Source organism: Solanum stenotomum, chromosome 11 (genome assembly GCF_019186545.1).
Source record: "Solanum stenotomum isolate F172 chromosome 11, ASM1918654v1, whole genome shotgun sequence".
Lineage (NCBI taxonomy): Eukaryota > Viridiplantae > Streptophyta > Magnoliopsida > Solanales > Solanaceae > Solanum > Solanum stenotomum.
This window is the reverse complement of record NC_064292.1, coordinates 53,714,777-53,784,459: the sequence shown is the minus strand read 5'-3', so window position 1 is coordinate 53,784,459 and position 69,683 is coordinate 53,714,777. Positions and strand designations below refer to the sequence as shown.

The following is a 69,683-nucleotide window of genomic DNA, read 5'->3' as shown; positions in this document are numbered from 1 at the left end:
GTTTACTTTCCTATGTGTCATAGATGTCAAAAGGAAAATTTGAAGCTTCTACATAGCAGAATTTGTGTATACATAAATGATACTGTATTTTATAAATCTTGTGCCTTAGTTATTAAAAAAGAAAAAAAAATGGAACTGGATTTTGTAAAGATCTGAATCTCTGAGAGAAGTTGTTAGTCTTTGAATATTTATTTCTTGCCTTACTGAAAAGAAAGCTTGAAAATTCTATGAAGTGACATGGTCATATTGTTTACTATAATGATACTTTATTCTCTCTGCTTGATTCACCATTTTCTCCTGTTACTGCTCAATATGCTGATAGTACTGTTTTTATGATTCTTGTCTGAGACGCCCTTGTGTGTCATAAGTATTCCTTAACCTGCTACTAACTAATATTGAAAAAAAAACCAGTGCTACACTAAGTGCTCCAGTGCGAAGAATAGATGAGATCCTTGCCCTTCCTGATTCTGCTGATGACTTTAAGGATCAGGAGCTACCGCCGTCTGATGATGATTCATGGCTTTATGGTGGGGAGGATGAGCTAACTACCGTTCTTCAAGAGAGGCAAAAGGAGATGGAACTTTACAATTCAAAAAGGAAACAGAAATCAAAAGAGCAGGATGGGCCCAGCAATTATTCTGATAATTTTGATCTAAAAGATATATCGAAGTCTATGCAAGCATTTGTCACAAAAGTGGCCAGTTATGAAGGTGCAGAGGTTCCAGAAGACAGGTTTTTGTCCTTCATTTCTCTCATTTCAACACATGGAGTGGCATATGTCTTGGTTTCTTTTATCTTATTTTTACTGATGAGAGGTTACATTGTAGTATCTTATAGTTTTACTTTGGGTTGGTCGTTTTTGTACGTATTCTGGTGTGCAAGGGTAAAATTAGATCAGATAGTTAGCAAGAGATTTTGTCATCAATTTGGTCATAAATATTAAGTTCCTTGTAAAATAGATATGAAGTCACCCACGAGGGTGGTTGAGTAAGTGATCTCCCAAATGGGGGATCACAGGTTCAAAAACCTGCATGCCTTTTCGGTTGAGTTTGTCACACGGGGCTTGCCTAGTGTTGTTTACCTCTTCAGTGTGGTTTGTGGCGCTATTACATTGAAGCAAGCCAGTAACTTATATTTGCCTATCCTCTGTCTCCTATAGGAATGTAAAGGAAGTGGACTTTGATGTGGATCTCTTTATGAAAGACATGGAATCATTTGTGAGGCGTCAGGGAAATGAAGACACTGGCAGTGATGTTGATATAGAAGAAGGGTCATCATTGGATATGGAGTTCGGTGAGTGAGATTTTTTTTATTTCTTTAAGTCAATCTTTTTGGTAGCACTAGTAAAATGTTATGTATTAACTTTACATGCAGATCAGCATTTGTCGCTTATTTGTACCATCAGTGGCTCTATGCCAACGGAAATTCCTAGTTTAGATGGATATCTCACAGCTTTTGGTTTATCTTTCAATTTTTTCAACCATTATTTGGTTGCTTTTGTCCCATTCTTTTTTGGGGTGGGGGTTTATGCTCAAAATTATAACATGTTTGCACATCACGGGAAAAAAAATCATCCTGTACATGTCCTCCCCCGCCCTCTTTTCAGTAAGAAGAAAAACTGAAATCTATTGCACATGCAGATGAATCTGAAGATGAGAGTGATATTGCCGAGCCACATGATGATAATGATGAGGGAGGTGCCGCTTTCATGCATTCGTATTCGGACACTCTGAATGAAGAACTGAAAGGCACCACTCTTAGTAATACCTTTGTCCGTGCAAATGGAGAGTCCATAAAGAAAGATGAGGTTAGTCTACTCTACACTCATGGTTTCTGATCTTTCGTGGAGATGAGGGTTCATCAATATTCCTGCTATACTAAATTTACAGTTGATTCATTTGCCCCAAATCTTTTTGAGAATGGGTTCTTGTAAATTCGTGGCTTGTTGCTCGATATACCCCGCTATGACAGAAAACATGGAAATTGTTATGGTTCATTGCATTTCTATTTTACGTCTATGTTGCTAAGTTCACTCATTGAACAAATATATGTATCAGGGAACATCTACTGCTACAGAAAACATGGAAGAGGATTTCACTCCGGTAGATGTGGATTTCAATCTCGTAAAGAATTTCCTCGATTCGTTTTCTTCTCAAGATGGACTTCCAGGACCTGCTTCTAACTTGCTTGGACTTATGGGTCTACAGCTACCACCAGATGCTAGCAAAGGGAAATAACCATATTTTTGTTAAGCAGTTGAGACAAAAATATATAGACAAACTTGTTTCCTCTTTCTCTTTTCGTTGCCTTCTCTAACGGCAATCTTTACAATACTATGTACTATTTATTACGTATGTTTAACTTCAATGGAGAAAAAAAAGGTGGAAAGAAAATGAATTTGACTCCATTTTTGTTTTTTCTCTAGCCTAATGCTTTTATTAATCAACAATTTTTCTAATCCAAACGAGTAAATAAATTGGAGCGTTGGAGTCAAGAAAATCCATGCCTAATTTCAACTCTTTTCTTTATGAATCAATTTATGTGTATATTTTTCTTTTTTGACCGTCAAACAATATATATATTTGTAAAACTACAATTCAAAGGATATATGAAAAATTGATGATTATAGATAGATTGTACTTATTTAAATCTCAAAATTCGAAATATTTATCACGGGACGAGGAAGGACTAGGTTTTGGTTGTGACTTTTGACTTAGAGCATCAACCAATCAATAGATTGTGACTTTTGACGGAGAACATCAACCAATCAATATAACAAAGAGCAGAGAAGTAGCAGACAGAAAGTAATTTAAATAAATCAGTGATGGGAACAGTGGCGGCGATTGACTTACTGAAGAGTGAGATTCCGGTGGAGGAAGATGAGCCGCTGGTTCTCTCCGGCGACGTTAGCACCGGTCTCGTACTCGTTGACATCGTTAATGGCTTCTGCACCGTAGGAGCTGGCAATTTGGTAAAATTATCATCACGATCATTTAATCTAAGTTTTAAGCTTCCATATTGATGTATATACTTTTCTGGATTTATAGGAAATAGACGGCACAAAAAACAAAAACGAATTTAGACGAATCTGTATATTACATCCGTCGTGTTCTGTTTGGATCGATCTATTTGTAAAGGAAATACTTCAAAATTCGTACTTGTTTATATATATATATATATATTTATGATTTTCTAGTCAATTTGCACGTATCTTGATCACTTCCATGTACCTCTCTCTAGCATAGCTACCGATTAACTCTGTTCCACCAAAGCTAGAACATTCAAAATCATACTTTTCCTTCTCAACCAAAAAAAAAGAAAAAAAGGAAATACTTTGAAATTCATAGTTTGAGTAACGTTTGGTTATAAAAATTGTGAAATTTGGAAAAAAGTACTAGTATTTTTTTTCAAGTTGAAAATGGTCTTTGGAAACTCTAAGTTTTGTTTGGACATGAATACAAATAGCAATTGTTTCTGAATTTTTGTGAGCGAACTTTTAGCAAATATTATGAAAAGACTTTTTGGAGTTCTTCGAATTCTGGAAAATTCCAAAACTTAACTTGAATTGTAACAATTCTATGTCCATACAGTTTTTCAGAAATAAGTGGAAATTATTTATATATGCATTCAAGCGTCTCTGAGATGAGTGTGTCATGTGTGTGTGTGTAACTGTGTTCATGTGTAAGAAGCTAAATATGAAGTGTAAAATCGTAAGTTCGAGGGGTTATACTTAAAGGCCTTTGTAAGTATTCTTCAAATATTTGTTCATGGAAGTCTTATATTCTTCTTTTGCTTTTGGAAAGTATATTCTTGTTATTTCAAGATATTAGGCATAAACTATTTACCAATGTAAATGTATGTTAAGCAAAACTCATGTGAAGTTAGGAACTTTTGGTTATAGATGAAGCTATCATTAGATTTCTGATTACTTGGAGCTGGTCTACTGTCGTTTTATGTAAAATTATTTCTAACTCAATATAGCGATGCTTCAAAAATCATCTTTGTTTTTCCTTAAATCACTGTATTTGGGATCCACATGGAAGAGAATCTTGTGTGATAATCGAACATTGCACCTTAAAGGTTTTTATATAGGAGCTCCCCTAGGGAGCTTCGTTGAATGTATGTAATCTTCTTTGATTTGTTTAGTACTCGCTATCACTCTCTCTCTCTCTTTCTATCCGTATGTTGTTCCAACGTTTGTTTTTTAATTATTTCAGTGACTGTAGTGGCTAAATCATTATTTCTACTAAGCAATTAATGTGATCCTTATTCCTCATATTGTTCATTTTCAATTAGATGGTGATTTTGTGCCATTTGCTTTGCTATAGGCTCCGGTGGCACCTGATAGACAAATTTCAGCAATGATTGATGAGTCAGTTAAACTTGCAAAAGTGTTCTGTGAAAAGAAATGGCCTATCTATGCTCTTCGTGATTCTCATCATCCTGATGTGCCTGAGCCACCTCATCCTCCTCATTGTATCGCTGGAACAGATGAATCTGAGTTGGTTCCTGGTTAGTATATCCTTCGTGTTTTGTTCTTTCAGGTTAAAAGTGAGTTTTGTCAATGTGGTCTTTTATCATCATTTGCAGCTCTGCAGTGGTTGGAAAATGAACCAAATGTGACAGTGCGATGCAAGGATTGTATTGATGGGTTCCTTGGATCGATTGAGAAAGATGGATCTAATGTCTTTGTAAATTGGGTGAAAGCTAATGAGATTAAAACTGTAAGTATCGCGATATCTCATGATTTGATCAAAATTTGTTTCCATTCCATTCTATCTGATGTTGTGAGTATCAATATGTTGGTTTAGATATTGGTTGTAGGGATATGCACGGACATATGCGTGCTTGATTTTGTGTGTTCTGCCTTATCTGCACGGAACCGTGGATTTCTCTCCCCCCTGAAAGATGCGATTGTATATTCCCCTGGCTGTGCTACTTTTGATCTTCCAGTCCAGATTGCCAGAAATATTAAAGGAGCTTTACCTCATCCACAGGTGACCTGATATGTATATTGGGCTGTTCGCCATAAAAACTTGAACCTTAGATACTCTTCCTTTTCACGGGAACAAATATCGATTGTCTATTGACAATTTCACCATTCTCATCATTTGCTATGTAGGAATTGATGCATCACATAGGCCTTTACATGGCCAAAGGAAGAGGAGCAAAAGTAGTTTCACATATCTCATTTGACACAACAACCAACGAGACATAACTCTGAACAATGAGATTTAGATCCATACCTCTCATTCGAAACTCAGAAGGACACTGCTACAGCTATTGCAGACTTTACGAAGACCTTCTTAGCTTGCTTAGTCTATATTAAGTTATATAGTAGAAAGATAAATATGTCCATAGGCATATTTTCTTGTTCAGTTTGGATATGCAGCTAACTCTGCTTGTTCCAAAACTACTAAATACTTCTTCCATAATGTATTAACTATCACGTTTTCGATGCCAAATAAATTTGTCAATAGACAACTTTGATTGTTCAATTGGATGTGTGCTGCTATACTTTTCTTGTTCCTAAGTTACTAATATTGTCGCGGTATTGTATTAATTCTTGTTTAGATGAAGCACTTGAAGAATGGTACTGTTATATAAATTCTTTGTTACACTAACTTACACATCAAGACCATACATACAATCCCCAAACCTTCTCACTTAAAACCAAAAAAAAAGAAAGTATAACCAGCATTCTTGCCTATCCACCAGATACATGAAAAAATACCTGGAGAAGAATGAGAACAAAGGGGAAAACCGAAAAAAGAGAAAAAACAAGACATCTATAAAGGTACTCCACCTTTCAGGACCTGGTATTTCCTATTGTGATGAAAAAACGAACGTTTGTTCTTCTTTACTTTCGTTCCAAAGATGAACGCTCTCAAAGGTATCCTTGATCTACTTGCTGAGTTTGTTAATTGTGGTTGATTTCCACCAACATCAAACTGATGATCTAGTTTTCGTAATGTCTTCTCAACATCTACTTGAAGTGTAGTTACATGCTCTACACCAGCTTCTAGTTCCTCTCTAACCTTGTTGTTTTCTTGTTTCATGTTCAAAACTTCACCTTGGAACTTTGCAGCTTGATGGCTACTGAATCTGATTTCATCTTCTTCAACGCCATCCTTTAATGCTTTTGTAATTTCCTCCTGAATGCTGCATAAAGACGAGAATCTACGTTTCAGTTCATCTTTTAGTGACAAGCTTTGTTCTAACCATACGGTTAGCTCATTCTGAATCTCCCTCAGGTGTTTATATATTGGCCTGATTTCTGATTTCATGTCTGTTTTGGAGCTGCCCTCTTTTGTTTCCTTTTCTTTGAGTGTTGTTATTTCGCCCTGCAAATCTTGGGCTGTGGTCTTGAACTTTTGAATCTGATGAAATGCTGAGCTAAATCTTAGCCAGAAATCCAAGTTTTCGTCTAGTAATGCATCAATGCCCATCCGTAGTTTCTCTTCAACTGGTGAGAGGGATGAACGTTGATCAATCAAAATGATCTTGACATCCTGTTCATTCTTCTCTTCCTTTTTAGGCGTGTCCACAGGTTTTAAGCTTCTATCATCAGAAGGATTGAGATCTTGCTGTTTTTCTTCTTTCGACTCTGAACTTTCAGAAGCATTTCCTTGTACAAGACTCAACTTTAGACGTAAACTTTCTATCTCTTCATCCTTCTTTGAAATAGCACTTTTAAGCTCTCTTATCTGCAACGTGACTTCGAATTCAGTGTCTCTTTCTTTCTTCTCCATTTCAATCAGCTTCCTCTTTAATTCCTTGTAATTCCTGAGAATTGTTGTATATTCTGTTAAGAGGATCTTTTCTTTATCTTCCAAACCAGTCAACAGCATTTGCTGCCATGTAAGGTCATCGTCCTTCTCCTCGTCTTCCTGTGGTTTTGGCTCATGATGAACACTACTTTCAGACTTGGATGAGACTCTCTCTTCACCTTTTTCAGCTACTGTTGGCTCTAGAAGTTCGACGTGTTTCTTAGGGGATTTTGTATCTTCCTGAACTTCTTTATCACTAACAACTGTAAGAAGATCTTGTTCTTTCTTAACTTCACTTGTACTAACAGGATCTTGTTGTTTCTTAACTTCACTTGCACTAACATGATCTTGTTCTTTCTTAACTTCACTTGCACTAACATGATTTTTTTCCTTTTCTGGCTCTTTTTGTGACCTGATATCAGCAAGATCCTCCTCTTCATCTTGAGATGAGTCCGACTCATCAACCTCTTCATCTGGTTTCACACTCGTCAATTTGAACGATAACTGGCCAAGACTGGTGTGAGCTTCAGCAAAGTGTGTCTTAAGGCTGCTGTTTTGAGTTTCGACGTCTTTGTTTAGATCCTGAATACCCTTCAACTTTTCCTCTAGCATGGTCACTCTAACGTTCAGATTGTGTGTGTCCTCTGTCAGAGTAGCTGCCTTATCGTCTTCCAAAGTCCGAACTTGTGTGTGGAGTCCACAGGCTTCTGTTCTTAATCTCTCAATAAGAACAGTTTGTGTTGAAACTGCTGTTTCTAAGCTGACTACTTTATTCACAAGCTCATCAATCTTCTCTGCCAATTGTGTCACTGTTAGAGATGACATAGAGCTTGCATCGAATTGCTCGTTCATCTTGCCATGCAACGACTCCATTTGCTCACCGGCTTCTTCTTGGCTCGTGCATTGTGATGATACATCTGTTACTTCAGCAGATTCATCATCTTTTTCATCTGGTTCTGTTTCATCAGCTGGATCACCCAAGTACTTTTGCCTGAACGACTTAAGTTTCTTACGAGCTTCTTCTATCTTCTTAAACTCCTCTTTTGCTTCGTTGGTGGACTGTTCTTGTTTCTCCTGGAGCTGAGCCAACGTTTCTTGACACGATTTTAATGCTGCTTCCGCCATCAAGGTCCTAGCCTCATCATCCTCAATAATCCGAGCCTCACCAAATTCATCCTCCAAACTGCAGATCTTTTGATGCTTCTCAACAATCTGGTGCTCGATTTCCATTGTCTTAGCAATCCCACTTTGGTAAGAACTTTTCACAAACTCTTTCACAGTTTGCAAAGACAGTATATCTCTCTGGAGCTTGTCAATCTCTTCAAGCGCCTCGTCTTTAGTCAAACCAGATTTTGGTGCTTCTTTGTTTGCATCTCTTGCTTTGTTAGCTGTTTTCTTGCCTAGAAATTGCAGTGTGCCTGTTTTCAACAGACCTTTCATGTCTTTAACAGGAGCCTTTGGAGGAACATTTGGTATATTTGCACCAGTTGTTGGTACTTGAGGGAAGTTCTTTGGCATTCTTGGAGTACCATAATCATCTTCTTCATCCATTGCTAGTTGAATCTGTTCTGGAAAAAGTGTTGCAATGGTGTTGTTGGCACTCTGCAACTCCCTCGATAACTTGTCATATCGCTCAGCCAATGCTCGATATGCACGATAAGATTCTTCCACAAAGTTTATTAGCTCTGGTCTTTTCTTGTAGTACATCTCTGCTCTTTTAGCAAATGAATCTCCATCTTCTTCAATGAGCTTGATCACATCTTCTACCTTCTCTTCCATATCTGCAATGACACGAATTACAATTAGAACTTCCGATAACCACACTCAACGAGCCAAAACCATGGGCTTAATGGAACGACATAGTCAGTGATGATTCATACATCCGACCCCAGCATGCTTGGGACTGAGATACAGTTGTTGTAACGAGCCAAAACCATGTTAAGAAAACTTTTAGAATGACACAAGTACAATTAGAACTTCTGATTTCCACACTCAATGAACCAAAACCGGTTTCAGATGAGCTTAATGGAACGAGCATAGTGAGTGATGATTCATATACTCGACCCTAACTTGCTAGGGACTGAGATATAGTTGTTGTAACAAGCCAAAACCATGTTAAGAAACCTTTTAGAATGACACAAGTTACAATTGATTTCCACACTCAACGAGCCAAAACCATTGGTTTGAGATGAGCTTAATGGAATGAACATAGTCAGTGATGATTCATATACTCGATCCTAACTTGCTTGGGACTGAGATATAGTTGTTGTCGTAACGAGCCAAAGCCATATTAAGAAAACTTTTATAGAATGACACTACAAGAGAACATAGAAATCAAAATGGCAATATGATGTTATTCCTAGACCTATAGGTATCAACAATCTCCTTGGATTTTTTTTGTATCTTTTCTTAATATCATTGTGCAATTCATATGAAATTTCTGATAACATATTCCTATAATAATTTGAAACTAAATAAACAATAAGAAAATGAAAGTTCTTGAAATTTCTAACAAAAAATTTGCAAATTTTTCAACACAAAATCTTAGGTGCAAAAAGACATAGATCTTTTTCATATTTGTATTCATCAAGAATTCAGAACCCCATTTAAGGGTAGAGGGACAAACTCATTATTTATCGCGAATCATAACCCTATTAAAGGTACAAGTGCACGTTCATTATCCATCGAGTTTCAAAACTCTTATCATAGTATTTCTCGAATATCGAAAAATAAAACATACCTTGAAGGCTTTGTTCTAGCCATTTGGATTGTTTAGTCCTAATATGGCTAGCAGCCCACCATGAATAAGCATTAGTTGCAGCTCTTTGTAACATTTTGAACCAATTCTTGATCTTCCTTTCTACTAAATTTCAAAAAATACAAATCAAATATGAAACTCTTCCTCTTTTTTTCTATTTTTTTTCCTACAATAACAAAGAATGTATCTTCTTTTTTTTTTGTTTAGGAAAGAGAAAGAGTTTCAATACATGAGAAATTTTCTTGTTAATGAAAAATGATAGGAAAAAATTGGAATCATAGTTGAAAGGGACTAACAAACTATGATGTGTTTTTTGGTTTTTGTTTCTTTTGTTTGGCTTTAATGTCTAATTATAGTTTTTATTGGTTGAGAGTTCCTTTAGCACCAAAATAAATGTTGGACCCTTCTCTATTCTTAAATAGTTTACTAGCTTTTTTCACAAAAAAATAATTGTGGGGACAATAGCATTTTTAGTCCCTTGATTATTGTTAAAGTTGGATTTGGTCCTTGTGGTATCTGGATAAGCATATTTTACTTTCAATTACTTGAGATGTGCACTTTTGATCTTTTTGCTTATGAAAATTCATAATTTTTTTTGATTTATTAACTGTCTCATTGTTTCATTACTCACGTGTTATGCTAAAATTGTTATGCGATACATTCCACTTTACAATATATAGAGACAGTGGAAAGGATGTTGATTCTTCAACAAAACCAAGTCTTCTCGCGATTGAAAAGGATCCAAGAAATCAGTTCGATCAATAAGCCAAAATGAATGAACAAATATGTTGTCTTGCTTAGTTTTGCATCCCCAAGCCATGTCCTTCTTTGCATGATTTATCACCAAAGGCAGTTTACTGTGTAAGGGTGACTCATCTTGATTACAAATTTTACAATTGAAAGAGATCGTATTAATTGTTCTTATGCTCGTTCTCTTCTCTTCAATTGTTATTCTATATCTCAAGATAATATAACAATCACAACATATCCAGTGTAATTTCATAAGTAGGGTATATGAAAAATATGATGTACATAGACCTTATCCTTCCTTTGTAGGGGTAGAGAGACTGTTTCTGATAGATTCTCGACTCAAAAAGATATTTCAAGGTAATATAGTTCTAAAAATAGTCCAAGTAATACATATGTCCTATATAAGAGAACCAAAATCACACACTTCAATTAACCGAAGGTTTTAATGAATCGTATATCATAAGGACCAAAAATGAAATTTATCAATAACTGAGGGACCAAACTTACTATTTCCCTTCCTTTTTTCTTTTGTGGCAAAACGAAAGCTAAAGCCATTGACAACCAATTATGAAATTAGATTATTGTGAACATGGTAGCCACTGGCCTCTTTTAACAACTCGTCACATTCTCATAAAGAAGAAAGAATTAGAAAATCAATAAACAAAAGAAGAAATATCTTTCTCTTTGTCCTAAAGTTTTTTTTAATAATTACTATTATAATTATTATTTGGGTACATTGGAAAAGATTAAACTAAATATTTATGTATTTTGCATATAATACAAGTAGCTGTTTTTGGCCTGTCTTAACTAACTTTCGGTTACATGTATTTAAAAGAATGTCAAGTGAAACTCAATATACAAAGTTATTGTTTAGTTTGATATTCATTTCCAAATCTCGATTATTTTGGATTTGTATTGTGTACGATTCATTAAATGATAAAGTACTTTTTATCAGGATTTTTTTTTCATTTTTAATGTCTGAACTCGAAATTTCTAATTAAGGGTGTATTAATTCCACAATGAACATTGGCAGTATCTCAAGCTAGTCACTAAAGAACGACTAAATATAAATTCATATCGAAAAATCTCACCATACTTTTAGCTTTACTCTCTTTCTACATGAGTCTTTTTTTTCTTTTTTTCTTTTGGAAAAATTCAATTGGAATAGGTCTTTTTACTCATCAAAATAATCATTGAAAACTAGGGCCATGATCTCATGATAACAACATAAAATAAATTATTTGAAAGAATAATTATTTAAATACAACTCATCATGGTCTGAGTTTAGATACTCAATAGCTGGGAAAAGGGATCTCTTAATAATTTTCAAAAAAATAAAATAATCTTAGAACAAATTAGTACTAATAATTTATAATAAAGGGTGTAAAGTATCTAGTGCTTAGAATAAATAAAGAAATAAACACATATTAATTGCACTTTCATAACGAACATTGAAAAGAAAATTAGAAGCTTCATGGAAGGAAAAAGAATATGCCAAAGGAACTTATGTGCTCTACCTTTGTTGTTTCTTTTCTTTTTGTCATTCATCGAAACAGAGTCAAAATTTGATGTTTATTAATATATATACTCAATAAATTTCTTAGTACGATTCAGAGTTTGAATCTAAGTTACTGATTTTGACCGAATTCGTAAATATAACATGATCGTCGTAACATATAGTAACACATCTCTATCATAATATAGAATCTGAGTCAATTTGTGTACTTCAATTATTGAAAAATTTATATAAATCTTACTATTAATGTTTACCTCAATTAAATAAATGTGACATATGTCTTTCGTAGATGTATTTATTACTTAAAACCATAATTAAGAATATGTGTTATTATTTCAATTGTCAACTTTAAATTATTTAATTTGATATAAATATTGATCGAGTGCATGATAGTATTAAATTATCACTCGACAGATATATATTTGTTATTATCTCCAACCTAAATATCCTACTATTTTTACTACATAGTATATGATAACAAATCCATTCTGCTCATTTTTTATTAGTAATAATACCAAAGTCAAATGTTTATTACATACTACATAATCTCCTATTATTATTATAAAGAAAATAAGAAAATCTTTCAAACTTAAATTAAACAAGCTAATTAATCTGTTCTTGTTCTACTTATGTAAGCAAGAAAACCCTTAATTTTCAATATTTTTTAAGGACAATATTTGTACCGACATCATGTCAAGGTCGATAGAAATAACGTACACAGGAAACTTTTCGATCTTATCTTTGAAGAATAGTTATTGTTTTGAAATTTCAAATTTCACGAATAAAACTTAAAAATAGTCCACGTCGAGGTCAAGCTTTCTATTCCCATTAAGGCTAGGAACTAATGGGCTTTTACCAATTTCACAGTTAGCCCAAAAGGGGTAACATGTAGGGAGCCCAATCAAAGCCCAACGTCTATCGTGGGCTTCATAAACCAGCCCAATAGTAAGTCATTTTGGCACATTTATAGTCTGTTTGTCCGAACTTTCAAATCAACTTGTTTAGAAAGGTGTTTTTCAAAAAAAGTACTTTTAGTGAGAAATTGTTATAGGTTTTAAAAAAACTTTTGAACATCAATTAACGTCTGGTCAAACCTTCTAACAATTCCTTTGAAGAAAGAGATAGAGGTTCTCAAGAGGATCTTCAAGAGCAAAGACCGAAGAATAGTAAGAGTTACTTTGTCCCAATTAAGCTTTTGATAGAAGCGAAGAAGGATATTTGAATTTAGGGAATTCTCTAAGTGTATTTTTCTTTAACATGTTTAAGAAAAAAACTACTTTTTTAAACTTCTGAAGAAAAACAAAATTCGGCTACTCTATAAAATCACTGATTTTCTCTCGAAAACTTAATCAAATATCTCACTTTTACTTTTAATATCCCAAAAACTTAGCCAAACAGACTAGTATGTGTTTCAAAGTAAAGTAAGAATCGAATAAAAATGTATACAAGAAAGGTAAAAATAATGATATAGGGATCTCTATTAATAATGACCATCTTTTAAATATAGGTTCAATGAACGTTTTTTCTAGAAAAAAAAACATTGCATATAAAGACTTTCGAAAGTTAATTAGAATCATATTTTAAATATAGGTTCAATGAACGTTTTTTCTAGAAAAAAAAAAACATTGCCTATAAAGACTTTCGAAAGTTAATTAGAGTTCATTTATTCCTCTTTATTTCGATTTATGTGATATTTTTTTATTTATGGAGAATTAATTAACTAATTTTTAGGTTAAATTAGATTAGACCAATTTAATATTTTAAAACTAAAATTTAAATCAATATTCGAAAACAAAAAACATTAAAAGTTGTAAATCTTCTCATATTAATATGATGAGTTAAATATATTATAAAATATCAACCAAAGTTTATATACTCCTTTCTGAATTTCAAGAAACGTGTCGTATAAATCTATACAAAAGAAAAGATGGAGTATCCCACAAATCACTCATTTTTTCTTGGCATATGATTATCGTCAAATGGAATAAGTCGAGAGTTAAATTGACTAAATTTTAAAGTTAAATTAGATAAAATCAATTGAATATGTTAAAACTAAAATTTAGATCAACATACAAAAACTAAAAAAATATATATATATTACAAATTACAAATCTTTTTTACCTCAATATAATGAATAAATATATTATAATATTAATTAAAATTTATATACTCCTAATTTATATTTCAAGAAGCGTATCGTATAAATCAATAGAAAGAAAGATGGAGAATCCCATAAATCACTCATTTTTTCTTGACATATGATTATCATCAAATGGAATAAATCCATCTTTTGTGTTACGTGACAAAAATGTTTCAAGTACGTAATTGAATTGAGAAAAGACAAATTGATTAAATCTTAGAATCACAAAAAAAAGTGTCATTTTTTAATTTTTTTTATCATCAATAATTGCTTGTCCAAATCCCTCTAGTGACACTTTGCTCATCAACATTTATTAGGATTAGAAGGAACATCAATGAAAGTGAAATTGGCAAAAAGCACCCATCTCTTTTTGAAATTTTATCCATAAGAATCTATCTACATTTCTCAATAAAAACTTATTTTCAATAATGGTGTGGTTCCACCGGCACAGGTATCGAGTAAATGATAAATTTCCTTTTTTTCTATGCGTGATAATTTTATCTAAGGTATTTGATCGATCAATATCTTTGTATGTATGTTATCTAAATTTATCGATTCACGATGTAAAATATTTTACATTTTAAATCTCATGCTTCAAACTATAGACGATGATGTCACCATTGTTGACGACATGATCTTTTCTTGTTCACTTATGTTGGTGGCGCAGAGGCGAATTGTATTCTAATTCTAGGGTGGTACCTCCCAAAGGTTTAGATGATCAAGATTTGCATTCAATTCATTGATCAATGACGAATGTAATGGGGTGGTACCTTACTAAGGTCTAAATATTCAAGATTTGCACTTATTTCATTGATCGCTGACGTTAGTAATCTTAAATGAGAGGCGGTGCCTCACTATGATTTAGATAATCAAGAAGGACTACTCTTTAAAATTTACACACATTTTATTGATCACTAATACACATTCATAAAATCCAATAACATAATGTCATACCACTTGACATAATGCAAGTAGGAAGCAACAAAAATATACATAAATTCTTTTATAGTTATCCAAACTATTCTATTCTTGGCACTAATATGTGGTGAAGAAGCAACCATCACATAAAAAAATAATAGCCACAAACTACATTTTCTTTCCCCCTATCACAAGTGCAAGGGACACACAATTTGTTTATTTTTATATCTCAACATGTCCCATTGGCAACCTCAAATACCAAAAGTGGGGTCTGTTTCTTTTTGTTTAGCAGAAACCTCCTGGTGGAAAAAGTTGGAAACTTTTTATAAAGGGCATAGGAAAAGTCGGCTAAAAGAACTTTATAAAGAGCTAAACTTTTGTTTTTATCACTTTTCACCCTTTAGTGGCAATGGCACATGCCATTCTTGCAAAACATCAAGTGTTGGAATCAATTTTGTGTTTAAAAGGGGCTTTGAAATCAATACAACAACAAAAATGGTCCAAATTCATCTTTTTTTTAGGCTTTCTTGGCTTTGAGTTGAGCAATCAACAAATGTTGTCTTTCCCAACTCATTGTACTTTCATCATCAGAAGAAAGAAACGACGCACGTAATTAAAGATCTTGCTTACCGAATAACTTTCCTAGTGAAGGAAAGAAAGTTTGATAACAAGTCTTGTTGAAAGAAGAACTAATCAAAGATGTTGCTTACCGAATAACTTTCCTAATAAAGGAAAGAAAGTATGACAAGTTAAGAAAGATTTGTTGAAAGAAGAACTTAAGACTCCACGTAGCAACCAGGGGTATCAACATCTAGTATATATACATAAAACAAAGGACCTCCTTTACGGCACCCCAGCTCCACCCATGTTCTTGGTTTTCAGGCACTGTAATAATGAACAATAAGACTGAGGGAACCACCACAGAATAGATTGATGACAATGAGATGTGGAATGCCAACAGAGCCTCTACTAAAACAATTTCTGGTTGCTGTAAAAAATTAGAGAAACTCTCACTAGGCAATCATCTTATGGACAGTGCAATATATGCAGAAAAAAACTAAACCAAGAAAGATGATGCAAATTAGCAAGAGTGAGAACATAATATTTAACATTAATGTATAATCAAGATATAAACAGTGATGTTTCACTTGTCTGGATACTGGAAGACAGATGATTTATTTACAATAGCAGCAGGTAAAAAGCATACTACTTCTCCCATATTCACATTAGCTATATTTACACTAACAAATCAGCTTGATATGTCAAAGATGACAACAGTTTGGGTTTTTGAGCTTGTAACCAAAGACCACTGCCACGATAAACTTGATTATTTGTCTCTCGCAAATGAAAATGCTGACCTGCTGCCACTACTATTCAATATTGATGAAAAACTTGCATATCTCCTCATATACTAAAAGATAGACCCTGCTTCAGAAAATTCCTAATGCGTAGAAAACGAACCAGCTGCAGTATATTCAAAAATTCTGAAGAGAAGAGAGCCATTGCTCCATATACTTCTTACCCTCTGCAAGTATAAAAAGAAATTCAGACAAGATCACATTCACTCGTACGTCTGATAGAGACTACACAGACAGGCATAGATATGATACATAGTAACCTATCTAGAAGAGCTCATAACAAATTCTGCAGGCTTTAAATCGGTTTAAGGCCAATACAAGTCGTAAGTTTGGAAACTTCATAGGGGAAGAAACAATAGCATTCAAAATAAAAGGAAAAGTCAGTTCTTTGTCCATTGCTCTCTCCATGTTTAAGCTTTCTTTAAGAACCAAAAGGCTGAATTGAAAGGGTATAACATGACCAAGATGGAGTATGTAGGACTCACTGCATTACATTAGAACGGAATTTTATTGAGGTTCTTATTGTCAAATTGCACAACAATACAACAACATACTCAGAGAAATCCCACAAGTGGGGTCTGAGGTCTGAGGAGGCTAGAGTGTCCGCAAGCCTTGTGGAGAGAGGCTGTTTCTGAAACACCCTCGGCTCAAAATACACAACAATGGATATGATAAATAATGTTCATTGATTGTAGTACGATAACAGTAAATATTGCTCATCAATTCTACTCCATTAATATTATCTACTATCCTTCAATGCAACTATTGCTTATTAAAATCTAAATCCAATGATATTACTCTATCCATCTGCGTCTTGATGGGAGACGGGCTTCTATTTTTAGCGCTATTATGCAACGCTTGTTATCACGCGCTTGGTAACACGAAGGATAACAATACGACAAACTCACATGTATCTTTTTCTCAGTCTACACATTATTAAACATAACTAATTTAACTAATTCAGCTCCAGAGGTGTCATTATTGTCAGAGCAGTTGCAAACAAGCATAGTGAAATTCAAATCATAGTCATCAAAGAACAATAATCCAAAAGAAAGATATTCAACATAATCAATGCAGCAAAAGCAACAAGAACATATCTACAGCTCTTACCAGCAGGATACTCATTTGAAAGATTCTCAATGGCACTTAAAAACTGATTGTTTGGCTCTCCTATCTCTCTACAATCATGCCTGTAGCAAGGAACCAACACAGCAAAACTGTCATCTCCCTCATCATCATTCTGGAAATCAGGGGCATGTGGTTCCAGCCACCCGATTGACCAGTCAGAGTCATCGGATTCGGAACCTGATAAACAAACACCATCAGATGGCACCAATACCACATCATATTTCTTATCAACCCTCTTCCTCTCCTCTCTACTCTTCCATTTCCTCTTCGCTTTCCTAGAAGTTGAAGCTAGATTAGCCCCCCTCACTGACTTAAACTTCAAACTATCACTTTGTTCCTTCAATCCAAATCCAAAATCTTGCAAGGGATTCATTGAAGATCCATTAGACACTGGTTCCTTCTCTTTCCCACCCCACCACCACCATGACAAACGAGTCAAAGAAACTGCCATTTCATCCAAAAGGGATTCTACAAATGATCAAACTTAGCAAAAAAATTCAAACTTTAAGCTCTGAAACACAATCAAGAACTCAACTCCAAGCCCCAGAACAAAAATTCAACAAATGTTTAATCCATTACTAAAACAAAATATCAGATGGAAGACAAAAGATTCAACTTTTCTATCAAAAGAGCAAAAAAGCAAACAGCTTTAAGCAGTTTAATCATCAAAAAACAACCCCTTTTCAAGAAAAGCTTCAAAATTCAAACCCCACCATCTTCTAGCACTAAAATTCAACTAAAAATCCCAGAAAACATCAAACACTTCAAATGGTCTAACAATATGATAAATCCACAAAATTTAAATCAAGTTTTTTATCTCAAACTCATGATGAGGGCAAAATTGGAATTAAAACACTAAAAAAACCATTTTTCCCAATCGGGTCAGACCCAAACCCGGACCTGTTTCTCAGTAAAGAAAAAGGATAAGCTTTCGGCAGATGTGTACATATATATCAAACGGTGACACCACCGGCAAATTCTCAAATTCTCGCCGGAAAGTGAGATCAGCACAGTAATATCACCGGAAAAAAACAAAACTTTTCACCGGCATATCCGTTTTCCGTCACCGCCGGTGAACCCCTTTTTCTTTCTCTCACTAAAACTCCCTTCTTTCGTCGTCACCCCACCCCCCCAACAATCACATACACAGTGGAAAATCAACTGAATACTTTGTGGCGGGGCCTATATATAAGCAAATGGATAACTACTTTATTTTTGTTTCAATTTTGATCACTTATTTTGTACAAACTACATTTTAACCCTACAACTTTCCTAATTTGCTATTCTATCTATTTTGTCTTGTTAATTTTTTATTGATTATTTTGTACAAAAATAGATTTTAATCCCATAGCTTTTCTAATTTGTTGGTGTATACATTTTGTCTAGTTAATTTTGCTTTTATTGCTCTTACATAATTTTGTTTCCACGATTTAGATTATTTCTATTTCGCTCATTATTTTTATGATAATCGTGTAGTTAGTGAAAAAGAGGATTAGTTGAATTAATTCTTTTTTTTATTGACGAGTAATGGGATGACTAGGGAAAGTGTTGATTTTTTATTATCTTTTCGAAAATTAAACTTCGAAATACATATTTGATCAGAAAAAATTGAATTTTTCATAAATTTGAAAAACACCCCCAAAAAAAAAGATATTTTCATTTTTCTCATTCCAAATTACCCACAAAAATTCAACAACAAACCACTTTCATTGTATTCATGACCAAGCACAATTTTAATTTTTAAATATAAATTTTTACTTAAAAATAAATATTACTTTTTTCAACTATTATCAATTTTCATGGTCAGATTCCCCCTTTTTAACTCCCATAACTATCCTAATTTGTTGTTGCATCTATTTTGTCTTGTTAATCTTTTATTGCTTATTTAGTACAAACAAGAGTTTAACACCATAACTTTCCTATTTTTTTGTTGTACCCATTTTGTCTTATTAATTTTTATGGCTTATTTTGTACAAACTACATTTTAACTCCCATAGCTTTACTAATTTGTTGTGGGGTACCCATTTTGTCTTGTTAATTTTTTATTGCTTACTTTTTGTACAAACTATATTTTAATCCCATAGCTTTCCTAATTTGTTGTTGTGTGCACACAACTTGCCTTGCTCTTGTGTCTTTTTTTTTTAGTAATAAAATACAACCTCATCTTCACTTCCACCCCCACAAACCTACCCTACTCCACCTCTCATAATATATATGTATAGATTATATACAAATATTTTTAAAATAGTATTTTTTATTTACGTATTGAGCACAAACATAAAAAGTAACAAATTCATTTATTTATGTAAATATTTTTCTTCCTATCGAACACACTCTTAAAGTAAAAAAATTGAACTTGACAAAATTCAAGTATTTTTAGCAAAAAATCATATAATCATAGATTGAGATAAAAGAGGAAAACTATAGAGGTGTGATTTATAATTCATATTTCTTCTAGGCCCTTAAGGTTCAATCAATGGCTAAGATTTGGTGATACATATGTGATATCGTTTGATTAATGCAGAGCCTATGAAGTAAAAGAAGATTTTGTTATATTTATCAAATTGTTTTTACTAAGTCATTTTAGTGTTTATTTTTCTTCACAATAAAATGTTAACTGTGAGACTCAATAACGATAAAATAAGAATAATGCTAGTAATTGTCAATTACATATATGTGACATTCTTTTTGTAACGAACTATAAAAATGATGTCACATAAATTAGAACTCCCGAGTAAATAATATCAAGATTTTGACTAATCTCGATAACCAAACCACTCTTTCTAACTCATTTATTATCTCAGATTTCAATATAGTATTGATTCATTGGACAGACAAAACATGATCGGACGGTCACATTGTTGAGATGAAGGAAGTACCTCACATAAGAGGCGGGACTATATATATGATTAATCATGAGATAACTTTATTTTGAACCAAATGGCTAGTCATAGTCATAGGATGAATTCAATTTATTACCCTAGTGTTGGAGACAATTAATTTTATGGGAAAAGCATTCAAAATATATCTGAACTTTGACCGAAATCAATAGAACAATCCCAAACTTTGGGCATGGCCTATTACTCATGCACTCAGGGGCGGATCCACATTGGTTCCAGGGGGTTCACCCGAACCCTCTCGACAATAAATTACACTGTATATATAAGGTAATTTTCTGTATTTATGTGGATATACATATTTTGAACCCCCTCAATGACAAGGAGAAAGAGATAGCCCAGTGGCAAGTTCCTTGAAAATTAAGTCTCATGTTGAGGTGTTTTATTTTTTTCAGTTCCGTTTTCACGTTTTTTAAGTTTTTTATTTTATAAAACATGCTAAAAGTGTGGTTTTAAACCCAAAAAAATTCAAGGGTCCGCCATTAAAACTAAATACTACTACTTTCTTGAAATTTTGTTTTGTTGGCTTATATATACACGCTTATACTTTTATTTTTCGAACCCCCTGAACAAAAATCCTGAGTCCGCCACTACTGATGCACTATTTAATATTATATTTTAAAGATATATAAGTATCCACGTGAATATCATAAATATTACATCATTATAAATTCGAAAAAAGATCGGACCACCAAGGTTAGTTTGCAACTTTACCCAATATTTTCGCATGAAGTTGTTTTGACACATAAAATATTACTAATTATATATATAACATGACTTTTTGATGAGAAATTCACTTTTACCCCTTTAATTTTGCTCCAATCACAGTTTTAGTTGTAGGTCTTTAATTTAAATTTGGGAATTAAAAAATCGTTAAAATTTAGTTTTTTTTTAATCTATTTATTTAATTTTAATTTAACACGAAATTTAAGAAAATAAATATACTTGAGAAATTTTATTTATTTGACACGTGTGAAGTATGTCAAATGTCAGCTTTATAAATAAATATTTTTTAGATTTTTTTTTTAATAAAAAAATAGTCATAACCTCACCAAATTTGACAAAGCTTATATCGTCATAATTAACTAAAATGAAGATTGTTAAGATCACATTTGCATATATAATAATACAAATTTGATAGCCAAGAATGACCTATGGTGTGTCTTTCTTCAATAATTGTGAAATAACTATCGAAGTCTCTTTTATCAGTCTATTATTTTAATTCTATATAGTCTAATGTACACTTGTAAAGCTATATGTGGATTCCTTCAAAAGCCAAAATTAAAGGGCTTTTTTTTCTCTTTTGTCTTAGAAAAAGAGAGTTCTAATTTTGTAAGACTTAAAAAGTTAAATTTACTTTTTGAGAGATATATTCAAATACAATGTCTTGAGATAATTTGAATATCCTTTTCTTTTCTTAAGCATGTTGGACACAAATTAGCTTGTGTTTGACAAAACTAAATCGACCTATTTTTGATGGATTTTCTTTTTAAAATATTACATTTTTTTAATAGGAGCGCTACACGTGTGCGTGAAAAGCTCTGATTGAAATTTGAATATTTTTTTATTGTTTTCCATAGTTAAAATAAATTCTCCAACTATAATTTTTAGAATCAAAATTAAATCTTGAAAAGTGTTTTAATAATTCTCTCATTTCTTTGACTTTTAAAAAATAATATACTTTTGAAATATATGTATTTGTTTGAAAACAAGATGTTTCTATCATAAGAGACATGATTGTTCACAATTTTTTCTCATTTTGCTATCATTTGTTGAATTTTATTGTACATATTGACCCCATCAATAATTGATTTATATATAATTTGTCAACCTTGAAAAGACAAAAAAAAAAGAGGAAAAAATAAAGAAAAAAGGAACGTAAATGGAAATTAAAAGGAAGTTATGTTGAAACTGTTATCTCCTATATTCAGATTAGTCAAAAATACAGAAACAGAAAAAAGATGAAATTAACAGAATGATTTTTAATCCGAGTCCACAGAAACCACTATGTTTCCTTAAGAAATTTAATCCCCTCACTGTACCGGAGGTTGCAGATTAATTCCTCCCAAGATAAAACGGATTAACCTGTTAAAGAAGTAGCGGTACCTCAAACTTCAATAACTTCAGCGAACGCAAGAACAGCAACAAGAGCACACACAGACTCAGTCGATCGACAATTTTATTTATGTAAGAAAATGTATGCAGAGAGGGAAAATTTCAGTGTTCGAAAAAACGAAAAAGATCTCTTATTTATAGCCATTTGCAGCAAGAAACGCGTCTGTTCAGAAAATCTGTTCAGACCCGTTTTTTCCAGAACATTGTGTCCTTTGGGAAAAGTAACGACTTTTTGGAAGGAATACCGTTTGGGAAAAGTAACGACTTTTTGGAAGGATTACCGTTATACTTGAATTTCAAATAAATTCAGTTGCGCCAAATTAATTCTGTTATTTAATTAACATTCTGAATTAATTTATAAGAGAAAGGAAATGATTTAACAAGATTGATTAAATAAATTTTGTCCAAAAATATTATCAATCAATCACATCATTTGCCAAATCCAAATCCAAATCCAAATCCGAGGCCGAGCGACGACGACGGCGCGAGGGGGTACCTTCTTCTTAACCCTTTAAGAATTAAAAGAAGTGTTTCCTAATATAAGGACAACAATTTCCTTTCTTCTACCAATATGGTAAAAATGACCTTTCATTTGTACTTTTGCAATGATGACTTTTCATTTTCCCTCCAAAATTGGTTCCCCCTTTTTCATTGGTTCTTCCACTTTCCATTTTCTCTTTTTTATTTCCCATTTACACCTTGCTAAACCCAATAGAAACTGTCTTTTTCTTTAATTATTTTATTAAAAAAATAATATATATTTTTAGTCGTATGACCATCGTTTGATCATTTTTTTGAGTTACGAACACATAAGGTCATAAAATATGTGTTAGGCGCGTGATCCATCAACATATAACCTATTAACAATAGGAAGAAAATATAACATATCACAATAGAAGTTATATTCCAGTTAAAGCTCCTTACCATTTATCGCCTTAGGAAGGGAGTATCATACAACTTCACTCATAGTTAATAATAATAATATCATTTCTTTGTATTCAGAATTGAAATCTTTTATCTGATTTGTCAATTCATTCTTGAGGCATGAAATAACTAAAGCGAGCCAACAACTAATCATAATATATTGTGTACGTTTTAATTAATTATCACTAGCAATCAATTTACTATCCACACTTGTTATACACTTGTGATGTTTCATTTTACCATCTTTAAAATCATGTAACATGTGCTAAAATCTAGAATAATCTAAGTTAGGTTCAATGATCATTGACTAATCAAAAGCCATCATAATCTTAGTTGATATATAACAAACTTATATATGTGCATCGTAGAGGCGAATCTAGGAATTTTCGAACATGGGTGCACCAAGTAAAATGTATTGAAGTGGAAATTGATCCTTAATCTTCAAGGTCAAAACCTCAACATTTAATCATGTGGACCATTTAGACTTCTTGTAGTACGGGTGCCAAAAAATAATATTATATAAATTTTTTAAAAAATATATATAAAATATCTAATTTTACGACGAGACTACGGGTGCGGGTGCCTTTTTTTTGGCTGTAAATTCGCCACTGTGTGCATGTATATATGTGTGACAAGTTTTGCAAATGAAATTTAAATATGAATGTGAAAGTTCAATATATTTTGAAGAAAATATTACTATGAAATTAGGCCAAACACATACACAGCCCCTCAAACTTGGCCCAATTTTTCATTTTGGCACTCCAACTTAGCCTTGTTTCATTTTAACCCTTGAACTCCATTTTTTCTGTTCCATTTTAACACGAAATACTATTTTTATGATTTCTTTATTTTATATATATTCTTCAAATGCAACTTCTTATTTTAAATCGACACGTGTCAGTTAATTTTAGTTAAAAAAATTAAAAATTAACAAAAAATAATTCATTTTAAAAAATAATAATTTCTTTTTAAGAGTGTTATCTATTTTTGTATAAAAAATAATCGACGAAATTGTGTTGGTAACATTTTTTAGTAGTGTTATTAGCAATGAACAAGAGTCTTTTTTTACTCGTATTGAAGATGAGTTTTTTTATTCGTATTGATTTATATTAAAAATTAAAAGTGAGTATTTGCGTTAAATTTAGATAGCCTAGATGATAAGAAAAAATAAATAAGTAGTGTTATTTAATTTAATTGAATGTTTAAGAAAGAAAATCAAAGAACTTTCGTCAATTTATTTTTCATGCAAAAATACAGAGAAATCTCAAAAAATAATATTATTATTTGAAAATTTTTATATTCGTTTGCGATTGTTTAATTTTTTTATGAAAATTAACAGGCACACGTCTATTTTTTAAATTTTTTTAACTAAAATTAATTGACACGTGTCGATTTAAAATAAGAAGTTACATTTGAAGAATATATAAAAAATAAAGAATCATAAAAATAGTATTTTGTGTTAAAATGGAACAGAAAAAATGGAGTTCAAGAGTTAAAATGGAACAAGGCTAAGTTGGAGTGCCAAAATGAAAAATTGGGCCAAGTTTGAGGGGCTGTGTATATGTTTGGCCATGAAATTATTATTGTTAATAGTACAATTAGAACGTGGTCATTATAAGGTTCTTAAATATTTTAGTACACTTGTTGATATCAGTCACATCTTATGACATCTATAATATTTAATTACATGTTTTTTTGTTTCACTCATCGTATTATTTGTTATTGTTACTGATATTTTCAATATAGCTTTTCCAAACTCAATTTGTTATTTTCTTTTATTAAGGTTAGAACCTTTCATAAATAATTTTTTTACCCTCGATCACAAGATAAGGATATGATTTGCAATACATATCAATACTCTTTTTCATACCCTTATTTATAATATTACACTGAATATTTTATTGTTATTACATTCGTAGTACTTTTGGCCTAATACCATGTTATTGCTTTTGTAATCTTCTTAACACTTGCACTTAAAATAATAAGACTACCATTACTTGAATATTTTTAAAAAATTAATAATCACTAAAACTGTCCTTGTTTAATGATTTTCTCTATTTGCATTGGTTGTACTTTGTCTTTAGGTAGTCAAATTCCACATTGTCACTTGCAAATACCCAACAAGGAAAGAAGAAAACATGCATTGAGAAAGCAAGCTTATAAAATCTACACTAAAATTGTATTGACTCAATGCGATTAAATTAGTTTTCTATCTAGTATCTGATACTTATATTAAGGCTTGACTATGATAAAATTTGCTTAGAAAAGTCCCACCACACTTATTGATTATTCATATTAGAATTTTAAATTGAGACCTCTAGTTCAGTTGTGCAGAATGAATGAATATAAACTCTGATACAGTTCATGTTATTGTAAGCAAGTCGTTTTTATTTTTGAAATAATCTATGTCTTTTTATAAAGGTGATCAAATCTTAGAGAAAGTTCATCGTTGATAATACGGGTCCACCCACCAACATAATCACCATTATAAATTTACATAATATTACACTACGTGAATAACAAACTATAGTGCAATATTAATGGGACAATTAAAGTTGGTGGGATAAAGTTGTGTATGCTATTAAACAAATTAAGTTATTATTCACTGAATCACGCGTTGTGGTTAATAATTGGCGTGGTTTAGTGTGTACTTGATCCATAAATTAGTTCATGTTAGATTAATTATGCATATTAATTAATTAATAATATATAAACCTAATATAATATTATATATATAGCTAGTTTAATACTCTCTCCATTTCATATTAATTTAATTTTTGAGGCATTTTTCATTTTTCAAATTAACTTAATTGTTCAGTCTTCAATACTACTTTTAGAGTGTTCTTCCAATTTTACCCTTCATTAGTTAATATTGGAATTAGTGATTAATTGATATTTAGTTATTTTAATCATAAATTTGACAATAATTAATGAGGGTAAAAATGAAAAACTAGGTTCAATTTATGTCTTAATCTACTTTTTTTAAAGGGTGTGAAACACCTCAAAAATTAAATTAATATGAAATGGAGAGAGTACTATATAGAGAAAATTTCAGAAATAGCAAACATAATAGACATAATAAGGTTTTATAACTATAGTTTTGATAATTGCACTCCATATCTATAATTCCGTTTACTATCGAGGCTGTGATTGTATATTTCTGTCCGTTTGTATATTTTAACCCATTTTTTGTCTTTCTTTCTTTTGGGCTTTTACTCCATAGATTTGGGCCTATGTCAACGGCTAGTTAACAATAGATCCGAACAAAGTTGTTAAGCGATACCAAAATTCAAATTTTCCATTTCAAACGGCTATTGCTATACACAGAAAAGTTTCAATTTTTTTTCTTTTTTACTCTTCCATTAAAGCTTGTAACTTTCAATTTACTTACTTCAAACTGAAAAAAACCCAGTTGTTGTTTTTTTGAATGGACTACAACCCAGAAATTTAATCAAAGGTACTTTTTCAACAACAACCATTTTGTTTAATATTGTTTCTTGATTAGTAAATAGAAAGAAAAACTGAATCTTGTTGTATGATGTTGTGTAAGTTTTTTTTTTGTGGGTGTCTGAAAGATTTAGTCTTTCGGAAACACACTCTCTACCTCCACAAGGTAGTGGTAAGATTTGCGTAGATTCTATCCTGCTCGGATGAAATTTCACTGGATATGCTGTTGTTCTTGTTGTTGGTGTCAGGCAAAATTACTAATTGTTAATGTTTTCATGTTTTTTCCTCTTGATTATGTGAATGTATGACACTCTGAAGTTAGCAATTCCTTTTAATTTTAGTAATTTATGATTCTGTGAATATATGTGTTGTTTGAGATTATTGAGAATATGATTTTAGATATAAGGTTGCGGAGGACATAGATTAGGTTAGGAGGTTAGTAGATAGTATTGTGTTGTCTTGCTGTCCATCGAGACTAGTATTAGTCGTAGTGCTGTTGTTGTTTCTTGTCCTTCAGTTTCTGTTACTATACTGTTGTTGTATAATAGTTATGCTTGTGTGATTATTTAGGGCAGATTCTGCCAGAGCATGAAAATGTACAAAATTTTTGTAAAATATTTCAATGCTTAGCATGTTTGTGTTTTTTAATCTTCTATATTTCATTATTTAAGATTAAATGTGTCAAACTTTTGAAATTCTGGCATTTCCAGTGAGTAATAATTAGTGTCCTTCCTTAGAAAAAGCTTAGATCTTGGATTTATGTGGAGAAAGATTGTGAACAAGGAACACCTAGTTAGACAGTTTATTTAAGGATGTTATTGTGATTTTAAGAGCACTGCACTAGACTAGAAACTGGACCAATTGGAAGGTTCAAAAGCATTTTGAGTTTTCATATCGTCCAATGAGAGGCAATGGAGCTAAACCTGATAAGTTCATTAGGAAATCCATTAAATATGTATATAAATATTTAGGGTCGCAAGTTCAGAACTCATAAACTTTAATGATGTTCCGCGTCTGAGTTCCAGTCTTGCCTAAATTCATGTCTTTGCCTATGCCTTTCTTGGAGGTAAGAGGTTTAGGGATCGACACTTAGCTGTTACTCCTTCTGTCATCTGTCTCTATAGTTTTCATTTCTTGAGATTCTAGATTAACACAAAAGCTGCACTGTGCAGCTGATAAGGAGAGATACTTGAGGGAAGATAAAGACCAAAATATATGCGAAAGTGTTTTGCCAATGACTTCAGTTGGTTCGTTTCAAAGATCTTTTTGGAGATTGATATTACAGCATGTCCTATTTAGTATTGTTCCGTTGTGGTTACTGCTCTCATTTATGTACTCTCTTTTCAAACTGCTTGGAAATGTTTTAATTTAAGTCGAGGGAGGGGTCTATCGGAAACAACTTCTCTATCTCTACGAGGTAGAGGTAAGGTCTGCGTACACTCTACCCTCCCCGAACCCCACTTGTGAGATTCCATGTGTTTTGGTGCTGAAATTCTCTCTTTTGTGCAAACAGGTGTTTTAGTTGATCTCAGTTGGAGTGAGGAAATGGACACAGTACATGAAGCACTAGATGAGGCCAAACTTGAGATTGAAAAGCTCAGGGCAAACTACCAAAGTAAAGCTGAGTTGTGTGAGAACTTGAAAAGAGTCAACAATGAGTTGCTAACCAAGAATCAGGAGGCGAATTTGAAAGTAGAGAAGCTCAGTCATGAATTGTCTGGGAAAGAAGATGAGCTTGCTGTCACTAAACAGTTGCACGAAGCAATCGAGTCAAAACTTAAAGAAAAGGAGACTGCTGTCAGGCATCTAAGTTCTACAAATGATAAGCTTCGTGCTGACATTGCTGAGATGGTCCGAAAGTTTGAAGAAGAGAATAGAGGGCTGGCATTGGCTTTAGATGGTGCTAATTCAACTAATATGGATCAGGAACAGCAGATTCGTTCTCTTGAACAAGAAATTGAGGGGCTAAGGGCTTCGGCTTCACAGAAGATGAAGTCCTTGGAAGTTGATGAGAAGAGAGCCAAAGCATCCAAAGAGCTGAGAAACACCGATGATATGCTACTGGAGATGGAGCAGGAAAACAGGAAGCTCACAGATCAACTAAAATGGAGGAATGAACAGTTCATTCATCTGGAAGAGGCTCATGGCAAGCTCAGGCAACAACTTAAAAAATGTGAAGAAGAGAAAGAAGGGCTGGCATTGTCTTTAGACGGTGCTAATTCAACTAATGTGGATCAAGAGCAACAGATTCGTTCTCTCAAAAAGGAAATTGAAGGGCTAAGGGAATTCGTATCGGCTTCACAAAAGAAGTCCTCAGAAGCTGAGAAGAGAGCCAAAGCATCCAAAGAGCTGGGGCACAGTGATGATATGCTTTTTGAAATAGAGGAGGAAAACAGGAAACTTGAGGAACAACTTAAATGGAAGAAGGAACAGTTCAGTTATCTGGAGGAGGCTCATTACAAGCTCAAGCAACAGCTTAGCAAGTATGAAGAAGATGGTAGAGGGATGGCATTGGCTCTAGATGGTGCAAATGCAACTAATTTGGATCAAGAGCAACAAATTCATTCTCTCAAACAAGAAATCGAGGGGCTAAGGGAATTTGTATCATCTTCACAGAAAAAGTCCTCAGAAGTGGAGAAGAGAACTAAAACATCCAAAGAACTGAGACACAATGATGATATGCTGCTCGACATGGAGGAGGAAATCAAGAAGCTTGCAGATCAACTTAAATGGAAGAAGGAATCGTTCAGTCATCTGGAGGAGGCTCATGGCAGACTCAGGCAACAACATCTAGAGGAGGAGAAAGAATGGACTAAGGAGAGATCGACATTGCTAGATGAGATTTCCAAACTGCAGATGAATTTAGATTCTCAGCTTAGAATATCGAAAGATCTTGAAAGCCGTTTGTGGATGTGCAATCAGGCATTAGCTCATGAAGAAAGCAAGAGAAAACTACTGGAAGTTCAACTTGCTGAGTCTAAAACATCCTTTAACAGTGTCTGTGCGGAGTACGAAGAATCCAAGTCTATAATTGAGAGCGTGACAAGTCAGAGGGACAAAGAAATTGCGACTCTAAGAGACATATTGGGCTCAAGGGATACACTTCACAAGGAAATGGAATACCAATTCAGGAGGGTAGAGCAAGAGAATCATGAATTGATGACATCCCTTAAAGAACTCCAGGAAGCCAAAATTCAAGAAGCTGGAGCTTCTTCTTCCTTGTCAAAACTCCGAAACAAGCTCAGAGGCCTGGAGCAGGTGCACAAGGACTGTTTTGGTAATCTCAAAGCCAAAGAAGCTGAATGGGCTTCTAAATTGGAGAAACTAACGGGGGAGCTTGATCTCTACAAGTCTTCTGTACAGAGCAAAGACACTTTAATAATTGAACTTCGAGAGGAGTTGGAGACGTGTGAATCACTAACATTGCAGTTAACACTACAGAATGAGGAGACTTCCATGATGCTGTTAGTGTTGAAATCTCAGTTTTTTGAGCTCTATCAAAGAATTGCTGATGATTATGCTTCAATGGAATTGGAGAAGAGAGAAGGAGTTGAGAATATCTCTACTCTAATCAAACAGTTGAATTCGAAGAATGAAGCTCTTGTTAGAGTTCAGGAAGATCTCGAAGAGGAGCGTGAAAAGGTAGCACTGCTGTCAGAAAAGATCGAGTCCTTGAATTCTGAAGAACAACAACAGCTTCCTTTACAAAGAGAGGTTGATACACTAAAGGAAATGCTGAAAGAAGCATCAACTTCTCAAAGTCATTTGAAGGAGCAGGTATTGCATACAAAGAGTGACTTGGAACAAGTTCGTGATGCCTTGGATAGAGCAAATGAAGAACTAGCTGAAAGTTTCGAAGAAGGAAATGAACTGGAATTTGAACTGCAGGTATGGAAATCTGTTGCTGAAAAGTTGAAAGCCAACTTGGAAGAAAACCTTCAAATGAGGAGACAAATAGAAGCCTCCCTTCTTGCCCAAGCAGATGTTGAATTTGACCTCAAACAAGAAAGAGAAAGCCTTGAACTCGAGCTGGCAGAAAAAGATACAAGAGTGAATGAACTCCAGCAGCAGCTCTTTGACCAGAAAAGGGAACAGACAGCGTTGCTCAGTGAAAATATTGAGGACAAGAAGACGTCTCAGGATCTTCAGAAGGAAGTGGAGTATTTGGAGCAAGAGTGGGTGAGAAAAGAGCTTGAAGGTGCCATTTTAGCACAAGTGGAAGCAGAAACAAAGCATAAGAAGGAGAAAGAGAGCCTCCACCAGATTGTTGAAGAGAAAGACCACAGAATATATGATCTTCAGAAGGAGGTGGAGTATTTGGAGCAAGAGTGGGTGAGAAAAGAGCTTGAAGGTGCCATTTTTGAGCACGTGGAAGCAGAAACACAGCATAAGAAGGAGAAAGAGAGTCTCCACCAGCTTGTTGAAGAGAAAGACCACAGAATAAATGATCTTCAGAAGGAGGTGGAGTATTTGGAGCAAGAGTGGGTGAGAAAAGAGCTTGAAGGTGCCATTTTTGCCAAAGTGGAAGCAGAAGCAAAGCATAAGAAGGAGAAAGAGAGCCTCCGCCAGCTTGTTGAAGAGAAAGACCACAGAATATATGATCTCCAGCGGCTTGTCAACTCGCTGGAAAATGAGTTTGAAAGTTCAACTAGCTCATTCTCAGCCAGTCTCTCGGAAATGCAAGCAGAGGTTGATATGTTTCATAAAACCTGGGAGAAGATGAGAACAGCTGAGATCCTAAAAGAGATTGAAATACAGATGAGGAACTTGGTGATCGTTGAATTAGAAAATGAATTTTGCAAGTTGCAAAAGGAAGTGGAGTACTTGGAGAAACACGTGTCCAATTCTGTTGGAAAAAGGACAGAGCTTGAAGCTGAGATTGAAGCCAAAAGATCAGAGATAGATGTGTTGCAGTTTAAACTTGAAAAGCAAGTAAGAAGCTCAGATATTGTGATCAAGAACCTACGTAAAGAAAAAGCAAAGCTTCTTGAAGATGTCATGAAATTGTCATCAGACAAGGACAAGTTGCTTGATACTTTCATGGAATTATCAGAAAGAATTTCCCGGATGTCTAAGGAAGATATGCAGCTAGCTGGTAGTTTGGAAAGGATGGTACAAAACTGTGACAGCAGTATGCCGGGAACAGACTTGAAATGGGATAATGAATTCTTTGACCCTGTTAAAGAGAACAATAGCAGACACCCTTCCACTCCAACTTCCACTTCAATCAAGAGATTAGAAGCTATTGTTGATGAAAGATCACCATTGAGATCTCTCAACAATTAACAAGGAAATTCAAATAAGGAAAAGAGAAGTTATTTTTTTTGTATAGCTTCTTGACAAACTTGATCTAACTGTTTGTTTTCTTGTCAGCAATCTGTAACTGGCTCGGAAAAACACGTTTACTTAGAGCTTCCATTTCAGAAACTTTGTAGCATATATTCATTCACTTCGATTTTTTAGTTCTTTTTCAAGCGAGTCAGTTCCTTGTATACAGTTGCAAGCAAATGACAATGACAACCAACATTTAGTACTGTTTTAATGACTGCTTTTTGTATTCATGTTGTATGTTAAGGGCAGATTTTGTTATCAGCTAACTGTTCTTATACCCTCTAGTAAGCTGCATTTACGGTTATGGCGGATAAACAATTAAACTGTCTGACTGAAATCTTGTCTTTCTTAATACATCAAGAAAGCATCATTAACAATTAGTTAACAAAGAACCTGCTTCATAACACAAATCCTTAGTTACTTTTTAACTGCTGCAACCATTAATTCTGGGATATAAAAGACTCCATCCGTTCTTTCTTGACAACTCTTTAATTTCAATTTTCCACATAACATGTTTAAGGCCACAAGATTATACATATCTTTTAACTTAACACCACGAGATTCAAAAGTCTTTTTATTTTTTTAAACTCCATGTCAAAGTCAAACCAGACTAGCAAATTGAAACAAAGGGAGTCAAAACTTAATAATTGATGTAAAATTACAATGCATTTCCTAATTCAAGCCATTATAGTTACTTGTAAGTTTTGCAAGTGTTATTTTTTAAAAAAGCTATCTAACTTTGAGTTAGCTTGCTATTGTTTGCAACTTGTCAAGTCATGCAAACACTTGATATGTAGGATTTCAATAAAATGTCAGTAGGAGTGTTTTTCCTTTCGAGTCTTTTGCCTTACGATCTATAGACCTTATTTCATTGATCTTTTATTTTTTTCTCACAATAGTTGCATTTCTTCCGGTCCCCTTGAAAGAGGAAAGAGCCTAAGCCTTTCATTATTCATCAATGTTAATGAACACAACTTCTTCTTAACTCCTTTTTTACCCCATAGAATTATATATTAAATAGAAAGTGGTTTTAGTTTGGATTAGCCTTAATTTCTCTCCAATTTTAGCTTCTAAAGAAAACTAACAAAGCTATCAAAAAAGACCATAATTTAACGTTCACACAAATATTAAAGTAATATTCGTATCTTACAAATTCTCCCGTTAAACAAAACTCTCACTAGCTAAGTGAAAAAAAAATAAGCCTCAAAACCTTTCTCCTACTACCAGAAAGTGGATACCAACAATAATATATAGTCTATAGTTAGTGTATAATATATGTATATATTTATCGAACGGCCAAATATGTAACTTCATCAAATTATTGGTCATTCCATAATTGGCATTGGTGTTTTCAACAAGGACAAAACTAGCACCTCAACCTCAAATTCCCCAATTGGTACCCTCCATTGGAAATATTATTCCCAATATGCCACGAGTCCCAATTATATGTAACTTTTTAATTTTTATTTTGGGAAAAACACATTTTTCTCTTCTTCTTCCACCTCCATAACTTTTTCTTCCCTTGTTTTTACAAAGCATCATACATACGGCGTCGTTTTGAAGGTTTCTTCCTTTCTCTGTATTCCGGTAGGCAAGGTTAGTCATCATCTTCATCTTCTTGGTAGTTTCCTTTTTTTTCTTTTTTCTTTTGAAAGTTGGGTTTTTTTTGCTCAATTTGGCTTAAAATTTTCAATTTTCTGTATTTTTTCAGTTTTTATTGGAAATGGATTAGTAGAAATTTGAATTCTGTGAAAAAAGAAAACACCCATGTAAAAAGATTTGATTTTTCATTCAAACTCCACTTCTGAAGGCTGATTTTTAGGGTAGAATTGAGACTAGGGTTATATTAGTGACTTAATTTCAATTCTGATGATGTTTTCATTTATGGGTTTTGCAGATATTTTTCAAGAGAAGTAGAGGTTGAGGGGGGAATCATCACTATCCTTGTTTTGTAATTAGGAAGACTCTTTGATCAATGTGGAGTAGTTTAGTTATCTTATGCTGCTAGTGATAGTTGGTTGTTTGCTTAGCTTTGTCCAATAATGGCTGCTGCGGGTTCTTTGCAGTTGTCCCATTATTTGGGGACTTGCAAGAACCATGAGCGCCTTAAGAAATATTCACCTATACAGGTACCTTTTCGACTTGGTTATATGTTTTATTTACATCACTAAATCTTCTTCCCATATTGAGTGAATGGTAGGAAACAACACCTAAAGTATCTGTGTTTTCGAGTTTATTCCTATCACCTACTATTCATCAAAACATACATACATTGTTCATATTTCCTTTCGTTCTGAACGATGATTATATTTCATGTAGGAAAAGGGAACAACTAATAGTTGAGGTGTGTTTTGATAAATAGTTGGTCATAGTTCAGGTAGATAGGAAACTCACATACATGATAGTTCAAGTATGAAACTTGAAAAAAAGGGATATTTCAGGTATTTTTTGACTATTAACTCTTTTATATTATTTGGTTTAATTCCACTTGCTTCCTTATAGAACACACTTGGAAGGAGCAGGTGGCATTCTTGTTGCACGAATCTGTCATCTTTTTCATCGGTAAGTACTTTTGATTGCACGTGGATGACTTCTTTGGATTCCAGAAAAGATTGGTGTAAATTGTGTATAACTTCTTTCCCCGTCTCCCCTTGCCCATCCTGTTCCTACCCATGCATTGAAAACAGTTTTGTTTATCTCATTTTATAGATATTGGTTCACTTGTAAATGATTGAACAATTCAAAGGAGAAATGGAGTCCTCGCTCCTCATAAGGTCTAAAAAAGGAAGGAAAAAAAGGAGAAGAAGAAAGGTCTAGAGGAACTTTCTATCACTTTGTATTCACTATCCCGGTTAAAAGAAAGAAGAGAAAACTCCAAGAGAAAAATAAGGTGGCAATCTTGTAGTAAAAGAATTAGCTCAATGGGTATTATTTCTTAGGATAGTGTAATCAATGCAAATAGGGTGCTTGCGCTTTTTCCTTGTTGATATCTTCTCTGTTATTCAATTGTGGTAATGTATTTGGCTTCAGAAATTTGTTCTAAACTTAATTTTCTGTTATGTTACATTTTCAGCGGCAGGACTCTTGGAGTATCCATCACTTAAGAGGATTGCAAGTGAAGAAACATGTGCTCCCATGTAGAAGCAATTTGTTCAAGTGTAATTCTTTCCTAAAACCTGACCAAGCTTTTGACATTTCTGTAAAGAATGCTACTATTATACTGAAAAGGTAATTCTTGTTTGTGTTCAATCAGAGAAGACTATGCGTGTATTATTTGCTATATGTGGCCTTCATATGAATAGATCTGGGTAAAGATGAACAAATCGAAATTCAAGATTAGATGACGATGATAGTTTTGAATAATACTTGAATTAGGAGGATAGCTATAGTATCTTAACAGAGATGTTAAGAAACTAAGTTAAAGCAGCTATCTACATTGTGTGGTGGAACCCTTTACTTTTTTAGATCTAATATATTGAAGTTGAGTTTAGGCGTCTTGAAATGGTTTACTAACCATAGTAAATAGGATGAGGTCTGCCTGCTTATTTTGAGGAAAAAACAATAGTTTCTTTATAGCACAATTCCAACTTGTATGCACATACTTTAGTATCAGCGGCCAGATTTCACCCCTTTTACCTGTTTAACGTAGTTTATATTGTTTCCTCGTAAATTTTAATGAAGAAGATTATTGTTGATTCATGCAGATCATACAATAGCTTACAAGGAAGCCCACATCTGCTTAAGTTGCTTCCGGCAATTGGAATCCTTACTTTTGCAGTTTGGGGTCTTGCACCATTTCTGCGTCAAAGTAGAAATGTACTCCTTCATGTATGAGTATGTTTGTTTTGGTTATATTTCTTTGTACATATCCCTCTTCGTCTATTTTTAGTTTGACAACAATGCCTGATTATGGTGCAGAAGAGTGATAACAGCTGGGGAAAGAGTGGTACATATCATGTTATGACCTTTTATCTTCAACCTTTGCTGTTGTGGACTGGGGCAATGCTTGTCTGCAGGTTAGTTCATTCAATTGCAAGCGGAGATCTTTCCCTCATAACTGATTTACTTCTTGATGGCAAGCTGATGCATGAAATATAATTCTTGCAGAGCATTAGACCCCATGGTGCTACCAACAGAAGCTAGTCAAATTGTTAAACAACGGCTTCTGAATTTTGTAAAATCATTGTCTACTGTGCTCGCCTCTGCATATTGTTTGTCCAGGTAAGTGTGGTTTCTGGAGATCTTAAAAAAACCCCTTTGTAGCCAATCACTTATCTAATTTTAATATTAATGAATTACGGGTGAACGACGGGAATTGAACAAGCATATTGTTGATAGAACTCCAAAATGACATTCTTTTGACCAAATTTTGCTCTGCTTTACCACTCAGAAAAAATGGAAGATATTGTTAAGAACTAGAAGTACGTCTTGTTCATTAACATCTTGGAAATATTCTGTCATAGTTAGGGCAGTCAAACCTATGCTCGAAAATCAAAATATTTTGAGCACAGTTTATATGGTTCAGGTGTATTTTATCTTTAGTATGACTTATTTTAAATAGAACTTCTTCAACCAACTAAACTTAAACAACATTTGATGATGAAATTTGAAAAAAAATTGAAAAAATTCTGAAGCAGAATATGTTTTTTGAGGCTTTATAAAGAGATCATGCTTGTACTAAAATCAGTGGTCTAATTCTAAGGTTTCAAGCATTTTTGTGTTGACATTGTCTACTTGGACTGTCATATTGCAATTGGTTTAAAAGTTGTCCATATGTCGGCATTTGTCTTGTGCTTTCTATTTTATACTCCCTTCTAGTAGATGACTGCACTAAGTTGCAGCAAGATAAAGTTAAGAAAGTCTTGAGATATTTATATTGGTACACATCTTATATCAGAAATGATATGGTATGTGCTTAAAGTAATAAGTTAATTGTTTAAAAGAGGGGTACTTTGCTGAATTATGACTCAAGACTAGCCTAAGTGTTGTGTATTTGTCTAATATCTTAGAGATGGAGAACCAGGTCAGATAAACTGGAATAAATTAGAGAGCAAAAGGCCCCATACATTGCTTTGGGTTGAGGGGTGGAGAGCATCTCTTAAGCTTTCTTGTAGTATTTTGTCAAAAAGCTGGATGCTACTTATTTTACGATAATCACGAGTTTGATAATACCATTTTGGTAAAGCTGTAATGCTGCTTAATAAGTGCCTTCATATCCAAACTTTGCTCCAATAAATTTTTCTATTTGATACACGAAATTGTATTGACTACACTGTCTCTAGGGGTTAGTAGATTACCTGCTTAAATGTCTTTTTCTCTATGAGATCGACAGAATGGCACTCAGTATTCTCTGTATTCTGTAGGAAAAATTTATTTATACCGATGTATTCGTTGCTTCACAAATAGCTGTTTGTTGTATCTTCTTAAGAGTAAACTTTGAATGATTGAATGCAGTGTTATTCAACAAGCACAGAAGTTTTTCATGGAGACAAGTGATGCAAATGATACTAGAAATGTAAGAATTCTTTGCACCTATTGGATTAGTTAGTGTCATTTTATATTTATTTTTTTCTTTTGATGAAAGTAATTTTTGTTAGTCTCAATTGATATATTGTACATATATGGGTGCCTTGCTTCTTGGCAGATGGGCTTCCAGTTTGCTGGTAGAGCTATTTATACTGCAGTGTGGGTCGCAGCTGCGTCATTATTCATGGAGTTGCTAGGTTTCTCTACACAGAAATGGCTAACTGCGGGAGGACTTGGGACAGTATTGCTGACACTTGCTGGTCGCGAGGTCTGTTTCATAGTTTATCTTGCTGAACTTGTTGGTTATAACACCATTATTCAAGCTCATCTTCATATAGGCATGGAAAAGGCCGTTTATAGTTTATAGTTCTAGTTCCAGTTTCGATGAAGATGGTAATGCAATTATTCTTGTGATGTTGTTATTAGATATTCACAAATTTTCTTTCAAGTATCATGATCCATGCCACCCGTCCGTTTGTCCTTAATGAATGGATTCAAACCAAGATTGAAGGCTATGAAGTTTCTGGCACAGTTGAGGTATGAACTTGCGCTTGAGGGGAAAAACCAGTATTTAATGTTTGAGATCAGAAGAATGTATGAGCCTTTTCCTCTAGCACTTTTCTGTTAACTTTTCCGCGACTCATAAATTTCTCTATCTGTTTTCTGCAGCATGTGGGTTGGTGGTCCCCTACAATCATAAGAGGCGAGGATCGAGAGGCTATTCACATTCCAAACCACAAGTTTACAGTTAATGTTGTCCGGAATCTGACTCAGAAAACTCATTGGCGTATTAAAACTCACTTAGCCATCAGTCATTTGGATGTCAGTAAGATAAATGTGAGCATTACTTCATTCTCGTAGCCAAGAAAATACAGCAAAATAAGTTATACTACTGATGTTTGATCTCTATGTTACCATGACTTTCTGTAGAATATTGTAGCTGACATGCGCAAAGTTTTGGCAAAGAATCCCCAAGTTGAGCAACAGAGGTTACATAGAAGAGTATTCCTGGAGAATGTCAACCCTGAAAATCAAGCCCTGTTGGTTAGTGTTAATGTTTGATTATTAATATCTTGTGACTTTTGGATGGATTGTCATTATTAGTGTAAAGGCTGCTTTAGTTACATGATTTTCGAACCAATATGTTTTGAAAATTATCTTGGGTGCTTTTACTTCTCTCTAGAGTGTAAGAGTATGTCTGGTCTGCTTGCAATTTTCTAGATCTGGAGTACCCAGAGTAATTTCATAATCATGGCTGCTGCTTTTGTTGCCTCCAGATATAATGGGCTAGAATTGTATCTTAATTGAAGTTGGTAAACTCTTTTAACCAAGAATTAGGGTTGTCTTCCAAACTAATTGATTGAATTGCAGTTCCCGAGGAGGATGTATAGAAAGAAGCAAATTATGTAAACTCAAGGCACACTACTTGGTGCCCATTTACTGAAGATTTGTGCTTCATGAGTATCAGTGAGACCATTATATTAGTACACCGCGTGATCTATTTACCTTGAGAACTGGTACTTAAAGCAAGTAAATCAAGAAGTACCACTCTCCTTCTTTGATTCAAGGTAGTGTATAGTATAATTGGAAAGCAGTGTGTGAATATTATCTAAGTTCATTATGTAATGGCAGTTTATCTAATTGACTGATGATCTTTCCATTTGCTAAAAAGCAAAATACTTTCATGGTCCAGTTGAACCTAGTCCACTCTGCTTGCCTGCTTTCAATTAGCTATTACTTGGGGTTATGGCTGACCCATCCATTTAGCATACTCCGTATGTCAGGGAACCAATTGTTGTTTGCATGTGTGTGTGTTTGTATGGTTAGGTAAGTGAGAGACTCAGAAATTCTCGAGGACCGGGCTGTTTATGCTCCTCAACATGTACTCTGTCTCACATGAAAAGTTGCTTGACATTCTTGAAATGCTATTCCGCTGGTGGTTTATTTACTCTTATAAATATCTGCTTCATTAATGTGCAGATCTTAATATCCTGCTTTGTCAAGACATCACACTTTGAAGAATACTTGTGTGTCAAGGTGAGTGAAGATCCTGCTACAAATCCTATATGAAGAGTTTCTGTAATCCAGAATATTTAGTAAAACAGTAAAATGTTCTATCCTCAATTTGAAGCCCACTGCTTTCTGTAACTTTAGTATTAATCCTGGCAATGGTAGGAAACTGTCGATAAAATATTTCTTTCAAAATCCCCATGTATGTATGCAAATGAAGTTGATTGTTCCTTGCCGAAGTTCACTTCTCTCCCGAACCCTCCCATCACTTGCTCCCCAAAAATCAAGTAATTGAAAAGCCACAGTTCTGTAGGTGCCAGTGACAAAATTATTTGTTGGGGATTAATCATCTAGTCCAATGAGATGTGCTCTTTTCTATTTTCTGCCTTTTAGCCCATGAACAATAGGCAATAAGTTTACTTTATCCAGAAAAGAGTGGAAAAAGAAGGCAATGATTTCTTTGTCTTCTGAGATGCTTAACACTTGAATGTAGCTATAAGTAATTTCTCGGCTTCTGAAGGTTGCTTTATCAGACGATTCTTCTGCATATTACGAATAATCTGCTCATGAAATACATAGCGAATTGCTGTTTCATATGTTTGTTTAACAAGAGATGGTTGAAATATGGAATTTGCGAACTGAGATGAAAGTTGGCACCTACCTGTTTAGTGGTCATTTAATTTCAGGAAGGATACTTCTTATTGGCTATTGCTAGTCGGTTTTGGTTCCATTTCATTTGGAGATCCACAACTTTGTGTTTTGACCTTTTCTTTTTTCTTGGATGATATTAGGAAGCTATTTTGTTAGATCTTCTCAGAGTCATTCGACATCACCGAGCTCGGCTTGCCACTCCCATCCGTACTGTTCAGAAAATATATAGTGATGCTGACTTGGACAACATGCCATATGACTCTGCCTTCAGTCGTGGAGCAGCATCAACTCGTCCGTTGCTACTGATTGAGCCATCTTATAAAGTCAATGGGGAAGATCGCATAAAAGGTCGACCAATTCGTGTGAATGGTGAAGAAGACACCAAGGAAAAGTCTACCATGAAACCGGCACCTGACAGCAAGGTTGAAACCAAGAGCGGACCTGCATCTGATCCTAAAATCAAAGAAACACTTCCAGCTAACTCTAATGGTAAGGATGTGCCAATTTCTGACCTGAAACTTGATCCCAAAGTTGACAAAATGGCAAATGCTGAATCCAAAGATGACATCAAAGCATCGTCGGATCCAAAACCGAGTAAAGCAACAGTGAAAAACACTTCAAAACCGGTCCCAAAAGCTGAGCTAAAGTCTGCAGAAGTTGGTACTTCTGATTCCAAAGATCCTCCAGAGAACATCTCTAGCAACAAGCAAGTTAAGAAGGTAAGCCAGGGAAGTGGTCGCCCGACCAATGTAGTTGATAATTCCGCAACTTCTCCATCAGATGTTAGAGAGAAAACAGGAAATGTCCCATCTACTTCACAATCTAAAAGAGAGGATGAAAAACCACAAGTCACACAACCATCTGTGCCATTGAAACCTGCATTGGAAGAGAACATTGTTCTTGGTGTTGCTCTCGAGGGTTCAAAAAGAACCCTTCCAATTGAAGAAGAGCTGTCGCCACCACCAAATCCAGCAGAATCCAAGGAAATGGCTACTAGCCGTAGTAGTAGTAGTAATGCTTCTACCATTGCAGAGAAAGATAAACAAGACGGACAGCGTTCAAACAGACCTAATTCTACAGCCCCAGATCAGTCGGGTAAAAGGCCCTCAACCGACAATTGATTCGACTATGTTTTCACTAACAATTCATGTGACACTAATTCTTTGTCAACACCAGAATTGATGTTATATGTCCATTGAAAGAGTTATCTTGATGTCCAGGATAGTGAAGTATTTAGCCTATCACTCTAGTATAAAATTGGTTAACTTATAGGAGTTAATCATGTTAGTTTCTATTGGTTATTAATGTATGTATTATTTTCATGTGTCCGGTTTGATCCTCCAGTGGCATGTTTTTTGGGTTATTGGCCTGGTTGATCAACTTCTATAGGAATTGTCTTTTTTCTCAGTCATGCTGGTTTACAGCAGACACACACACACGTGTATTTGCCATTTGTGTAATCTATATCTAATCAATGATCCTACCAGAGATAGTCAACAAACTTCTTGTTTTCGTGAGTGAATCTATCAAATTTGAACAGTGATTAACGATCACTATATGTCCAAGGAATTTGTTCTTGGCATCATTCATAAAAGATCCAGATTCCTACTTTGTATCCAAGGCTTCTAAACTTTCATTGAGGTGAAAGGCACATATTCAGATCTTGCCAACTGTTTATCCTTTTTCTCAGCATTTCATCCTTAACCAGTGGTCTCTAATTTAAATATAGAAAACGAAGAACCCTTAACCCGCTCTGCAAGGGGGTTTTCAAGTTTGAATATAGAAAAACGAAACTAGAGTTGAAGTGGCTTGAGAAGAATTTGGTTGCACATTAAAGATACTTCAATTTCATTAACTTCTAGTTGAAAGCCGTAGTGTAGACATAATGAAATCAATTCCACTAGTTGCCATTTGATAATTATCAACCTCTGCTACATCAACCAAATGAAACAAACCACCCTTCTGATTAAACTACAAGAACTGACATTACATAGTAAAATATCTGTCAAGACTAGAATACTACTATCTGTATATGCACTCTTCATAGGAGTAATACACATATATTGTACAACATATTCCTTCCACCCCTACCGTAAATCTCAACGTGGTGACACATAAATATATATTACCCCTACAAGTCAACAAAAGGGGTGGCATCTTATTTATAACTATAATATAAGGCATAATAAACAATAATTTGATGACCAAACAAATAATAATAAAGATCTATAAGGTAGGCCCTCTCAAGCTTGGTACATACAATCAGGAGCAGGATATGTATAGAGGGATTGCTTGGGTTTGCGGAGTCTGATTTGGCCTTGTCTGTTTTGGTGCCCTTCAATTACTGATTCTTGAAACTCAGGCCAAGTGAGTGTCTTGTTCAAGAAAAGCTGGCCTAACAATGCCATGTTTGGCCTTATTGTCTTCATATTGTTGTATGTTCTGTGTCCCACCTGTCAATTTCAAGGTAGGTGTATTATTCATTAGCTGTGTGGACCACATATAGCCAGCCTAATAATGCGGCATTTATGTTCTGTGCATTGACCGTGTAAGAACTATTTACACAGCCAAATCAACAACATACCCTCAGTGTATGCATACCTTACTCCTACCTCGTGGAGTGAAGCAAATCAAAGTGGTAACAGAAAGGAAAAACGACAGTGAAAAAAAAAAGATGACAACTAATAGGAAAGCAGTTCAGAGCATACATGCAATGAACAGTGACATCAACAAATCACTTAGGGTAAATCTCTGCTGTCTGTCCCACTTAATGTGATGCACTTGGAGTGGCACGTTTCATTTTAAGTGAAGATGTTCGAGTAGACAAAGAAAGAATGACAGACTTTTGAAGCTAGTGATTCAATGTCACGACATTCTGTGGCTATAAAACCATGTCTTTAAGGTTTAATTGGCAAGTTCAAGATTAAAATGTTTTTATTGATTAGAAAGGTGTCAGACCAAAAACAACTAAAAAGGCACAACAGAGAGGGAGTAATCAGGTAATTGTAACTAACCTGCGATCACAAGTTAAACTATATTCTATCAGTGTATGTAACTTAAATCTACTATTAACATGTTTGAAAGAAATGACTAACAACTAATGGAGTAGATTCTAAAGGGCGGTATAGCAAGCCACAGTGAAACTAGAAGATGAAAAGATTTGAATGATTACCATTGCATTGTGCATATTTCCAGGGGAGGCGGAAACGAAAATATCACTGTGCATGCCAACATAATAATCAACTGCAGCCAATAATGAAGCCTTTCCTTTGATAAGAGCTCTTTCCTCAGAAGAAGCAAGGCTCTTTTTATCTTCCATCAGGGGAAACAAACTTCTCAAGGCTGAAACCCTGCGTTCCCCGCCATAAACCTAGAGAAAACATGAACAAGCTTCAGGACACGAAGATATTGGCTTTACTTCAAGTATTCTAGCCTTAAAGAAAGGCATATTGTTTCTATAAATGCAGAACTTCAGTGAAGACCTTATGGGAGGCAAGATATAGACGAGTGTTGTTGTCGAATCCCAAAGCTGCCAGCAGCAATCCAACTTCTTCGGGGGTCAATGGGCACCGTCCTTGACTCCTTAATTCTTCATCAGTAAATTGAGAGTTGATGACCCTTCCTCCCCAAATTACTTGCCTGTATTTAGCTAGAGCCAAATTTTCAGCCTTGCCACCACCAAAATCACAGGCTGAATGAGCAGCCATATCCTGGAGAGATAACAAGTCCAAAGGTTCTTAAATTATGTGACACTTTGGGTGGAGTAAAATTGACTAAAAAATACGGTACTGAGAAATATTCATCAATAAGTAGTGTTATATTGCCTATAACAGGCAGTAAAGGAAAGCTGATCTTTTCAGGAAAGTGGATGTACTAATATTTGATCGGGAGATATTGCAGGACAGGTAGTTCAACAACAGTAAGGTGTTTTTACCTTGTCAAAGCGAAGGTGAAGAACAGCAAACTTGCCACCTCCTTGTTTGGGCTTAAGATCAGTAACCTCTCTAAGGTAGTTGTTACTAACCATGTTGTCTTCACTAGGAGGAAACCTCAGGCGAGTGATAAGGGCATCCCCGAGTTGTCTGATGTGCGGAACAAAGGCCAATGCTTGAAAGTTGACTTTACATCGTAGGTGTTGGAGGTACTTGGGCATGTTGTCAAACGTCAGCCGGTGAGAAAATGGTGCTATGGCAGCGATTCCATAACTGATCCATTCATAAAATATTAATATACAAAGCAATGTCACAAATTCCAGCAAAAGGTTGATAAGAGAATTACTATCTGCAGAAGCTAATAACTGAACGAACAGAATATGACTATATCAAGAAATAAATCAAACACATAAAATATAGTCCATGCCTAACTTAAATTTTGGTTTAAGGGAACATACAACTTAAAATAAATAGTAAAATCCTGGGCAGTGGAACTTTTGTAGAATTCCCTTAAGTTTTGAGCACTAAATCCTGCCAGTAATTTACCAATTATACATTTACTTTGTCATACGGGTGGGTTGAGAAACTGAACACAGTCTACATGACTATCATACAACTAGACCAAATTCTTCAACAAAAACAATCTTCTGACTAACCTCTGCAGTACAGGTGACACATTCTCTAAATACCAATTTGCTGAAGCATGAACTGGAGCAGTCTTGATTCTTGTAGGTCGGATAGCTACGCCATAATATTCTCGCGTGCTCCAAGAGAATTCATCAGGCAACTCTTTGACTATAGCTACGTCGTCTTTCAATGCATTGATGAAGTGATCCACATCAAAGATATCCTCGAATGAGCTGTAGCAAAGAGGATGATAACTTGTATATATACTTAAAAGTTGAAAGTAAACCAATTTTAGCACTATACTTAAGATACCTTGAATCTTTCCAAACAGGATTTACTTCCAACTGAGGGATCACAAGTGTGGCATTCAGAATTTTGGCAACGACAACTGCATCACAGATCTTTTCCAAGAAATATAGATGTCAGTAATGAAGGGTCAACAGCTTGTTTCTATAATCAAAGGAGTTGATCATTATTCATTAATGTTGTTTCTATGAACTATCAAACAAAGGAATCATAATACGCACCCCCATCCTCTGTTGATTTAGTCCTCCATCAAGGAACACTTGAACGTATCCCTCAGATTTTTCAGGTACTGCTGCATAGTGCAAGGAACAGTTATTAGTCATTGGAAAATTAGACGGCAAGATCACACTGAAGCTCAATCGAGTTATTGCTTAACAGCAAGCCTTGAAACTAGATGTAAATTTTAGATGTGATCATAGACACTCACTGGAGGCAGCATCAGATTCAGAACAAGGTTTCCATCCTTGGTGTTCCAAAGGTGTCCAAAGTTGTGACTGTTCTTCATTGGACTAAAGACAAAGAAGAAACCAAGCAAGACACAAACTCATGACAGGAGAACAGAAGTTAATTTAAGAGGAACAAGTGAATGTGATCAATAAGGTCTTACGCACAGTTTGGCGTTGTTTAGCACTCTTCGCAAGACGTGAGTGCCTGAATTTTGGAGCATTCAAATCCTGCACATGCAAATAAGTCTATACAATCAATTTTTTCTAGATTGTTCCAGACATAATTACATAGATACACACCAAAAGCACGTAATTTATTCTTTATGGACGCAAATTTACCAGATTCCTAAAGTTTGTCAAAGAGATCACAAGGAATTTCGGAATTGGAACAAAAGAATCTAAATATGTCATTTAGTCGAACTTCTCTAGTCCTTTTAGAGTCCATGTAATTCAGACTCCGGAATAATCATGGCAACCTTGATATTTCTTTGGTTATATCCTGTTTGCTTGGCTAGCCATGTTAGGTTCTATTCAAGAAAGTTATGCAGACCCCAAGTTCAGTTACCCCTTTTCAATCCTTTTATGCAGTAGCAACTGCAACAGTAGAGACCATAGTATAACATTACATCAAGCCTTTAAGTTTGAATACTTCCAATTGACATTGAAGCCAAAACCATGGATAGGAATGATTAGTTTATTGCTTGTCGCTTGAGAAAAGAATGATTATTTCCTCTTCTTTGGGATAGGATATGCATGTGATGTTTTTCCCAGAAAATTATGATTTCCTCTCTTTGAAAGATAAGTATAATCATCTTGCACCAAACAGAATTTTGTTATTATTATTATATTATTTTAGGGCAATAGCAACTTCTTTGACTGTGTTGATCTACCAAATATATAAAAATTTAACTGAAAAATCAGATCTTTTCAATGACATGAGAATTCTTCCATACAGACTGTACAGTCAACAGATCCAAAAACTTCCCATTCCTGAGAACCAGGCAAGTGGCATGAATACGGGTTTAAGACTGGAAGAAACCATTAAAGAAATGACACTTAACTAGTCCAAAGTCAACAGATCCAACTTTAGTGACTCACCAAATCCCTCCTTAAACAACACCAATCACTGCTAGATTTACAAATTATACCAAAACAATAGTTTTTTGCCAGTTTCTGCTTCACTTTTCTGCTGTCTTGATATCAAAAGATACTACAAAATCAGCAAAATCCACCTAACAAAAAAACAACTTTCTTTCCACAATGCTAGTAAACAAACCCTAATTTCCACATCCAAAAAAAATTCCACAATTGCTCATATCCACCAAAAAATCAAGACTAATGCTTACCTCCTCACATAGAAAAAGTCCACTCCCTTAAACCTAAACTCACACTATCTACACTTCCATTTCTGCCAACCCTAAGATCTAAATCTTTTACCACCTTACCTACCCTTGTAAAATTAATTAATCTTTAGATGACCATTTTCATCCAAATTTCACTCTAAAACCATTTTTCACCTTAAAGATTGCATTTTTGCTGTTCTTTTCCATCACCCTCTTTCTCTATCTACCTTTTCCATTCAATTCCATTAAACCACTAACAAAGAACACAAAATAGAAGAAAACAAAAAAAAAGCTACATTGAAGAAACTTAAAGATTGCCATTTTACTGTTTTTCCATCACCCTCTTTCTCCATCTACCAACAAAGAACACAAAACAAAAGGAAACAAGAAAAGGGTACATTCAAGAAACAACAACAAGGCTAAATAACTATGTTTATAATTACACAAGACAAGCAAAATCTAAACAAAAAGATAGAAACTTACAGAAAGAATGGTGGGTGAGGCATGGCAAAAAGTAGTAAAGTAAGCAGTCAAAAGAACCACAAAAAGACCAGCCATAGCACCCCCTCCTCTATGATTTCCACTCATGCTGCTTCTTCTCTTATTCTTGTTGCTGCAGTGTATTTTTGGTTTTTGGCTCAACCCCTAACGAAAATATAAAGCATATAAAGAAAAGGGTGTGCCTAAAAACTCTCAAAAACTTGAAAGAAAGGAATACAAGAAAGAAAAAAAACAATCTTTTTTCAAGGAAGAAAGAGAGAAAGAAATCAAGAATCAGTAGGAAGAGTAAAGAGGGGCCAATATCATTATGAGCCTCAGTAAAAGCATCTCACATGGGGACACCTATCTCCCTTCCATATAATATCAACACATTTACCAAAAATCAAAGCATATAATAAAACCAAAGAAGCAACAGCAAGCTTACAGCTGCCACACTGAAGTGATTTTACTGCTACAAAAATTAGTTTCTGTGAAGAGTAAATGCTTTGGGGATGGTTCGTCTTTATCAACTATCAAGATGCTAAGGTGTTTACACCAATTACAGCCAAACAACGGATAGATTCATTGAAGTGAGAAAACATGGAAAAACAATTAAAAAGGTACATCCACCGCTATGTACGTGGCAACAATTGAGGTGGGGTATTAATCTTTTGATTTCCGTGTTCATATTCGTATTAAAGCTCAACTAATTTGCGTACTAATCTGGATTTTCAGAAAAAGTGATCCCTTTAAGTATCTTTATATATTCCTAACTTAAAATCGAGACTTTTAATTAAGAAAAAACATTATCATTCATTGCACTATTATGTACGTGGCAACAATTGAGGTGGGGTATTAGTTTTTGCTCATTTTTTTTTTAATTTTCATGTTTAACATTCATATTAAAATCTAATTAATTCGTGTACTACATACTAATCTGGATCTAAAACTATAAAGAGTCTATTTAGAAAAAGTGTTTTCGTTAAAAATTTCTATATATTCACCATTCAAAATTGAGACTTCTAATTAAAAAAGGAACAATCATTCATTGCATCGCTCCTAAAGATATCCATGTCTAATATTTATATTAGAATCCAATTAATTTGTGTACTACATACTAATTTAAATTCGCACTACATAGAATTTATATAAGAAAATTGCTCCTATTAAGATATTTTACATATTTAGAATTTGAAATCAACAATCTTAATTAAGAAAGAAGCATTCAATATTTATATTAAAATCTAACTAATTTATGTATTACATGTAATTTAAATTCGCATTATATAAAATTTATTCAAAAAAGGTACTCTTACTAAGATTCTTGACATATTAAAAATTGAAAATCAATAATCTTAATTAAGATAAAAAGCAGTTTCATCCATTGTACTGCGACTTTTGATGGATGAGTCTTTTCTTGATTAGCTTTATTGTGAATGTCACAAGGAGGATTACTTTATTTTAAAAAAATGTGCTTTTTAATGTGACTAATAATAATGGTTGCACAATTGGCTATTTAGGCACCAAGCCACCGACACTTGCTCTGTTACTGTTCTTTTCACATTCACAATCAAATAAAAAGGAAGGTGGGTGGTGGGGTCTATTTGGTTGGGGAAGGGGTTGGTACTATTATTATGAACCTTCGTTATTCGATTCGATGTTTTCAATATTCAATTTTGGTAATAAATTATTAAAAGTAAATACGAAATATCATATTTTTTATGTTTGACTCAATATTATGATTTTATATGATTTATGTCCTAACACTAGTTCACAAGTGATTTTTATGACTTTTTTTGGGAAGATATTTAGTAAATAATATTAAGAAATTTGTAAGCTTTTTTAGATTATGATTTAAAGTTTTTCCCTTTAATAGACTAAATAGTTTATGAGGAAATATTGATTCGTGATCTAAAATTTGATAAGTTATTATAAACATCAGATGTACGTTCATTATTTGATTTGTAATATTAACAATATATAAGGAGATGTTGAAATCGAATCCCTAGTTTTATTTCAAGTTTCGACCATTAAAATTTCTCTATTATGAAGGGTGGAACGTTGTAATATATGTAGGGAAGACCTTCATAGATTGTGTACCAATAATATAAAAATCCAAAGGTAGGGTCAGAAATAATTTAATTAATGGAGATACATTTTCAGAAATTGATAACGCGTAAATCCTATCAAATAAGACCAATCAATATTCAAATGTTGTCTGGAAGAATAATTTTTCAAGAATTATGTTTATATATTTTTTATAAATGGGACAAAATCTAAATAATAACCTAAAAAGAGATATTACAAATCAATCGGAGCTTCATTTAGTCATATGCTTGAGAGATAGTTTTCTGTATACTAATAAGGAACCTGAATCGCAATTATTTTAACTATAGTCTATAATTATTCCAAATTTTAACCAAAAAAATATTTTAAATGACTTTATTTATTAAACTCAATCTCAAATTTTTTAATGAATTTTTTTTTAAAAAAATACTGTCCCATTATAATTTCCCTTTTGTTTTTGAGTGATTTGGTATTGAGGGAATAGGATGAAGAAAGGCTTTTTGAGCCCTTTTTTCTTTGACTGTTTTTGTTGCTATTTTTTGGTGCCATTTTCCACCTTAAATAGACTTTAATTGTTTGCTCCTAGAATAAACAAGGCCATAAAATGAGTAAAAATAAATAAATAATTGTTTAAAATGGACCATATAACATGTTTGAAACTAAAAAAAAAAAACAAATTTAACTTTAATATATGGTGAAAAATGCAATCAAATAAGCAATTCTTTTTATTTCTCACTTGTGTTGAACTAGATTTGAATTCGCGTTAATAAATCTCACATCCTTATAAAAGTGTCTCCGTATTATGCAGAATTCAAACTCGAAATCTCTAATTATGAAATAAAATATTATTCACTTCACTTGTTGGATAAAAATAATAGTAGTAATTTTCTTGATCTTATGGTGATTCATTCACATTAAGGAATAAAGTCTTTTTCAATAATCCAAATCATAGAATTATTGGTTTTAATAAAATAATTCCCCACACAATTAATATGATTACTGAATTAATGGCATTAGGTACATCCCTACAAATTGCTTTCCAATAATACAACTTAATGCAGCTTAGCTGTAGGAATTGATTCAAAAGAAGATATATACATTTGACAAAGAATATATATATTCTTCGTCAAATCGCTTAAATATGATAAGTTTAATTTATTTGACATAAAATAATTAATGTAAATTAGACTTTAGAAATATATATATATATATATATATATATAAAATCTCGATTGCTACGCCAAAATGTCTCGATGGATGTGTATTTGACTTTCTTTAATGTGTGATTATAAATTCTTTAATGATTAATACATCAATTTGTTAATGATGCTTCTTTTTTAGTAGTAAATTTTTCATTGGTTTTGAGGTTAAATTAATGAATTTGTGACTTTTTAATTTAATTAACAAGTTGCGAGACATGAAATAAAATTTAATTTTCATTACGAATTTTAACAATTCTCAAAACAATTTGATATTTTAATAGGAGTACATTATTTATGGAAAGGAAAGTTTTTTTTTTCTTTACTAAGCTTAGCATTTTACATATTTTTACTTGTTAGTGTATAAAATATAGTCTTGATATGCACGCAATGTTACTGCCTCGATCGATGTGTATTTGACTTCTCTTTAACGTGTGATAGGTATAAATTCTTTTTTACTTAAATATGATTAATTAATTACAAATACACACTTTGTGCGTTATGGTTGTAATTTTATTTTATTTTATTTTGCATTTTTGCGGTTATAAAGGAATTTTCTACCTCATTCTTCTTCTTTTAATTAAAAAAAAAGGTAATTAGGATTAAAAAAGTTTAGACAATGATCAATTGAACTATTAAGATTTGTCATCTTATATTTCATTTGAAACGTGAAGGAAGTATAACTATTCAAGTTCAAGAGATAAAGAAAGTGAAGTAAAGACGAGTAGACGACCCAATGACCTTTAAATTTAATTGTCAAGTAGCGAAACATGAAACAAAATTCAATCCTTCGTTACATCTAGGGGGTACCCTTGAGTCGTGACAAACTTGGTAATCAGAGCACAAAGTTTAGAATGATTCTAAGTTGATGTCTCATAATCCACATCTAGTAGAGTCTTGTTCATGAGTGTGAAGCATGTCACACTTATGAATGAGAGGCTATAAGATGTTTAGGAAGTTTCACTTCTTTCATTACTCTTAAGTCGTGCCTTAGAATTTAACTCTATAAAAGTCCCTCTTCTAATCCTTCTCTTGTGTCTTCAGGATATGAATACACGAAGGGCTAACGCTAGAAGAATAGAGGGTGGCAATGTGAATGAGGAGCTCTTCAAGGTAATCAAGCTCCTCAAGTTAACCATGCTCCGGTTGATCCCGTGGTTGAGAATGTGACCCATGCGGAGTTTAGGTCTACTATCCAAATGTTGGCTCAAGTCGTGACGGCTCAAGCCAATAGAGAAGTGATAGCTCCAGTCAATCCTAATGTGAATTCGGCTGCTTCAAGGGTTAAGGATTTTGCTAGAATGAACCCTCCTGAATTCCATGGCTCTAAAGTGGAAGAGGATCCCCAAAGATTTATCGATGAGGTTTCTAAAATTCTTGCTATTATGGGGGTGTCCTCGGAAGAGAAGGCGGAGTTAGCCACCTACCATCTAAAGGATGTTGCTCAAGTATGGTGTGATCTTTGGAAAAGGGGAAGACCCTTATCTAGTAATAACATTCTTTAAAATAGTTCTATTTTTGTTATTTCTTTATCCCAATTACACATAATTTTTCTATGTAATCTCAATTATATGTAATTTTCCTTTTCCAACTAAACATTTTTTTTTTTGGTAAAAGATTTTTCTTTTTTCCAATTATTATTATATATATCTAGAATCTTTTGGTAATAATTATGAGAAGACGTGTGAATTGTGATGCTTTGCTTTCAACAAAAGGAGAGGAGATTCTATACTAATCCAATGAACCATATGTATAAATCATCTATATATCAAAAGATAATAATATTATAGACGGAGTCGAGATTTTTTAGTTTATAAAATTTTGGAATATAATTGTTTTTTGTTTACTGAATTTTGAATATGTTAATGATTTCTTTTAGCACAAATAAGCATTATCGAAACGATATCCCTTGATCTGATAACTTTTTTTTAATAAAAAAATAAGTTAATTTATCAACCTAATGATAAATTTACTTATTTCACCCCGTTCTTCTAGTCATGCTATTTTCTCTTTACTTTTTATATTCCCATACATAATATTGAAGTACAATACTAAAATTACGAAATATTTGTGCTAAAATTATCGAGTTCTATCGAGCCAAATGAATTAAGGACTGCCCAATGCATGCGGAAAATAAGACAAGCCTCACATTTACCTGACATTTTGATTCTTCTTTCATCGAGTAGTTAATTTGTTTTACTCTTTTGTTTAAGGATCATATCATTAATTAAATAATTAAAAGGATAATTATACTATTGAATAAATGAAAAAGATTAAAGAATACTTAGCAATTTGTTAATATATGTTCACCTAATCATCTACATATATTTTTAAAATTCTCTTTTGTACAGCATGTTAACTTTTTGCTAATTTTTTAATGGACTTTATTTTGTCATTTTGATGAAGTGAAAGCAAAAGGAGAAACCAATAGGAATTAGACAAAGAATATTATCTAAATAGTTGTATACCACGTGGCAGCTTCTTATACTGTCAGTAATTCAGCCTACACATAAAAATGTCTAGATATTAAATAAAAAATAATTTATTTCAAAATAAAATATTTATAAAGAATTGATAATAATATTTATGTAATTAGTAGAGAACTAGTGATCATGCTATATATAATTTTATTTCATAATCAATTGATTTTATGGTTTGATGAAATAGTACGAGAACAAATAACATGCTAATGAGATTAGTGCATTACACTAACCTAAGTTTGGATATTTGAATATTTAATACTAAAGGACTTCCGCTAATTCGTTTAAGAAGTGTATTTTTTCAAAAGGTAGTGATTCCATATTTTCTTAAGCAAGGACAGATAAATGACGATATACACGTGTCATAATTTTATCTACAAATTCAACATTTATTAAATATCGGATCAATGGATAAAATTGTGTCTCGTGTCCCTATTTAGTCTTCCGTTAAAGTGAAGGGCATATATGCTCTAGTTTTTGGACGGCAGGGGCACCAATGTCCCAAAAATATGACGGAGGGTATCTGCATACCATTTACGATAGTTAGGGGTATATTTATCTTTTTTTCCTAGAATAAATCATCATTCATTAGCAGAGGCGTATCTAGGATTTCGGAAGGATGGGTTCACTACTAGTCTACTACAAAAAAAGCATTTAAGACATAAATTTAATCGATTTGACCTTGACGTTCTTAACACTCTGTTAAATTTTAAAAATTATAGGTCCAACATATGTAATACTACTAGTTTTAAATTTTAATATACACTTTTGATTTAATTATTAAAAAAAAATTGCAGTGCTATTTTTCTTTTTAGGAATTATTTTCAATGTAACACACCTGAAAATTTTGAAAGATTAAAGCAAAAAACTAAAGAAAAGATGATTGAAATGCCGAAGTGTTACCGATAACCACTTGGAAGAGTGTTACTAAAAAAATAAGATGGATATAAGATTAAAATTTTCTATATTTGTTTAGAGACGTGCACCCAATAATCATCGTATTATTATATGCTACATTTAATGTGGGTTCACACCTCTATATTTAAATATTTTTTGAAAAATATAACACTAATATATATGATCTATAAAGGACAGCATGGGTTCACGTGAACCCACGGAACCCCCTCTAGATACGCCTCTGCTCATTAGATTAAAAAAAAAAAAAGATAAAATCCCCATTATTGAAGTATCAAATTACGAAAAGAACAAATATCATAATATGTTTTTCTATTAGTCAAATTAATTTATAGCTTCTCCTCAACAAATAAAAAAAAACAAAAATCACTTGTAACTCAAAAATATTTTTTCTTTTTTAATAAAAATACCTCAAATCTAAAAAAAAAAGATCGAAAAAAATAAATACTTGTTGCCTCCTAGAGCTACACTTAATAGAGGGCAGCGAAAACTATAATTTATAGGTGGGTTAATCTACTAATACTAAGCTTAATTATGCATAAAGATTGTTTCTTTAAGTACCCATTTAAATTTCTTGGATTTTAACATCACAATTTTAAGCTTTTTTTTGTTCTTCAATGGCTGTATTTTCATCAGGTTTAAGGCGTTTGTATCTCATTTTTTACAATTGGATTGTGTTTTTTGGATGGTAAGTAGAATACCCTTTTGGATTTCTTGTTTGTTTTGCACAATTTTTGGTTTTTTTTTTTTGTTGTTGTTGTTGGTGTGTGATGGATTTTGGGTTTTTGGTGTTTAGGTTTCAAGTGTTTTATTTTGGTGTGAAAACTTTGAAAGAATCTGGGTATGAATATGTCTATGATGCTGTGGAAAAGCCTCTGCTTTTTGCTCAAACTGCTGCTTTTTTTGAGGTAATATCTCAAGCCATGTTTCTATTGTGTTTCTGTGTTAGCACATTAGCACTTACACTGGTTGTTACGTGATGTTTCATAATGTATTGTGTTGTATCATACTGTATTGTTTTAAGTGAAATGCAAATACTGAATGAAGTCTAACAGTTGATTTCTTGTCCATAAATCTTGCTGAACAGATACTTCATAGTCTAGCAGGTATACATTCATTTGATCTGAAGCAATTCTATGTTCTTTGTTTTAGGTAGAACGTTTTATCTATAACAATAACTCGTTTATCTTTCTCTTCATCCTCAAATAAGGTTTGGTAAGGTCTCCAATATCATCAACTCTTCCACAGATAAGTTCAAGATTATACGTAACCTGGGGAATTCTATGGAGTTTTCCCGAGGTTAGTATTTTCCTTGCAGATCACAGTAAAGCATTCCGAAGCTTCTTTACTATTGACTTGACTTGTTGATTACAGGTCCGGAGTCATATACTTGTTAGTTCTCTAGTGATTAGTTGGTCTATTACAGAGGTGAGCCTTGCTTATTCATACAAACCATCAGCACATAAACTCAGATTATTAACATTGGTATTATCGTTATGTTCAACTTCAGATTATTAGATATTCATTTTTTGGCACAAGGGGGAGGCATTTGGTTCTGCACCTTCTTGGCTCTTGTGGTTAAGGTATTACCATTTAACTTGAAGTCATCATTCTAAAAGTCGGAATCCATAAAGTTGAAATCCTGACTACGCCTCTGTTGATGGATATAGTTTCTAGCATGTTCTTATTAAGCTGATTTCCTTACTGCAGGTATAGTACTTTCTTATTGTTGTATCCTATTGGCATCACAAGTGAAGTAGGTCTAATATATAATGCCCTGCCTTACATGAAGGTACCAAGATCCTCTTTTTTGTTTGTTTCTTTCTCACTTAGAAATGGCAATAAACTCATCTTTCTATCCATTGAAGAGGTAGCAAAGAGCTAACCCGCAAGGGTGACCGAGTTGGTTGAGCATGGGAGGTTCGAAACCCCCTGCATGCTTTCTCGGTCGAGGTCGTCACACGGAGCTTGCCTAGTGTAGTTTACCTCTCCTATGTGGCTATTACGCTGAAGCAAGGTTTACCCTGTGCGTACTTGAAGGATAGCTGACTATGTCTTGTTATCAACTTGTTTTTTCGTAGGAATATGGAAAGTATTCTATTAGGATGCCAAACAAATGGAATTTCTCTTTTGATTACTACTATGCAGCATTTGTTTGCCTTGCCATCTATTTACCAGGCAAGAACCATAACATCATTCTCTTACTAAAAGTATCTTCGCATTCAGCTCAAATATGTCAATTCTGTTTATTTACTCGGTTTCTTGGTGAGGGAACTCGGTGACAAAACATCGAGTTTATTACAGTTCCTTTTTAGATTATTATTAGGATAGCCAGAGCAATGATTGACGAAGACGATGTTTGTGAAAATGCAGGCTTTTCTCACCTGTATAGTTACATGCTTGGGCAGAGAAAGAAAGCACTCTCTGAACCAAAAAAGCATAGGACACAGGCGGACTAGCACTGTGGCTCCATCCCTGAGGACACGGTCTATAGGCGGACTAGCATTATGGCTCAAATGACATACTTGAAGAACAAGAGAGTCCTCTCGATCATATGTTTCTTTTCTAGGGAAAAAAGTACCTACCAAATTCAAATAGTCGACTACTTTTGAGTGTAACATTTGGTAGTCATTTAGTTATTGTATCTCAGACAGTACACATGTTTTAAGTTGCACACAGTATACCACAAGTTTACATCAAACAAGATTATCAAGAACATAACGATATGTCGAAAAGGCATCAACTAAATGCTTTAATCAAGGGGACAATATCAGATGATGTAACTTATATCCCAACAATACAATGAAATTTGAAAAAAAGGTTCGTTTTCTTTTCTTCCTAAACTCAAATCAACAATTGACACAGACAAAAGGTTCATGCCAATGCCAGCAATATCTAGTTCAATGCAAAGATAAGTGAATAATCTTACAGATCGTAGACATATAATACCTGCCACAGAGCCAAACCCACCTCCTATGATGCTGGTTAGCAGTTTTGTAAAGAAGACGAATACGTTCACTTATTCTATGTCAATGATGAACTTGCACAGCTTTTCTATGAGAAACCCCACGATACCATCAAACTCTTACTGGTTTCTGTAGAACAGCAGACAAATAAACCTCAGATTTTCCCGAACCATTGATCTTCTCACCAACAATCCATTTAAGCTTTTTGTACCCAAAACGTTCGATCAGCCTCGTTAATGCAGTTTTCTTGTCTTCATTTGAACAAAGAAAGTTATCCAACCAAAACAACCCTCCAGCCCTCAAAACTCTATCAATATCAAACACTAAAAACTCTAATTTCTCAGGACGTCCGCTCACATCCAATACATTTCCCACATGTACCAAATCAAACACATTATCATGAAAGGGAAACCGATGATCTAAACTCAAATACAACGGGAATACACCCCGTGCAGCAATGAACTCATTAAATGGTGCATCGACATTCAACGTAGAAGTAACTATAGTCACATTCCTTTCAGCCATTCTAGCAGCAAATGTACCAGATCCACCACCAATATCAAATCCAATTCTAATTCCACCACCATTTCCCAACATTCCCAATACATCATCAATCAAGAAATCATTTTTCCCTCTACCCTTAACATATCTTTGTCTCTCATACCCACCACTACTTACAACATCAAAACAACCAGCACAATCTCTATTCAATTTCTTAACATTTAAACAAGCAACATTCTTACAACCAAGACCACTCCAACTATAAATCTTTTCACTATAATTTCCCCAAAGTGAATCAGGTAATTTAAGTAAACCAACCTTAGGTATTGTCTTAGCAAAACATCTTCTTCTTGGCAAAGGCTCACAGCCACTAAGAATCAGCTTCTGCCCAAGACTCCAATCATCAGGACAAAGACCATTTACCTTATAATTCATAAACTGAGAAAGCAAATCTAAAGATTTCACACAAGAATGTCCAATAGAAGCAACCATTTCAGTAATCCCAGTTCTTGAATCTTTACCCAAAGGGAGCAAATGGGGTTGCAAGAAATTTCTCACTTCATTTGGAACTTTGGGACTAGAAAGATCAAAACTTTCATACCCTAAAAGCTCTTTTTCCATTTGGGCAAGTTTTTTTTGGGAAGAATCAATTTCTCTTAGAATTAAAGAAACTTGTTCTGAGATTAAAGATATGTTCTTGTGGGTATGTGGGAGTAGTAGATGATGATGGAGATTTTTGGGTGAGGATGTAAAAGCATATAAAGCAAAAAGATTAGTTGTAACAACAGAGAAAAGCATAAGTAGATTTAGAGCTGAAGAACAATATGTAGCTTTATTGAATCTAGCAGTTCCATCACCTATTTTCAAAGAAACAGATCCCATTTTTGCTCCAAACAAACAGCAGCTTGGTGCTAATGCTTTACTTCTATGATTGTAGTAGGAGTTAGCCACTAAATCAGTGAAAATAAGCAAGATGGGAAAGAAGAGGTAGATTTGAGATAAAATTTTATATTAGGAAAGTGAATATGGTGATCTATGTTTTGTCGGTTGTTTGAAGTTTGTTAACAACCAATAGTCTCACAGTTCAGTATTGACTTGTGTGATGAATACAGGTAAGAAACAATAAATAGAAGGAAAAGGGCTTAAATATGCCATCGAACTTTTAGAAAAGACTCATTTATGCTATTCGTTAAAAGTTTTGCTCATATATGTCATTACTGTTAAAGAAAAGGCTCATCCATGCCATTTTTTTAACTCTAGTTTTGCAAAACCATTTCTTTATACCCCAAACATGATTTAACACTTTCTAATTGGAATTTTTGGATCAAATGTATACTTTTTGCTTGTTTTTCTTTAAAAACACCAAGAACACATGAAGAACATAAACAACTCCAAAATTTTCAACATCTTCAATTCTTTATGAAATCATCTAAAATTTCGGCTACACCATTAATTTCTTTTTAAAAAAAAACAAAAATTCTAAAATCATTTGCAGAGTTCAAAAAATTTACCCATATTTAAAAAAAATATTCCAAAAAACGAAAATCAGTCCCAAAATTTCAAAATTTGCTTTGATTCTTGTTTTTAACATTAGATCTTTGTTGACTAGTGTTTTTTGAGTTTATGTTCAAAATTTCAAAGTTTTGGAGAATCTACCATTAAAGAATGTTCAAGTTTTGAAACTTTGAAGAAATTTCAATTGGGTCTTGTTGAGTTAGGTTGAATTCGAGCTCAAAAGAAATTGAGTTTTGGTATCTAGCTCGGAGGGAAACTACTCTTGAAAGTTGAGGCGATTCATGAAGAATTGAATAAGTTTGAAATTTGGGAATTGTTAATGTTCTTTATGTGTTCTTGGTGTTCTTAAGGATGTAGAAGCAAAAAATGTACATTTGATCCAAAAACACCAATAGAAAAGCGTTAAACCATGTTTGGTGTGTAAAAAATGGTTTTGCAAAACCGGAGTTAAAAAGAATGGCATGGATGAGCCTTTTCTTTAACAACAATGGCATAAATGAGTCAAACTTTTAACGGATGGCATAAATGAGCCTTTTCTAAAAGTTCGATGGCATATTTGAGCCTTTTCCCTAAATAGAATGATAATTGTTCCGATTTCTTTAGATTTCATATTTGAACTAATATATGTGTGAATTTTTTATCTGAATTATCATTATATATTGATCAAAATGTATTTCACGTATCAATTGTTTTTTTTTACTTGAACGATGGTGATATTTTAGGTAGAAAACTCGCACACTTGATAGTTGAAATGCGTTTGATAAATAGTTTAGAAAGTTCACACCCCTTATAGTTAAGGTGTATTTTGATAAATAGTTTTGAAAATTCACACACATGATAGTCGAGTTAAGTTATGATAAATAGTTTATTATAAGAAACACATACACACCCAATGGTTCGGATATGAAACTCAAAAAATCAGACGGTTTTTTACGCATGTTTTGAACTATTAAACTATTAATAATAAAGTCTCGAGTTTGAGTTTTCCTAGATATGGGATCACCTTTGTCAAGAATTACCAAACTTTCTTGATATTCTAAATCAAACAAGTAAAAAGGACATCTATTGTTAGTATAGTGGACAAAGTGAACATAGTAATACTCCCTGTGTTCATTTTTACTTGTCTAATTTACACTAATTTAGACTTTGCACTCCTCTTTGAAAATAATGATTGACATATAAATCAAAAGGCACTCAGCAAATCGTAAGCCAAAAATAAAAAAACCAGCACGAGATAAAATAGCCCAAAACCAACATATAAATAAACTAAAGAAAACATAAACTTAACACAAAACATGAACAGAAAAGCAGAGAAAACCCAAAATTTCAAGAACAATCAATAATCAAACTGGAAAAAAAACTAAAAAATTCAAGCTTTTGACACAAAAGCACTTCAACAAATCAAAAACTAAGGTCAACAATTTCATGGCATAAGATGAAAGTAAATAGACTAAACTAGTCGAACTTCAATGCTAACATCAAACACCAATTAAGAACGAAAGAAAAAATGATTCTAACTAACAATTTAATGGCATAAGACGAAAGTAAATAGACTTTCCAAAATTAAAAATTAATTTAAATTATTCAGACAATAATATATTACTACAAATCATCTACTGAAAATTTCAAAATAACCTATGTTTAAATCTGAATATAAATAAAATTATAGTTTACGGTCATCAAGTAAACATTTAATTTTACAACAAAAAAGAAAGGTAAATAATTAACCCTTATAGTTACAAGTTGACAAGTTCAATCAAAAGATTAACAGTGCTAATTATTTAAGCTACTAGATACTTACGATGATATTTATATGAAATATGTGAGACAAATACATGGGATTAATACACCAATTACATACATAATATGAAATTTTTTGGGGTTAGCTTTTACATTAATCTTACATTAATTAATTATAATAATTAGTAGTTACTATTTTTTTCCCTCCATCCGATAACATACAAAAATAGTCACACCTTGCTTTTGATTCCTTTCAGCCTGAGTAAGGTAGCCTGAAATAAATTTAAAAAAAAAGATGAATATACATATAATATCATAAACGGATTCAGAATTTTAAGTTTATGTATTACAAATCTAAGGCATGAAGGTGAACATATAGAGACAAAGTTAAGATTTAAATTTTATGAATACGTTCTAAATTTTAGGATAACTACATCAGGTGTTAGTAGCTAGGTTTTGGATATAATTTTTTTTTTTTACATATTTATGAGTTTCTAAATACAATACAAGATATGAACTAAAGATATTTGGTTCAGTCAAATCCGTATAAAGACTTCCAGCTTCGACAATACATAATCATAAAAAAAAAATTAACACGCAAATAAAGTTTGAGTCAAAATTACTAAACTCGATTACACCCCTAACTTTTGTTGTCAATCAACCTCGTATATACATGTTTTAAACAGTTAAATTACACCAATAATATACAACAACATATTGATAAGTGTAATCCCGCAAGTGAAGTTTGAAAAGGGTGATATGTATGCAGCGTTATCCATACCTTCAAAAGGTAGATACTAGATAGACAACTCGTTTGATCGGAGAATAAGTTATCTCAAGAATAATTCTAGGATTAGTTCTCCAAAGATTGTTATCCCACCCTCAGTATTGAAAAAAATAATACAACAATTTGAAACAAGTTATTTCACGATTTTGTTCTAATCAAACATAGTATAAACTCAATATAAAATTAAGCTTGAGATTAGTTATCCCTTATCCTTCGAACCAAATGAGAAGAAAATTAGAAAAATTAAAGTACTAACCCCAATTTGAGAGAAATATCAGAACTATCATCATCTTGAGGAGGAGGGCCAGTTGAGTTACATGGATTTGTGACTGATTCAGATGATTGGCCTTCTTCATTATTACTATTAAATCCATTTTCTGATTCAAATGCTACTACTACTGGCTCTTTGTATCCATTATTATTATTATTATTAGATATCTCCATCAGCTACAAAAAAAATAATTAAAATAAATAAATCAGCAACAACATTTAAGTACATAATTATTGAAGTCTAGATTAATTTGAATACTTGTGGCATAAGGAAGAAACACTCATTATTAATATTTTTTTATCATTCTAAAAGCTCATTATCAAGATTTTTTTTATTTCAAAAGCTCGAATTCTAGACTTCTGATAATATTAACAAGCTCTATATATGATCCCAATTGTTTTACTTTGTCTTAATTTGGAGTTACTGTGTTTCTTCTTATTTTTTAAAGACCATAGAATTCGATCAGCTTATCGCACTTGACTCATTTTATTGAGTATAATTTTGTCTGTGGAGATTTAGGCAAATAGGAAAAAATCATCTAATTATTTGTAGTTTTACTGAAATTTGAACAAGACACCTTGGAGAATTTCAGAAATTACTTAGCTAACTGAAATTTCACCTTATTGGCATATCTAACTTATACAAGTTTTTGTACAAAAGTTAAAAGACTCTTTTGATGAAAGAATTCAAGATCGCTATTCAAAATTATAGTAAAACATTCAATTTTTATCTCACGTCTATTTTTCACGAAAAAATTTACATACCTGTTGCCTTAATTTTTCGTTTTCTTCCATTAGTTGCATGCCCTGTTGATTTTTCACAATATTAATTATCAGCCTCGACGAAATCCAAGTAAAATTATGATATAAGAATTTTTACACAATCAAATCACTTAAAACGATAATATTCCTAACCTTTTGTTGGAGTTGGTTGATCTCTCTCATTATTTTATCACCCTGATATATGGATAAAGCAAGTTGTGTAAGAACAATCGATCATAACTTGTTACAACATATTAAATTATTATACTAATAACATAAAATATATATTTTATAATGTCAATATATATAAGTTAAATCTCAACCTTTCTCTCTATGACGCGGCTCAATCCAGTTTCAAGAGATCTCTCCAATTGTTGCAACTCTTCAATATTTAGTCCTTGAAGTTCTTCTCCCCTCATTTGCCTGTTAACCGATGCTACTTGTTAGAGAACTTCTAATACTATTATTATTATCGTAATTTGTTTATATATATAATTTGTCTCTCTTTTACTTTTATTTGACGCATGTGATGATATTATGAATTGAACTAAAAAGAACAGTGATAATTCATATAGTCGATTTCATATGTAACTATGAATATACCTTAATCGATGACTTCTTTCGGAAATTTCCTTGCTTAATCTGGAGTAATTGCTATTCTCTACAAGCTGCAAACAATATAAACAAAATGTTTGTTGAAAAAAATCCAAAATTATAAAAAGAAAAAAAAATGTAATTAAGATTTAAATAAATGGATTAAGAAACTAATTAATTACCTGAAGTTCAAGTGATGGTTGATCCAATTTTTCCAAATTTTTGGAATGCAAATCACGCCTCTCAAGAATTTGTTTCATGCTTTATGAGAAAAAAAAGAATTTTTAAGATCTTATGTAAATCGTTGAACTGTACAATTATATATAGTTATCTTTTATGTGATTGATTATGATATCGATGCATAAATATTAAAATCCTTGAAGAATGTATGTGTCATGTATCCAATATGTTAGGGACACATGAGCATAACATCAAAGAAAATAAAAGACATTTGTAATTTTTTGAGAAGAAAATTAACTTCAGATCTAACTTAATTTCAAAAGAAAAAAATATTGCTCAACACCGATACAAACAACTTATCCCTCAACTAACGTGGGATAGATAACACCTCTTCCCCCACCCAAGCAGGCCTATCAACTTAACAACATACTAATAGCAAGTGACAAGCCTGACTCAACTTTAAAAGTAATTAGCCTATGAGATATAAGATTATCCAAGACTATAAAAAGACGATCATTTCATCTCTTAGCTAATATATGAGACACTAAGTATCAAGGATGATAAATAAGTGAATTACAAAAAAATCAAATTACTGAATCATAGACTATTTATATATATTTAGTGAACATTTTAGCACAAATACAAGGTTTTCACTAATCTTATGGATTCTCATAATCCGTAGCTAGAATTCTAACTTTCTTATAACATTTACATATATATATCCAATGATTATAGTGGGGATAGTTATTATTGTTCCCTCCTTATCAGGTTGAGTATGAAAATATAGTCCCTACTCCCTACAATAAAGTGTGTTTTATGTGGAATATTTTATTGCAAATTCAAATTAATAGAGTTCATAAATAATCGTTCTCAAATATCAAAGATCGAGGAAAAAAAACAATTATTTTATATATCATACACAATAACCTCAAAAAAATAGCTCATCAAATTTGTTCCTTTTTACCTATACCATACAAAAAACCATAAAATTCCTAAAATATGCTCTTTTTTCCCCAATGGAAAGGAGTTTGTCCTATCCACCATAAATATATAGTTCCCATGATAATTTTTTATTTTTATAATATAAGATATGATATTATTGCCTTTATGTGAAACAGATAAGATATGGTGGTCCTTTCGATAACAATATCCAGCTAAATTTATTCTCTTTTTAGATAATAAAAAATTAAGGATTTAATCAGAAATATTTGTACTAGTAGTTCAAATTAATTAATTATAATAAGTTAATATTCTTTTTTCATTGTTATATCAAGCATACAATAACAACTATTTGTTGTTACAAGTCAATTTAATTAAACAATGTAAAAAACATTATACTCAGATTGTATATAAAAGTTTGAACTCCATAAATAAAATTGTTATATATATATATATATATATATTCTGTAGATCCTTCAATAATGTAATTGTGTACAAAAATACATATTTCAATCCAAAGAAAGTAGAATCTTCAATGAACATATCGGATCATTAAAAGATAATATATTTTGAAAGAATCTGATATGATGTAACAATATTTTTGAAGAATCTGAACGACATCAATTCTTATAACCCTTTAACTAATAACTACTTCCTACACCACTCATTTTGTGTTTGTATTTTTGTTTATTCTCTCTTTTTTCCTGATTTCTTTTCCAAATTTTTTTTATAGTTTTTAGAACTTTGTTTTTTTCTGCAAAATTCAAGATTTTTCCATTAATAATACCTCAAAAAAAGAGTCAATAAATGACACAAAATAGAAAGTTTCGTGAGGTGGGTTGCTCAGTAGTTGCTAAATATGGAAAGTGTTTATGTTATGTGAAAATCATTGTGAAAACCATGGAGTAATTAATAAGTAAATTAACTTGACAAAAATAGCAACTTGACTTCTATACAAATTAAACTATGTAACTTAACTGGTATTATAACAAATTAAAGTGAATTTGATAAATATTATTAGTGCACATAATTATTAAATCATATATAGAAGAGATTAGCAAACAATTAGAGCGGAGCTACAACTTTGTATGCGGGTATGATTGAATCTAATAGCTTTGGATCAAACCCAAAATATAAAATTTCACGTTTCATATATAAATAATTTATCGAAAATTCAACAAATTAAATTTCTAAAATTCATAACTCATATAACTATGAACAATTCTTCTCAATCATAACTAACTTAAGACACCCACTTGCAAACAAAAGCGAAGCTATAAATTTGCCTACGAATTCAACAAAACTTAATAACCTTTAAATCAAACCCTAAATTTATATCTAAAAATCCATTTAATGTAATCAATAATTTATCAAAAACTCAATACACACTATTTACAAAAATCCAAAACTCAATATTATAATCTTAAATATTCTTCTCAATCATGACCAACCAAAGACACCCATTTAGAAATACCCAAAAATTAAAAAATACTCCATTTCTCATAAAAATTAACAAAAATCATAACTTTGATTTACACTTCTTAAACCTAAAATCTATTAGAAAGAGCCTCTCTACCCTATAAAAATAAAGGTAAAATACACATAGCCATAACTCTACTCAAACTCCACTTCTAAAATTTCACTGAATACATTATTATTTTTATAATTAACCAAAAATCATTACCTTTATACTTAATTTTTTTTAAGTCGAGAGTCTATCTGAAACAGCTACTCTACCTCACACACAAAAATAGGGATAATTAGGTGATCTAGTACATACTAGCTTCCCCGTACCCCGAGATTTCACTGAATATGTTATTGTTTTTATAATTAAGTAATCAAGAAAATGATGATGAGCATACCTTGAGTTAGAATAGTCAAATAATTTGCCAGTAGAAGAGAAAATGATGAGAGCAACATCAGCATCACAAAGAACAGAAAGTTCTTCAGCTTTCTTGAATAAACCTCTTCTTCTCTTTGAAAATGTAACTTGTCTTGCTGTGGAGTTATCTATTTTCTTGATCTGAATTTTTTCTCTAGCCATTAGGGGTTTTTTTTTCTCTTTTTAATTTTCCAAAAATAGAACTAAGAGAGTTAAGAAGGAAGAGGGAATTTATAAAAGAGGGAACAAAGAATAAACCAGAATACAAAGAAATGTGTGTGTGTGTGTGTGTGTGTGATGACCTAATTGTAGAGAGGGGGTTGGGGGTTTGTTTGAGGGTGGGGGGGGAGGGTTAGATAGGCAAAAGTTTCTACTTATAGAGATTGTGTATATATTAGGCAAGAAAAAAAATGTATATCTTGATTAATTCTTCATTAATTTTATAATGTATAAGATATTTTGTTCGTCTCATATTAATTGTCTACTTTCTCTTTTAAATGTCACATTAGTTAGAAATCATAAATATTTTAAGAATTTTTTTGAGACTTTACAGACTTGTTTACACTTTCGAAAAGAATTAATAGTAATGAAGAAATGGGGGAAATATAAGTAATTCTATTGTAATTGTGTACATTGACAAATAATTTAGAACAATTATTTTTAGTAATATAGATAACTAATATGGAACGGAGAGAGTAATATTATCCATCTAGACTAGGATATATTTAGTGCATTTTAACGTGTTATAGACGGTAATTTAAGTTTATTTTGTCATGATTTATGTTTCAAGATTTGTTTTTAGTTTGTTTTAATAAAGAAATCTACTTTAATTATTTTAAATAATCTAATTATTTTTTATTTTATTTTCAATCAGATAATTTGCAATGACATGCATATTTAAAAGTTATTTTAGATAGTAAATTTTAAAAACTTTACATTATTTCTTAAATTTCGTATTCAATTAAGTACTAATTTCGCTTTTTTTTTACAAACGGTTACGACTTACGCGTAATAATTAATAGTTATGGATAAAAAAAAAAGAATTTATTTAGTAATAATAATAATAATTTTATTAATAAGATAGACTATCTATTACAAATAGCTAAATCCCAGAAACAGAAGGTTTAAAGAAACGAAAAAAACTTTTGAGAAAGTTGGAAACATTTTTGCCAAAATAAAAAGAATAAAAACCCTATAAGGAAAGAGAAAAGAAATTGGAATAAGAAAAAATAAAATAAAATTGGGGATAGCAAAAAGAGTCCTTAATTTGGCCATAAATTTTGGTATTTTTACAATTCAGGTATCAAATCCACCCAATTTAGATACTAGAACTTCTAATAAAGAAAAGGTACGGATAGGCTAAAAAGCATTTGATTCTTATCTCTTTTTTAACTTAGGGTCCTTAGCTGATTTTTTATTTTTATGGTTTTCCGCCTGGTGTTTGGAGCCTACATTGGAGTCTTGACTAAATCTGGATCGCGCACTGTAGAATCATTCGGGATGGCACTTCCAATAAGATTCTCTACATACTCAGGGCTCGAACCTGAAATCTCTAGTTAAGGGTGAAGCAGTCACACCACTACATTACAACCCATGTTGATTAGGGTCCTTAGCTGATTAGAATTATATAAATATATTATTTATAATAATGTAAGTATTAGTTATATGGTATTTATCGTATGGGTGTATATTTGTTCGTTTATCTTCTATCCTACTTAAGATAATACACTAATTCCCTCATAATTTATACATGTATTAATTAAGCGATTTTCTAAACAACAAATCAATCATCATATTAATTTTATGTGTAACTAACTTATCTTTTAACTAAATACCAAACATTACACAACTTATATAGAAACTAATACATGAATGCTTTGTTTCTTTACTTAACGATGAATTTTTGACCAAAATAAGCTATTTTTAAAACCAATTCACCAAACTAATACGCTTTTTAAATTTTTTACAAAAGTAGTATAAACGTACTTCATGGTAACGTTTTAGGTTTTTTTTTATTTTAAAAATTCAACAGACAGAAAAGCTGACGGATCTGACGACGTTAAATGAATAAACGTTACTATGAGTAACGTTTTAGGTGCAAAACGTTACTATGAATAACGTTTTAAGTGTAAAACGTTACCCACATATTTTTAAAAAAAAATGAATTGTGGTCATGTGGACCTTTTATTCATTCATATCTACAAATGTCACCATCCAAACAAAACAAAAATACCAAAAGAAGATACAAAATGAACTTTCCAAAATACATTGGTTAGTCCAGATCTACAACTATAGTGGTTTTGAGAAATCTTCTTCTTTCACTTCATCTCAGCCCCTTCAGCTTCTTTCCAGGTATGTGTCCAAGTCCATTTCCAAGATTTTGCAGCTATGAATTGAGCTCCCTGACGTTCTTGTTCCTCTCTTTGCAGCGAGGTAGTCACCCTTGGTGGCGATTGACCGGAATACCAACAACCCCAGCATCACTCAGATCCAGCTCACCGGTGACTAGGGAGTTCTTAGTAAGCAATTTAATCTTTGTTGTGTTGTACTCCACCATGTCTTGTATCATGCCTTCTTTTCCTTAACTGTTAGTGTTGCAACTAGACGGAGAGATCATCAATTTTATCTTTGAATCCCTGTATGAATGTTATATTTTATTCATGTGTACGCTCTGTTCACTGATTCTTGATTGGCCTAGTTCAGGTCAAAACCTAATTTCGTGGATAAATTGTAGCTCTTCTATTTCAAAATCAATTTTGGGGATTTCTTGTTATATCGAGTTTCACGATAAATTATGGCTATAAATCTTTCGAAAAGCTTGGAATCAAGTTAGTTTTTCTGTGTTAGAGCCTTGAGGTATGTTTTTTTTCCTTACAAAATAGTAGAAGGAATGCTTGAATTTTAGAATTTCTATCTTCTCGAATTTACATCATTTTGGTTATATAGAATAATCACTCAAGAAATTCTGATTTGTATGTTGTGTTTTTATTTTGAATTGATGCATCTTGTTGCTGCAAAGAGAAACAATGAAAAAAATATTCACATATGGAATGGAAGACTATAACAGGTTGACCTGCAATCTGCCTCTACTAAAATTGAGTTCATTTTCCAAATCTTTAATGAAACATTAGGTGACAGTACATTTATTTTGATTTGCTTGTTATATTTTGAACTAACATTAATATTTAATTTACTTTTATGTGTTTTTCATTTTAATAGATACGTATATGGCTGGTTATAGTGCATACCAATTGGATCCCGGTCCACTTGAACTATCAGTATTAACTCAACAACTTACCCATAGGTCACGGGATATATGGGATGGAAATGTTAATGTGATTTTAAATACGAGGAGGTGTGATGGAAAATTTTGGGACCTCGTAAAGAAATATCCCATTCATCCACGAGTCTTAGAAGTAATTGAATTATCAGGATTATATGGTGTTTATAGATCAAATCGACCTAGTATTGATCGTAGCTTGATCACTTCACTAGTAGAGAGATGGCGTCCTG

General features: G+C 32.9%; 10 protein-coding genes and 1 pseudogene across 14 annotated transcripts in view; 6 read left to right on the top strand and 5 right to left on the bottom strand.

Moving 5' to 3' along the window:
- Window positions 1-2,274, top strand: part of LOC125843755 (protein ecdysoneless homolog) — a 4,034-nt gene extending 1,760 nt beyond the window's left edge. Inside the window, exons 2-5 of the mRNA XM_049522952.1 lie at window positions 412-732; window positions 1,160-1,293; window positions 1,641-1,807; window positions 2,058-2,274. Of these exons, the coding sequence (XP_049378909.1) occupies window positions 412-732; window positions 1,160-1,293; window positions 1,641-1,807; window positions 2,058-2,237 (802 nt within the window). The 3' untranslated portion in view covers window positions 2,238-2,274. The remainder of the gene's footprint in view (window positions 1-411; window positions 733-1,159; window positions 1,294-1,640; window positions 1,808-2,057) is intronic.
- Window positions 2,275-2,737: 463 nt separating this feature from the next.
- On the top strand, window positions 2,738-5,498 carry LOC125843769 (nicotinamidase 1). Its single transcript, XM_049522968.1, has 5 exons — window positions 2,738-2,971; window positions 4,329-4,512; window positions 4,591-4,724; window positions 4,812-4,997; window positions 5,123-5,498. Exons 1-5 carry the CDS (start codon window positions 2,825-2,827, stop codon window positions 5,216-5,218), a joined length of 747 nt encoding a protein of 248 aa, XP_049378925.1. The 5' UTR covers window positions 2,738-2,824; the 3' UTR covers window positions 5,219-5,498.
- Window positions 5,499-5,633: 135 nt separating this feature from the next.
- Window positions 5,634-9,727, bottom strand: LOC125843750 (kinase-interacting protein 1). The gene is made up of 2 exons (XM_049522944.1): window positions 9,511-9,727; window positions 5,634-8,551 (listed from the first exon to the last, which is right to left on the bottom strand). Exons 1-2 carry the CDS (start codon window positions 9,602-9,604, stop codon window positions 5,790-5,792), a joined length of 2,856 nt encoding a protein of 951 aa, XP_049378901.1. The 5' UTR covers window positions 9,605-9,727; the 3' UTR covers window positions 5,634-5,789.
- A 6,267-nt stretch (window positions 9,728-15,994) lies between these two features.
- LOC125843771 (uncharacterized) lies at window positions 15,995-18,482 on the bottom strand. The gene is made up of 2 exons (XM_049522970.1): window positions 17,321-18,482; window positions 15,995-16,377 (listed from the first exon to the last, which is right to left on the bottom strand). Exons 1-2 carry the CDS (start codon window positions 17,787-17,789, stop codon window positions 16,328-16,330), a joined length of 519 nt encoding a protein of 172 aa, XP_049378927.1. The 5' UTR covers window positions 17,790-18,482; the 3' UTR covers window positions 15,995-16,327.
- An 8,136-nt stretch (window positions 18,483-26,618) lies between these two features.
- On the top strand, window positions 26,619-32,236 carry LOC125843749 (uncharacterized protein At4g38062). Its single transcript, XM_049522943.1, has 2 exons — window positions 26,619-26,731; window positions 28,235-32,236. Exon 2 carries the CDS (start codon window positions 28,267-28,269, stop codon window positions 32,005-32,007), a length of 3,741 nt encoding a protein of 1,246 aa, XP_049378900.1. The 5' UTR covers window positions 26,619-26,731; window positions 28,235-28,266; the 3' UTR covers window positions 32,008-32,236.
- Window positions 32,237-33,531: 1,295 nt separating this feature from the next.
- LOC125843753 (mechanosensitive ion channel protein 2, chloroplastic) lies at window positions 33,532-41,602 on the top strand. Of its 3 annotated transcripts, none has more exons than XM_049522948.1 (14): window positions 33,532-33,648; window positions 33,950-34,181; window positions 34,555-34,614; window positions 35,126-35,280; window positions 35,757-35,880; window positions 35,971-36,068; window positions 36,160-36,273; window positions 37,507-37,567; window positions 37,697-37,846; window positions 38,005-38,115; window positions 38,248-38,415; window positions 38,509-38,622; window positions 39,559-39,615; window positions 40,380-41,602. In XM_049522948.1, exons 2-14 carry the CDS (start codon window positions 34,095-34,097, stop codon window positions 41,358-41,360), a joined length of 2,280 nt encoding a protein of 759 aa, XP_049378905.1. In that variant the 5' UTR covers window positions 33,532-33,648; window positions 33,950-34,094; the 3' UTR covers window positions 41,361-41,602. The 3 variants fall into 3 exon arrangements, with proteins under 3 accessions (XP_049378905.1, XP_049378907.1, XP_049378906.1); XM_049522949.1 differs by having other exon boundaries at window positions 33,577-33,648; window positions 35,974-36,068; XM_049522950.1 differs by lacking the exon at window positions 34,555-34,614.
- Window positions 41,603-42,156: 554 nt separating this feature from the next.
- On the bottom strand, window positions 42,157-47,942 carry LOC125843758 (O-fucosyltransferase 39). Of its 3 annotated transcripts, XM_049522955.1 has the most exons (11): window positions 47,819-47,942; window positions 47,377-47,538; window positions 45,716-45,778; window positions 45,532-45,613; window positions 45,326-45,396; window positions 45,111-45,199; window positions 44,828-45,031; window positions 44,174-44,444; window positions 43,722-43,949; window positions 43,412-43,609; window positions 42,157-42,692 (listed from the first exon to the last, which is right to left on the bottom strand). In XM_049522955.1, exons 2-11 carry the CDS (start codon window positions 47,479-47,481, stop codon window positions 42,483-42,485), a joined length of 1,521 nt encoding a protein of 506 aa, XP_049378912.1. In that variant the 5' UTR covers window positions 47,482-47,538; window positions 47,819-47,942; the 3' UTR covers window positions 42,157-42,482. The 3 variants fall into 3 exon arrangements, with proteins under 3 accessions (XP_049378912.1, XP_049378911.1, XP_049378913.1); XM_049522954.1 differs by having other exon boundaries at window positions 47,377-47,931; XM_049522956.1 differs by having other exon boundaries at window positions 45,326-45,393; window positions 47,377-47,931.
- Window positions 47,943-54,641: 6,699 nt separating this feature from the next.
- On the top strand, window positions 54,642-56,664 carry LOC125844434 (very-long-chain (3R)-3-hydroxyacyl-CoA dehydratase PASTICCINO 2A-like; annotated as a pseudogene).
- A 96-nt stretch (window positions 56,665-56,760) lies between these two features.
- Window positions 56,761-58,541, bottom strand: LOC125844433 (probable methyltransferase At1g29790). Its single transcript, XM_049523747.1, has one exon. The coding sequence runs from the start codon at window positions 58,381-58,383 to the stop codon at window positions 57,112-57,114; it is 1,272 nt and encodes a 423-aa protein (XP_049379704.1). The 5' UTR covers window positions 58,384-58,541; the 3' UTR covers window positions 56,761-57,111.
- A 2,311-nt stretch (window positions 58,542-60,852) lies between these two features.
- Window positions 60,853-66,444, bottom strand: LOC125845326 (MADS-box protein JOINTLESS). The gene is made up of 8 exons (XM_049524812.1): window positions 66,151-66,444; window positions 63,352-63,430; window positions 63,179-63,243; window positions 62,899-62,998; window positions 62,729-62,770; window positions 62,579-62,620; window positions 61,800-61,990; window positions 60,853-61,028 (listed from the first exon to the last, which is right to left on the bottom strand). Exons 1-8 carry the CDS (start codon window positions 66,330-66,332, stop codon window positions 61,010-61,012), a joined length of 720 nt encoding a protein of 239 aa, XP_049380769.1. The 5' UTR covers window positions 66,333-66,444; the 3' UTR covers window positions 60,853-61,009.
- Window positions 66,445-68,386: 1,942 nt separating this feature from the next.
- Window positions 68,387-69,683, top strand: part of LOC125846072 (serine/threonine-protein phosphatase 7 long form homolog) — a 3,556-nt gene continuing 2,259 nt past the window's right edge. Inside the window, exons 1-3 of the mRNA XM_049525528.1 lie at window positions 68,387-68,522; window positions 68,600-69,026; window positions 69,390-69,683. The exon at window positions 69,390-69,683 is cut by the window's right edge and continues 494 nt beyond it. Coding sequence (XP_049381485.1) covers window positions 69,398-69,683 — 286 coding nt within the window. The 5' untranslated portion in view covers window positions 68,387-68,522; window positions 68,600-69,026; window positions 69,390-69,397. The remainder of the gene's footprint in view (window positions 68,523-68,599; window positions 69,027-69,389) is intronic.

Bases quoted from the DNA above. Each gene is read 5' to 3' on its own strand.
- LOC125843769 (XM_049522968.1), top strand. From the start codon at position 2,825: ATGGGAACAGTGGCGGCGATTGACTTACTGAAGAGTGAGATTCCGGTG. The intron at 4,513-4,590 runs GTTAGTATATCC...CATCATTTGCAG, and splicing joins TGAATCTGAGTTGGTTCCTG to CTCTGCAGTGGTTGGAAAAT. The intron at 4,725-4,811 runs GTAAGTATCGCG...ATGTTGGTTTAG, and splicing joins AAGCTAATGAGATTAAAACT to ATATTGGTTGTAGGGATATG.
- LOC125843750 (XM_049522944.1), bottom strand. From the start codon at position 9,604: ATGTTACAAAGAGCTGCAACTAATGCTTATTCATGGTGGGCTGCTAGC. The intron at 8,552-9,510 runs GTATGTTTTATT...GTGTCATTGCAG, and splicing joins GCTAGAACAAAGCCTTCAAG to ATATGGAAGAGAAGGTAGAA.
- LOC125843771 (XM_049522970.1), bottom strand. From the start codon at position 17,789: ATGGCAGTTTCTTTGACTCGTTTGTCATGGTGGTGGTGGGGTGGGAAA. The intron at 16,378-17,320 runs GTAAGAGCTGTA...TTATACTTGCAG, and splicing joins TTCAAATGAGTATCCTGCTG to AGGGTAAGAAGTATATGGAG.
- LOC125843749 (XM_049522943.1), top strand. From the start codon at position 28,267: ATGGACACAGTACATGAAGCACTAGATGAGGCCAAACTTGAGATTGAA.
- LOC125843753 (XM_049522948.1), top strand. From the start codon at position 34,095: ATGGCTGCTGCGGGTTCTTTGCAGTTGTCCCATTATTTGGGGACTTGC. The intron at 35,881-35,970 runs GTATGAGTATGT...ATTATGGTGCAG, and splicing joins GTAGAAATGTACTCCTTCAT to AAGAGTGATAACAGCTGGGG. The intron at 39,616-40,379 runs GTGAGTGAAGAT...GGATGATATTAG, and splicing joins AAGAATACTTGTGTGTCAAG to GAAGCTATTTTGTTAGATCT.
- LOC125843758 (XM_049522955.1), bottom strand. From the start codon at position 47,481: ATGAGTGGAAATCATAGAGGAGGGGGTGCTATGGCTGGTCTTTTTGTG. The intron at 44,445-44,827 runs GTTAGTCAGAAG...TGAATGGATCAG, and splicing joins GTGTCACCTGTACTGCAGAG to TTATGGAATCGCTGCCATAG. The intron at 43,950-44,173 runs GTAAAAACACCT...TTATCTCTCCAG, and splicing joins TTCACCTTCGCTTTGACAAG to GATATGGCTGCTCATTCAGC.
- LOC125844433 (XM_049523747.1), bottom strand. From the start codon at position 58,383: ATGGGATCTGTTTCTTTGAAAATAGGTGATGGAACTGCTAGATTCAAT.
- LOC125845326 (XM_049524812.1), bottom strand. From the start codon at position 66,332: ATGGCTAGAGAAAAAATTCAGATCAAGAAAATAGATAACTCCACAGCA. The intron at 62,999-63,178 runs GTATATTCATAG...ATCGGTTAACAG, and splicing joins GAAAGAAGTCATCGATTAAG to GCAAATGAGGGGAGAAGAAC. The intron at 62,771-62,898 runs GTTGAGATTTAA...TCCATATATCAG, and splicing joins GCCGCGTCATAGAGAGAAAG to GGTGATAAAATAATGAGAGA.